At 32.4% G+C, this 64,595-nt stretch overlaps 2 protein-coding genes across 2 annotated transcripts; both read left to right on the top strand.

The window, feature by feature from the left end:
* The first annotated feature begins 5,129 nt into the window (after positions 1-5,129).
* On the top strand, positions 5,130-11,922 carry LOC139516485 (toll-like receptor 2). Its single transcript, XM_071306622.1, has 2 exons — positions 5,130-5,220; positions 9,443-11,922. The coding sequence occupies exon 2, from the start codon at positions 9,460-9,462 to the stop codon at positions 11,587-11,589; it is 2,130 nt and encodes a 709-aa protein (XP_071162723.1). The 5' UTR covers positions 5,130-5,220; positions 9,443-9,459; the 3' UTR covers positions 11,590-11,922.
* Positions 11,923-31,769: 19,847 nt separating this feature from the next.
* Positions 31,770-35,545, top strand: LOC139516484 (insulinoma-associated protein 1a-like). Its single transcript, XM_071306621.1, has one exon. It carries the CDS (start codon positions 32,285-32,287, stop codon positions 33,617-33,619), a length of 1,335 nt encoding a protein of 444 aa, XP_071162722.1. The 5' UTR covers positions 31,770-32,284; the 3' UTR covers positions 33,620-35,545.
* Positions 35,546-64,595: the final 29,050 nt, after the last annotated feature.

Raw genomic sequence — 64,595 nt, 5'->3', positions numbered from 1 at the left:
AGCCATAATCATCATTGGGATATCTAGTTAAAAAAATATGTCCGGTAACTCGGCCAACAAACCAAGATGGCAGCCATGGCTAAAAATAGAACATGGGGGTAAAATGCAGTTTTTGGCTTATAACTCAAAAACCAAAGCATTAAGAGCAAATCTGACAGGAAGTAAAATTGTTGATCAGGTCACGATCTATCTGCCCTGGAATTTTCAGATGAATTGGATAATCGGTTGTTAGGTTGCTGCTCCTGAATTGGTAATTTTGAGGAAATTTTGCTGTTTTTTTGTTATTATCTTGAATATTATTATAGATAGAGATAAACTGTAAACAGCAATAATGTACAGCAAAGTAAGAACTAAAAATAAGTCAGTATGACCAAAATAGTCAATTGACCCCCTAAGGAGTTATTGCCCTTCATAGTCAATTTTTAACAATTTTCTTAAAATTTGAAGATTTCCAATAACATTTTCCACAGAAAGTACTATTATAGATAGAGATAATTGTAAGCAGCAAGAATGTTTAGTAAAGTAAGATCTACAAACACATCACCATCACCAAAACACAATTTTGTCATTAATCCATCTGTGTCCATTGTTTAATATTCACATAGACCAAGGTGAGCGACACAGGCTCTTTAGAGCCTCTAGTTTAGTTTTCTATGTTATGTCATGTGTACTATTGTTTGTCTGTTTGTCATTTTCATTTTTTTTCATGGCGTTGTCAGTTTATTTTCGATTTATGAGTTTGACTGTCCCTCTGGTATCTTCCTTACCTCTTTTGTGTATATAGTTATACTAGAACATTGATATTCAGTTGAAACCCTTTATATCAGTATCATGCAACAAAATATATATCCTTTAACATTAGTCATGATCTAGTGACTGAAATTTTTACTTTATTCAAAATGATTTCAGATGTAATAGGTGTATCGAAAAAAGCAATTATTCTAGGACAATGATATTGAGTATACGGTTGCATCCGTATCCCTGCATTTAAATTTTAAGAAGATTATTAATCCTGCCAATCTGTTATGTTCAAGTGTATTTTCAACATATTGTTCCGTAATTTTAAGATTGTTTGTTAAGAAAGAGCATTACTTTACTCTACCATCAATTTTTGGTTTTCAATTGCCTTACCATCAGCTCTATTTCTTTCGCAAATAACATTTGAGCAAATTAGAGGCAAAGCATTAACATAAATCCATTTAATTGGTTAAAAAATTTTAAGAATAACATAAAAAAAAACGAAAGGAACCGCTTCAACTAAAAAAAAAAGGACCATTATCATCGTATGCATCGAAGGGGTAAAATAAGGCGACATTAGTACAGCGATGTGGAAATCTCGTAAATCGAGAAGGAACAGAAAAGAAATGTTAGAAATGGAAATGAGGAAATCTAATGAACTCCAAAAGGAGTGAAACCAGGATGCCATGCATCCACAATACACCATGCGAAATCACTTTCAGTCAAATTGTTATTATTGGAAATATGAAAAAATCTGTAAAATAACATATCACATGACTGTACGGGTATCTAAAGATCTTTTAGAACGCGAAAACATGTCACTAGTAAATTTAGATACAGACACATCGTATCGGTCAACCGTTTTGTCATAGTGACCGTAAAACTATATAGTGTAGATTACAGTTGTGTTTCATGCTCATAACTTTGTTGTCTAAGTTTTTATGTAAGGAGAACATCCCCTTTGAATTCAGTATAGTGTGAACATGCACGTATTAACAGTTGTATGTAAACGCCGTAAAAAGTAAAATACTAAAAATACTAACCTCCGAGGAAATTCAAAACGAAAAGTCTTTAATCAAATGGCAAAATCAAAAGTTTTAACACATCAAACGAATGGACAACAACTGTCATATTCCTGACTTGGTACAGACATTTCTTATGTAGAAAAATGTGTACCTGGTTTTAAAGCTAGCTAAACCGCTCACTCGAATGACGGTCGCAAAACAATTCCTTTATATTGACAACGATGTGTAAACAAAACAAACAGATTATAGGTAAAAATGACAAAAATAGCGATACAGCAGTCAACATTGTGTTTTTACCTTTAATGTGATGCAACAGGTGTATCTTTTTGCTGAGGAATGGGAAGTTGTAAATTTGAAAGTTGAAATGATACAGTTTGTCACCAGCCCAGTAGTCAACACTTCGGTGTTGACATGAATATCAATAATGTGGTCATTTTTATAAATTTCCTGTTTACAAAACTTTAAAATTTTCGAAAAACTAAGGATTTTCTTATCCAGGCATAGATTACCTTAGCCGTATTTGGCACAACTTTTTGAAATTTTGGATCCTCAATGCTCTTCAACTTTTTACTTGTTTGGCTTTTATAAATATTTTGATATGAGCGTCACTGATGAGTCTTATGTAGACGAAACGCGCGTCTGACGTACTAAATTATAATCCTGGTACCTTTGATAACTATTGTCATAAACACTACATAGTGTGGATTCATTGATATTTATTGGATACCAATTTCGTTGGTTTCGTGGGAACAAGGGAACCACTAATTTAGATGTTCAACAAATTACAAATTTCCTAAATGAATGTAGGCAGACTTTGCAAAACAACGAAATTAAATATCCATGAATATGCAAGTTTTCCTCAAACCACGAAAATAAATGAATCCACAGTAGATTGAATGTCGCTGCCTAGGAAAAGATCAAAAATTGTAAAATTGAAAATAACAAAAATACCGAACTTTAAGGAATATTCAAAACGGACAGTTCCTTAAACAAATGGAAAAATTGAAGCAGATATTCTACTTTCGGTAGTATCCTGATATTAAAATCACTGTGATATATAAGATGTGATCTCTAATGGAAATGTTGGTAATTTATAAGTGACGGAACAAAAATTTAAATACGTTGACTTTTTAAATTGTCTTTCGGAAAAAACGAATTTTGCTGCATATGAGTCGGCTAGTACTAGTGCACAACTTGTTCCCATTGGAATACCGATAGTCTGCTGAAATATCAATCTACCAAACTCATGAAATAAGATGTCGATCAACGACCTCAGCATTTTTATGAGATTTACTTCGATGCATTTAGTGTTGAAAACTGTGTAATTCTTCAAGAAGTAGAATTTTTCATAACCCACAACAAGGAATTGGTAACTACGCTTCCCATTTATGTAGACAATGGGTCCGTTTAATGCGATAATGTAGTCAATCTTAAAAATAAGCACGAGGAATAGTTATTTAAAGTGAAGAATATCATGTTTTATATAACTGCAAAATTGCAAAAATTGGGAATTTTGAATGAGGAATAAGCGTGTTTTGTTGTGTATACATCACCCGCCATGCGAATCCAAACTCGGTCAATAGTAAAATAACAAAAAATACCGAACTCGAATGAAAATTCAAAAGGAAAGCCGCTTATCAAATGGCAAAATCAAAAGCTCAATTACATCAAACGAATGCAAAAAATGTGTTATATTCCTGACTTGGTGATTGTCACAATAGTGAATACGCAATCGGTTTGCAAATAAGACGACTTTTCTGGTATCTAAAGATCTAAGACTACGAAAACATGCCGGGATATTGACCATATGACTAATGTAGTGTCCATTATAGTAATTTTTCTCATAACAAAGCAGAGCAGCTGGCAAAGCATTTCTTAGTGTAAGCAGTTATATTTTACAAAAGTAGGTTTCCTCTTTAATAATTTTATATTAAGGTAAGACAATACTATATGCTTTCATAAAGTGTTAAAAACATATACTAGTATTTGAGCATATACAGATAAAAACTTTTATACTTCCTTTTATCTCACTTTGATTTTTCATTGTAGATATATTTAAGTTATACTTTTATGATAACTAACTTTTCAAGAGCTAAAACTCATACTTCTTTATCATTCATATAGTAAATAAACACTTCATAGATACCAGGATTCGAATTTTATATTTGCGCCAAACGGCCGTTTCGTCTACAGAAGACTCATTAATGACACTCGAATCAAAAAAAGTTAAAAGGGCCAAATAAAGTACAAATTGAAGAGCATGAGAACCAAACAGTCCTAAAAGTTTTGTCAAATACAGCTAAGGTAATCTATTCCTGAGGTTTAAAAGCCATAGTATTTCCAAAATTCAAAGTTTTATAAACAGTTAATTTAGATGTATGACCATATCAATGTCAACACAGGAGTGCTGTAAATAAACTCATGATAGATATCAGGATTCAAATTTTATAGTTGCGCCAAACGAGCGTTTCGTCTACAAAAGAGGGACAAAAGATACCAAAGGGACAGTCAAACTCATAAATGTAAAACAAACTGACAACGCCATGGCTAAAAATGAAAAAGACAAACAAACAACAGCACACACGACACAACATAGAAAACTAAAGAATAAACAACACGAACCCAACCAAAAAAATAGGGATGATCTCAGGTGCTCCGGAAGGACAAAAGACCCATCAGTGACACTCGAATAAAAAAATGTTAAAAAGGCCAAATAAAGCACAAATTGCAGAGCATTGAGAACCAAACATTCCTAAAAGTTTTGCCAAAGACAGCTAAGGTAATCTATGCCTGAGGTAGAAAAGCCATAGTATTTCCGAAATTCAAATTTTATAAAACAGTTAATTTAAATTTATGACCATATCAATGTCAACACAGAAGTAATGACTATTGGGTTGGTGATACATTCGGGGAATAAAAACTCCACCAGCGGTGTCATCGACCCAGTGGTTGTTGATAAACTCATCATAGATACAAGGTTTCAAATTTTAGAGTTGCGCCAGACGTGCGTTTCGTGTACAGAATAAAAACATGTTCAAAAAGCCCATCTAAAAGTAAAATATTTATCAGATAAATTCAATTTCAACAGTAAGACATTGTCAAAATCATTCTATCTTTCAAATCACTTGCTTCACCAGGTGTGGATGATGTTTTCCATCATATTTCGTTTTACAAACGATTGTTTTCCCTCATTTACAATGCTACATAAGTAGCTTTATCACCAAATACGTTATATTATGCAAGTTGATGCAAAATCCAACAAATCTTATTCAAATGATGCATTTCATGATTATTTTTTTTTTGATTTTTTTTTTTCGAAACCAATATACAGTTATATTTAGCTTAATTTAAACTAAATACCTACCTGACCTTCATATTCAGTTTATCACATTTAATAATACGGAAATTGCAAATAAGGAAGTATTCAAGAATTATAGATATGACAGTTACAAATCAGGTAAATTCTAATTAATTGATTAGCAATTTTGATTAATGATAATGAATTATAATTATTGAGAGTTTAAGATTATCTGTTACTACTATTTGAGTTCTTAATGAGATGGGACACATTTGATTAATTCGGGGACACAATATTTTGTATAAGTATTTGATTGATCAACCTAATCAAATGTGAACTTTAGTGGTAGAAACTCCAAAAGTAATCTACATGGCTAATGGTTAAACTGGTAGAGCTATCACCCCCTTCAAGACCACTTAATATCATCAAAGTCGATATTGATATTGGACATTTCCATAATGCAAAATATTACTCCGAACTAATAGAGGTTCTAGGACATTACACCCCTCCCCCTTTTTTTACCCAAGTCCTAATTGTAGGTTATCGACCAACGAGCATTATTCGGTGTAATAAAGTAAACATAGTTTGCAATATATTAGTAAATCTGCATTTTGTGCAGTCCTGAACGTTGCTCGTCTGCTCTTCAATGCACTTGTGTTTAAATATTATATCATTTGAAGAGAGCGTTTAGTTTCAAAAGGAAGTGTAAAGTTTTGGTATCTGAGGTGGATAAAACAGTTTGCTTTTATATCAACTTGAATTATCCGAGTATAAATAGCTTAGTTATTTTTAACATGTATTTAAAAGATATATTTCCCTTTTTCAAATCTATTGATCTTGTGATAAACAAGGAAGTGTACTTAGTGGAATATATATATACAATATGTATTAAATATTTCAGTTGTAAAGGTTATAATGACAATTTACAATTCTTTTGATATCTCGTGAATGGCGGGTTTACAGTTTTATTTTCAGGTAAGAGAAGCTCGATATTTGCATACACGGGGACGGGGTTGCATATACATTTTATGTACAGATACACATAGTTGCACTACTGTATTTAGTTTGAAATTAAGATTTTTTAAGTACAAATGTATGCGATAATGATGTTTGGAAAGCGAAGGATGTATATTATAAATTTCAAACCTACATAAAAAGTAAAATCACAAAAATACTGAACTTAGAGGAAAATCAATTCGGAAAGTCCATAATCACATGGCAAAATCAAATAACAAAACGCATCAAAAACGAATGGACAAGAACTGTCATATTCCTGACTTGGTACAGGCATTTTCAAATGTTGAAAATGGTGGATTAAACCTGGTTCTATAGCGCTAACCCTCTCACTTTAATGACAGTCTTATCAATTTCCGATATATTTACATCGATGTGTTAAATAAACAGACACAATAAATAAAATAGTCATAATATGGGTACATCAGTCATCATCGTATAACAATTTTATAGTGCCTAACAAGATTTTGTGAGGTAGACGAAATTGACTTTAAAACGATCGTATTGACTTTTGATTGGCAGAAATAGGCAGATCGGACATATTTTGACTTAAATTACTTACTTCTTAAGTTTGGGATTAATTGTTATCAACATATTCCAATGAGACTAAAAAATGTTTTTTTTATTATGATAAATAATAATTTTACCTGCCGTAGTCGTGCGTAAAATATATTTCGGTATTTCTCTTACGAAAATGACTTGTTTAATGGAACAAAACGTATTACTTGTAAACTTTCTCTTTACTCTTCACAATAGGCTTTTAAAAAATAACCTTTCAACTGTATATTCTGAAAATTTTGTGAAAATCGAATAAGGGGCAATTCTTACCTTTCATACCTTAACTTTCATTGATAAAACATAATATTGACTCGTCCAGTGTCCAGTGTGAAGGTCATTTTAGTTACCGTACACATTCATGCACGTTCTAATTAATCAATAGTCATGTATGAAAAGCATAAACAAGTTTGAAGGTAAACTAATAACAACTTAATCCAATCAAATTGCCTACGATTCAATAACAATGACCAGTCCACATCATAAAAATGTATAAGGGGAAACTGGGTAGGGAAAAAATGTCAAATATATTAAGTTCATTATTTTGCAATAACGAGTAAAAACTTGTTAACCAATAGATTTGGTATAATTTCATAAACATGTCGTTATGTATTGGTATAGTTTTTGGATCTTTCATTAGCGTATTTAAGGCTGTAGAAAGTTTGGCCTTCAAAAGTCAACATAATCATTGACTTTATAAAGAAAATTCGCCTTTTTAAAACATTGAATGTTTCACAAATAATACGCGACAACAAAGCAAAATCATTTCTTAAAACACTGCAAAAAAATTAATTCTGATTGATGCAGTGGTATTGTCATAAATTGCACTGGAGTGAACAGTGGTACATCAAACGTCGAATTCCCTCACACAATGTTATCACACATTATAAAAGAAACAATTTAACAGAACACAAAAACATCTACTATCTACGAACACATTCATTGATTTGAGTGTCTGACGTCAGAAAATTTTATACGTCACATAAATTTGTCGTTCAATGTGCATACAAACAATTTTAAAATTTACATAGGAATGTTAGCATACAAGGTTAAAAAAATACACAATTGATGTTTTCAAAGGAAGGTCGTTTAGGCTATACCTGGAAAATAAAATAAAAAAACCTCTCAAACCCAAACACTTGAAAGCCAGTGATGCACTAATAAGTACAAACGTTAGAATCTCTTTATAACCAAAATTAACATTGGGAATAGCCAAATTCATCTATTGTCAATTTTGCCTGAGGAATTTGAAATCTTGGTTTCATTGTTATTCTTAAATTATGAATGTGGAATATTATATCCATTAAATCAGGTCTGTATCGAATCACTGATGACCGAACGCTGATGATTCTATCAGGGACTAATAGTCCACTAGAAGAAGTATTGGTCATGTGGTACTAGTAGTAATTGATACAGCACTTTTCTGGAGCGCTCTTTATCAGGAACCTGTTGAAAATAAACTTATCATAGATACCAGGATTGAAATTTCATATTTGAACTAGTGACGCTCGAATCCAAAAGTAAAGTACGAAGTTGAAGAGCATTCACGACCGAAAATTCCCAAAAGTTTTGTCAAAATAGCTATGGTAATCTATTCCTGAGGCAGAAAAGCCTTAGTATCTAAATAATTCAAATGTTTATAAACAGTTAATCTAAAATTATGACCAGATCATTGATAACTCCTGTCAACACAGAAGTGCTGACTAGATGTTTGAAATTGATTCATTTAAAATATGATTTCAATAATGAGTGCCCAATTTGGACGAAATATTGAAACAGATACATTTTGAACAAAGGTACTTGGGCATTGACAACAGTCTCTGCTCTTACTTCTAAATGCAGTGTGCTTGGTGGATGAGTAGCAAATACAAATTTCTTTGTACTTAGGATACTAAAAATAACCGTTCATATGTGAACTAAAGCATATCCATGTCTTTTATTATGTTGGTTCTAGAATGTGTCAGAAATTTTATAGTAATTGACCTATAATTACATTTGCAATAGTCCCATATCTTGTAAATAATGTGTAGTTATACATGTCAAACTTACTTTGGCTATCTGCCAGTAAGGGCCTCCTCTTGTAAACAATGTGTAGTTATACATGTCAAGTTCGTTGAATAAGCATATTTATGTGCGAAATATAGAAAACTTAACCAATAAACACGCATACATTTGTACGTATAAAGATATCACAGTGGTGTATACATACCTAGATACGTTAGGAGTTATATAATCAAGAGACACTTACAAAATGCATCAACTAGAAATTTAAACATAATGTGTGTCATAAATCTTCTTAAGACCGATAAACAGACTACTAGTTGCTGCGTGTTTTCTTAACTCATCAATTGTGCAAAATATACCACATATTTTATCAAACACGTCAGTATCAAAGTACTCCTGAGCTCATGATACTACAGAGAATAACAGTCCACTAACAGTGGTGTCGATCGACCCTGTATTAGTTAATTAAAATTACACTTTATATAAATTTTGTGTATGAAGTGTTTTTGGAGCAGGGGTGCAATGAAAGTATACACATTAGGATAACAAAAAAACTTTGCTATAGCATTTTCATTTTATCAATTTAAATAAGCGACGTTCTTTCTTGTTCATGACAGAATTATGAATTCAATCGGCAACACAAAACCTTCTTTTTCTCAATTGATCTTAAACAAAAGCAAAGTATATTATGTTAAGTGTGCCAAACAAAATGTCATACTAATTTTTTAACACCTAATTACTGGTGAATATAATAAATAAGCTAACCCATTGTCAACCATGAAACAACGTTTATTATTTTCTTTTTCAGATATTAAACCTACAACCATGACCAGTATGAAAATCATCATACCTGTATATCTATTTGGAGTGATCTCCCTTACGTTGCTTCACACCGCTTCTTCAATAGAATGTCCACAGTTTTGCACTTGTAACATAACAACGAGTGAAGCTAAATGCCAGGATAAATTCTTCGACGGTATCCCAGCCTTCCCAAATTATATCACTAGTCTAACCTTTACCGGCATGAATTTACCTGAGGTAAAAAAGAAAACATTTAACCTAATTAAAGATTTAGACTTACAAGTTCTTATTCTGAGACATAATCGTATACAAAATATTACAGATAATGCACTTAGTGAATTGATACATCTGCGTCATCTAGATTTAAGTGGAAATGGTCAAATAAATTTTACACAGTTAGCTACATGCCTTGGGAATATTAAATCGTCAAATATAACGATTTTAAAACTTAATTCATTTGATTGGGACAATGAACCGATAAGAATTTATGAAACAATTTCAAAGTACAACATCACTGAATTGCAAATGTCCCAAAATAATTTCAAATCTTTGAATATGAGCGCACTTGAACAGTACGTACCAAACTTGACCTCATTAAATGTGGCGTATAATGATATAGAACATGTAATACCAGGTCAGTTAAAGAAACTTGAGACGTGGAGAATCAACCACAACTATGTTGATGTAAACTACACATTATTCAATTCTACCGGAACATGTAACTTTCCAAGTTTGAAAGTTTTCAATTTGACGTCAAATTTTGTTAATCGTTTTGAAAATCGTTTTTCTTGCCTCGACAAACTAGAAGTATTAGTCCTAGACAGAAATCCCGTCAAGCAAATTCTAGAAGACACATTTGCAGATCTGCCGTCATTGCAGGTTCTACAGTTGAACCATTTAGGTGATCGTTTGTATAATATAGAAGCGTTTCCATTCCGAAGTAAGAGTTTAAAGGAATTGTCATTTTCAAGGAACCATTTTGCTTTTTTGAAATCTGCAAAGTATTTATACTTTAACAGTACTGAAATATTTAGCGGAATACCCAAACTTGAAGCAATAGACATTAGCGAAAATTACTTTAATCTTTCCGATGGTATCCTTCAAGAAATGATATCACATCTGACAAATTTAAAACGAATAACTATAAAATCGTGTAAATTTCAAACTATTCCAACTGATATCTTTAGCAAAATGAAAAGACTTGAAGTGTTAAACTTGACAAAAAATCACATAGGACAATGGAATGGAGCAGAGGTTTTCGGTAGCATATCATCACTTAAGACACTGCGTTTGGACTTTAATTATATAAATGTATTCAACGACACATCGTTTCCAGAGTCCTTTATGGCAAATCTTGAGTCTATAGATTTGGCGGGAAATCCTTTTTTCTGCAGCTGTAAGAACCTCTGGTTTCGTAAGTGGATTCATTCTTGGCGATTGAAAAGACCAAACATATTTAAAGGATATCCGGCTAATTATCTGTGTATTAATCCGCCAGAATTATATAAATCCGAATTAAAAGATTATTTCCCGTCCGACCATGAGTGTTACCCGGAAAAAATGAACGCAGCATTACAGTCGTTCATAGTGTTATCATTGATTGGCATCTTCAGTGTTATATTGGTAAGTTTAATTTATAAAGGTCGGTGGCATATCCGATACTGGATCTACCTACAACGAGTCAAACAAAGAGGGTACATTTCACTCAACAGTGGCGACAGTTCTCTGTATTCTGGATTCGTAGTATATAGTGACGAAGATAGACATTGGGTCTTTTCCAAGTTTCTTAAAATAGTGGAGGAAGAAAACGATCAAACATTATGTATTCATCATCGCGATTTCGAAGTAGGGAAGCTCATTGTCGACAATATCGCCGATTGTATTGCACAAAGTAGAAAAATTATATTAGTATTATCTCGTACCATGATGACGAGCGATTGGTGCTTATTTGAAACTAGACTTGCGCAGAGAAAGTTTTTAAATGATGATAATGGATCTCTTATAATCATTATGCTTGAAAATATACAGAAGAAAGATATGCCACATTCCTTACGTGACTTAGTTGATTTGACAACGTATATCACGTGGTCCGAGGAACCTGAGTTACAAGAAAGATTTTGGAAAAATGTTCTTAGGTGTATTAAAGATGAATGATTTATTTTCTGTTATCAAGAAATAGGGTAGACAGTTGTAGTCCTTTTATAGATTATACAATTATATTCAAACGCAAACTAGCCATATAATATATGTATAGAGAAATTAATCTTTAAAAACATGCATGAACCGAGAGAGAGAGAGAGAGAGAGAGAGAGAGAGAGAGAGAGAGAGAGAGAGAGAGAGAGAGAGAGAGAGAGAGAGAGAGAGAGAAATGTTTTTTTTTTTAATTCATTGTACATACATCTGTCAGTTATGTGTTTACATTCGCTTTAAAACAAATGCCTTTTATGACTTAATTCTAAAAAAACTAAATATATAATAAGTTATAAAGGATATCCTTGTTTCTTTCTTTCATTTTAACATTTATGTTTGCTTATATTTGTGTTTCTATACAAAGCAAGCCCAGACGAGAATTGTACCAAATGTAACACATCAAGTATCAGTAACGTAAAACTCCATAGGACATTACAAGGCCGAAAAAAAAACATAGAACACACAGATAAATAAACGTGCAGTTATAGGTTTCATCCACATTTTTTTACATAAGAAAATGCTTGTACCAAGTCAGGAATATGACACTTGTTAGCCATCGTTTGATGTGTTTGTGTTTGAGCTTTTGATTTTGTTATTTGATTAAGGAGTTTTATTTTCGTTTTTGATTTTTCCTAGGAGTTCGGTATTTTTTGTACATAAGACAATGCTTGTACCAAGTCAGGAACATGTCACTTGTTAGCAATAGTTTGATGTGTTTGAGCTTTTGATTTTCCTAGGAATTCGGTATTTTGTTATTTTACTTTTTACAAGGACATGTACATAAGCAACAAACAACAATGATATATACAACTTCCCGAAAAATCTGTTGTTGTGTCAGATGCTTGGAAACATGATCTCCGATGGCTTTTGTCGCATTGTTTATCAGTAAATCAAGTAGTTTATAACACTTGGTCACGATTTAAGTCAGATATTCAGATCGTCTAGACTTTCCTCGATCTATGATATATAGAATTGTTTTCAGTCGTCTAGCAGAAATAAAGGGGAAGCGGTGTGAGGGAAAAACATATATGCACTCATCCTTCATCCTAACTACATACATCAATGTATCAAATTTACTCATGAGAGATCTAAATAAAAAAAATCACCTTCCTCGATATTACCAGCTCTCAAATAGATGGCATGATAACCCCATACCTATATTCTAAGTCTATTGATACTCACCAATACCTATCCTCCAAAAAAGATGCCATCCTGCTTGCTCATTGTAATAATAGCATCACACACTGAGTCAAACAAATATGTTCCAACACAGACATATTTAAAAAAAAAACTGAGTCGACTCGAAACAATCCGCTTGAAGAGAAGGGCTTTAAACAGAAGACTATTAAAAGTTTTCAAAAAAGAGCGTAATATACCCAAAGGAAATCTCTCATTACGATCTGATTATTTCATAAATGTATTTGTCTGTTTCGCATGAATGATGCAATCTCTTAAATTGTAAAGACAGAAACATAGTTAAAACCACTATACGAAGTTGAAAAATAGTTATTTTTCCTACAAGTGTTTATTTCAAAACTATACATGTAGAATTGTCTCATTTGCATTCAAACCATTTTTTATATCTAACCAACTGTAAAAGGCTTTTTTTTTTTTTTTTACCATCGGAGCCCATCATTTGATAAACAGTATCTAGAACCAAACTCTGTTGAGATATAATTCATAAATACTATAATCATACTGCATAATGAGCTTTAAGTAGTGTTAAATTCAAACATGCGTACTTTTTTTACATAGTATTATGATTTCCGTATGTACAAAAATATTCTGGAATAAAATGATTTCATCAAACACGAGAAACAAGATTCGGAAACCGAAAATTCTTGAATGTACATATATAAAGGCAACAGTAGTATACCGCTGCTCAAAACTCACAAATCGATAGAAAAAAACAAATCCGTGTTACAAACCAAAACCGAGGGAAACTCATCAAATATAAGAGGAGAACAACGACACAACACTAAAATGCAACACTCACAAAAACAAACTTTCCAGCCTGTGGGTTTTGCAAATAGCACGGTTTTTTAACTTTGTTTTTCCGAAGTGTTTTCCAAGCACATCATCGTTATCATCTAAATAGAGGAAAATGAAGTTAAAGGATACTACTTATATCTTTTCTTTCTTCTTGAAGTCAGCTTCATTTGGATAAAGGAACACGTCGGCTAGAAAAGCAGTTGGTTCCCATGGAATACCGATTGTTTGTTGCAAAACACGTTCTGCATGCGTAACAAATATGATGACAATCAAGGTCAATCAAGAAATCAAGCATCTAGGTAATGTCAGTTTCAGTGGAATTTTTGTTTGAATCAGAACGTTGCTTTACAAAGTACAACAATGTATCCCTCCCTAAGTCTAAGTAAAGATACTTGTATCTACGTTGTCCTTTTCTTTTATGAAACTAAACTGCTCCAACTCTTTCAACTTGTCTTCTAGTTTGGATAGGGATTAGCCAAATGTTTGAATACTATTGCAAGATGAAAAGTCTGAGTCAATTGGTCTCTGTTGAAGTGTTGTCTCTATGGCAATCATGCCACATCTCCTTTATATATAAATATCAAAAAAGCTATCTCTAACTTATTATTTTTCGAGGGCTGCTTCTATGATAACTTTTTACATGAAAAAGATATTGACAAAAGATTCTTTTTCCTAATGACAGTTTAAAATTCCCTTATATATTCTCCAGCAATTAAGAGATGATGATGTGATTGTTGTAACAACTTATTGAACCCTATTCAAAAGCTGTAAATAAAACAACTCATCAAAAATACCAGATTAATAACTATGTTCGCTAGATGTGCGTTTTTGCTTCATAAGACTCATCAGAGGCACTAGTATCAAAACAGTTTTAAATTCTACAACCAACCACATTATGTATGTGTCTGTCTCAAGTCATGTGAATGTTATTCAGTGGTAGTCGGTTGTTGCTGTATATCTTATTTGTTTTTGGTTGGTGAAAATGGAGAAATCTTGTGACAAATAAAAGCTAAGGCAATCTATGACTGGGTGTAGAACACTCCTAATGTTTCGAATAATTTGTCTATTCTATAAACAGTCGATTTAAAGAAAATGAACATATCAAAGAAAAATTATGACTACCATGCTGTTGAAACCCTTGGGGAAAAAACTTCATACGGCAGTGTCATCTACCAAGTGGTTATAAAACCTTTTAATTTGTGGCACGGATGTTCCGTGATGGCATAGTAAGGTCCGTAAAATTGTATACTAAATTATAATCCTGGTACCTTTGATAACTATTATTGATAAACAGCCGTTAGAAATACGAACATATTAAATGAGCTCTTGATTATTAAAGTAAGGAGCTTCGATAAAAAGTAAAATAACAAAAGTACCGACCTTCAAGAAATATTCAAAACGGAAAGCCCCTAATCATACGGCAAATTCAAAAGCTCAAACACATCAAAGGAACGGACAACTTTCATATTCCTGACATGGTACATACATTTCCTTATGTAGAAAATGATTGATTAAACCTGTTTTTATAGCAAGATTTACCTCTCACTTGTACGACAGTCTCGTAAAATTTCATTATATTGACAACAATGTGTGGTTTGTACAAACAGAAATATTTGGTGAAAATGTCAAAAATAGGGGTACAGCAGTCAACATTGTGTCATAATCTTAAAAACTATACAAACAAAATAATAGGTAACAAAGAAACACAAAAAAAATACATATAAACATGCACATTAGCAAAAATGAAAGACAGGAATATAAAAATTTACCAAAGCGCAATATCACAATGACGTGATGTATAAGTACTGAGCCACGTCAAACGGATATTACCAAAAATAGACTAAACAGTAAAAGTTATATTCACTAAGAAAAATAAAAGAATACTATAACACGTTAAAAAAAAGTCAATAACATTTTTTTAAAGAGTCTTCGCATTGAAGTAATGAGCAGTGGTACGATTTCTAATGAGAAAACTATCCACATAAGACCAAATGTAAAATTAAGAGACTAGGTAACCATATATTCATTTTTATAAGTACAAGTACATGTATACAGAAACAAAATGTGTCTAAATTAAACTAAGCTTTGCCTACCGCATATTGAAATTGTTCCATGTACCAACATTGTATAATTGAAGAATGACAAACTCTAATTACAGATGGATCTGTTATAATTCAAAGACATTTAATTCGAATTTAAGTCAATTCGATGTAGGACTTCAACTCAAACTTGTTGAAAAGTACCTAAAGTGGTATTACTATATCAAACTTGGGAACAGTATTGTACTTTTAAAATGAGATTTGTCGAGAAAGTTTATTCGTGTTGTCTTTCTCGTAATAAAAATCGACTTTTTAACCAATTTCATAATATGTTTTTACAGGCGGTTATCTATTTTCTACATCTTGTAAACATTTATGTGGTTTTCAGAAAATTCATCTACGATTTTTTGTGTACCTTATGGCATTACGCAACTTTATATATATATGTCTATATGATGTTCATATATAGTGTTAGTTGTTTCCTGCCTGACCTTTGTGCTATCTATTTTTATTTTGTAAAATATTGACTGGATATCAATAAAACTTTCAGAAAATTGTTCGTTCCTTATAGCATCATGCACCTTCCATTTATCTTATAAAACTACTTTTCCGAGGGTTTCAATATCTAATCATGGCCTTAATCTTATGAAAAGGGGAGTAAGCTTTAGCATCAAATATCAGTTACTGATCAAATAGTTATCAAAGGTACCAGGCTTATAATTTAATACGCCAGACGCGCGTTTCGTCTACTAAGACTCATGAACTTTGTGCTTGTCTTAATTGACTTTGAGCTTGCCTCATTGACTTTGAACTTGCTTTCAATAACTTTGAGCTTGCCTTCATTAACTTTGTGCTTGTCTTCATTGACTTTGAGCTGGCCTACATTCCCTTTGAGCTAGACTTCATTAATCTGGAGCATGCTTTCAATAACTTTTAGCTTGCCTCCATTTTTTTAAGCTTGCCTTCATTTTTTTCTTTAGCTTGCCTTAATTTTTTAGCCTGCTTTGATAACTTTGACCTTGCTTTCATTGAGCTTGCCTCAATTAATTTTGAGATGGCTTTCAATTACTTTGAGCTTACTTTCATTAACTGTAAGCTTGTTTTCAATAACTTTGAGCTTGTATTCATTACCTTTGAGCTTGCTTTCAATGACTTTGGGCTTGCTTTCAATGACTTTAAGCTTGCCTTTATAAACGTTGAGTTTGCTTTTATAAACTTTGAGCTTGCTTTCATTAACTTTGAGCTTGCTTTCAATACCTTTCAGCTTGCCTTTATTAACTTTAAGTCTTCTTTCCATATGTTTGAGCTTACTATCATCAACTTTGAGCTTGTCTTCATATTTATTTAGTTTGTCTTCATTAAATTTTAGCTTGTTTTCAATAACTTTGAGCATGCCTTTGTTAACCTTAAGCGTGCTTTCGTTAATGTTGTGCTTGTCTCCATTGACTGTGAGCTTGCTTTCAATATCTTTGACCGTTTATTCATTAATTTTGAGCTTGCTTTCAATGACTTTGAGCTTGCTTTCAATAACTTTGAGCTTGCCTTTATTAACTTTTGTCTTGCTTTCATTAACTTTGAGCTTGATTCCAATAATTTTGAGCTTGCTTTCATTAACTTTGAGCTTGCTTTCAATAACTTTGAACTTGCTTTCAATAACTTTGAACTTGCTTTCGATATCTTTTTGCTTGCCTTTATTAACATTAAGTTTGCTTTCAATGACTTTGAGTTCGCTTTCATTAACTTCGAGCTTGCCTTCAAACATTTTGAGCTAGCCTTCATATTCTTTCAGCTTATCTTCATTAACTTTGAGCTTCCTTTCATTAACTTTGAGCTTGCTTTCAATAACTTTGACCTTGCTTTCATTCACTTTGAGCTTGCATCCGTTAACTTTGACCTTGCTTTCATTAATTTTGAGCTTGCATATAAAAAAAATTAACTTGCATATAAAAAATTTTGAGCTTGCCTCCAATAAGTTTGAGCTTGCTTTTAATAACTCTGACATTGGTTTCAATAAATGTTAGTTTGTCTTAAATAACTTTGAGCTTTCTTTCAATATCTTTGAGCTTTCTTTCAACATCTTTGAGCTTGCTTTCAATAACTTTTAGCTTGCCTTCATTTACTTTGAGCTTGCTTTCAATAACTTCGATCTTGCTTTCATTATCTTTGGGCTTGCTTTCGAGAATGTCTTCAATATCTTTGAGTATTTTATTTTAAGGTATTTTAAATCAGAATCCTTTTACTTACGCCGATTTATCATTCCCTGCATTGTCTATGCCATGTTCCTTAACTTTTGTAAAATGTTTTTTTTCTTTTTATATGTACATTATTCACGGATTTAAGTAAAACAGGGGATCAAGTGATTAATTCTTAAAAAAAAGAATGTGTCCTCAGTACACGAATGCCCCACTCGCACTATCATTTTCCATGTTCAGTGGACCGTGAAATTGGGGTAAAAACTCTAATTTGGCATTAAAATTAGAAAGATCATATCATAGGGAACATGTGTACAAAGTTTTAAGTCGATTGGACTTCAACTTCATCAAAAACTACCTTGACCAAAAACTTTAACCTGGAGCGGGACAGACGGACGGACGGACGAACAGACGGACGAACGGACGGACGAACGGACGGACGGACGAACGGACGGACGAACGGACGGACGGACGAACGGACGGACGGACGAACGGACGGACGGACGAACGGACGCACAGACCAGAAAACATTATGCCCCTCTACTATCGTAGGTGGGGCATAAAAACTGTTTTACAGCGCAACATGCTGATGTTCCAGCTCACAGTCAAAAATTTGTCATGGATTGTCTACGTTCATATTGCCATTCTTAGTGTTAAGTCACATACTCAATCAAATTATATATTGTCAGACATATAAATACAGTCTATATCTGAAGCATTAGTAGTTTGAAGCTGCTGGTCAATTGACCGGGGCATTTTTAAATGAGAGTTATAGACGTCACGCAGATACGAATAACATGTAGTATAGAAATGAACTTCCATCTCTCGTGTTCATTGATCTTCAAACATAGGAATGATGTTGTATTATATAACTTTAATCAAAACAAAACTAATTAAATATTGATTTTCTGACAGAAAGGGACGACAGAGGTGACGATATGTCACATACATACACGTTGTCAACACGGAAGGTGCTATACCTGAATGTGACATCATTCGTCCACACAACGTAGATTCATAGAAATTCCAATTTCTTCAGATAAGTCCAATGACATTAGGAATTTCTTAATTATTGTTTTTAACAAAATGGCCTTGATATTATAGGTCCTTCGCCCACCAAATTATCTATGACAAAATGATATGAGGCATTGTGTTATATGAAATAAGACAATAAAATAAATGTATCATGAGTATCAAGTTGATTTGTCATATGAACATAGGATGTTGGAATTCAAGGAATCGACCCTCATATTTACATATAGCTTATGGTAGTAAATCAAACTGATTCCGATAATGATATTAAACTAAAAAGTAGAAAAAGTAAAATCACAAAAATACCGAACTCCGAGGAAAATTCAAAACGGAAAGTCCCTAATCAAATTACAAAATCAAATAATAAAACACATCAAACCAATGAACAACAACTGTCATATTCCTGTCTTGGTATATGCATTTTCAAATGTAGAAAGTAGTGAATTGAACCTGGTTTTATAGCGCTAATCCTCTCACGCATACGACAGCCGCATCAAATTCCATTATATTGACAACGATGCGAGAACAAAATGTCACAAATAGAGGTACAACAACAACACGAACTCCACCAAAACTTGGGGTGAATTTAGGTACACCTGAAGAGTAAGCAGATCCTATTCCACATGTAACATCCGTCGTGTTGCTCAAGATATTACAAAGCCGGTAAATAGTCTAATTCGGTAGGTTACATTCGCAAAAAGGGAACGGGATTGTAGTTACGACTTAACGTACATATCCGATATCGTCGGTATAACGGATATTCCATATAACGGTCAACTAACTCGTGATAGCGTCTGAAAAATTTACGTAGTGATGATTTCAACTTCATCATTTGGAACTCTTGATTTAAAAATTTAAAGGTCACAACTTTGGGAAGCTAAAATCATCTCTTATGTCCTAAATTTCTGTTTTCAACCGACCCTCATAGTCAATTTCTAGATTTAAATCATAATCGAATGGCAAAATCAAAAGCTCAAACACATCAAACGTAAAATTTACGTAGTGATGATTTCAACTTCATCATTTGGAACTCTTGATTTAAAAATTTAAAGGTCACAACTTTGGGCAGCTAAAATCATCTCTTATGTCCTAAATCTTCGTTTTCAACCGACCCTCATAGTCAATTTCTAGATTTAAATCATAATCAAATGGCAAAATCTAAAGCTCAAACACACCAAACGAATGGATATCAACTGTCATATTCCTGACTTGGTACAGGAATTATCTTATGTAGAAAATAGTATATTGAACCTGGTTTTATAGAGCTAAACCTCTCATTTGTATGACAGTCGAATCAAATTCCACTATATTGACAACAGACATTACAGGTAAAATTGTAAAAATAGGGGTACAGTAGTTATCACTGTGTCACAATCTCAGTTAGAACAAAAACAAACAAATATTAAACAAAGAAGCACAAAATACATCTATCAAATTTAACAACCACATTCATTGCGTAAATACTAGTACCCGGTATGTATTTCAAATCACTTATTAATATTACGAGTAGAAAATAATCTAAAACATAAATCTTATTAATGATGCGTTCACATGTAATTCAAATTCGACTCGCATTAACAAACTAATTTGCAATCGAAACGTGTGTCGTCCGAACGTAAATTATAATTCGAAATTGCAAAATTATACATTTGCGTTAAACAATCATGATCTTTTTACTTTGATGGGGTTGTACTTTATTGAATCTGGTATTGATGGTAGGATCTTTTGGTATTTTCAGAACTGTTCGAGGTTCGAAGCAATTGAGAAATTCCTATACTTTATAGACACCTCTTGCTGAAATGACAACAGGTACATTTATCTGTTTATTTAGAAAGTTAAGGTGATATATACAAAACAATTGGGGAAAACTAGAATTTTTTCCAGTCCAAGTTACATTTTTGAATGTTTTCAAATGCCTTTTTATCATGGAAATATCGTCTTTACAATAAAATTTTTAAAAAATGCTTACAGTATTTTGAAGCAAAAATTCAAAATAATGGATAATTCAAAATTAGAGCAAAATGTATAAAATGTATTGATTGTCTTCTAAAATAATTTAACGGTGTTATAATTTACTTTGATAAAATGTTGTGACGGCAGCTTGTTTTGATAATTGTCGTTATTGAATAGATCTATTCGAATTATGAATAATTTTAATTTAAAAATGCAGTGATAAGGGATTAATCTAAGGTTAAACTCCTAATATCTATATATCGTTATGCGAAGTTGGCTAAGCTATGAAATAAACTTTTGACATCAGATTTTTTTTGACAGCTGACATGCTTGTTAACAAAATATTAATTTTGTCCAGTACTCGCGCCATTTTCACATTTTTGTGTTAAGTTAAGAATCAGTTATAAATGCTATCAAGACTAAGGATATTTTATATAAAATAAATGTTGTGGATGAGATTTTTTATCTTCATTGAAAAAAATCTAGTTAGAACTTGAGCAGCTGCCCTTTTTTATTAGATGAAACTCGTTTCATGTAATTTCTGTTTTCACAAAATTTTGTAATTTTGATCCAATCATTTTTCATCACAAAAATTAATCTTAAATATTACCAAATTTCCATTTGTAGGCTTTGAACTATCTCCATTAATTGACGTAATTCGTCTTTGTGTTAGATTATGTTGTTCATGTTTAAATTATTATTTACGATTTTATTGTCAAATATTTACGAACGAGTTATTATGCAAACAATTGTATCGTTTAAAAATGTTTAATGTTAGAAAAGGACAATATCTTCCTTTTCGTATTTTATGTGTACGTTGTAATCTGTAAAATAAAATTTTACGACATTTCATGTGTAATTATTGGAAATGTTTCTCCTCGGATACATTTCTGCATTGAGTTTGACATTTATTGACCGCACGACAGTAAGCTTGAGGCAGCTGGCCTATCAAAAGTCTTGGCGGGCAAAACGAAATAGAGAATTTTCATGCAGGTGCCATGCGCGCGTGTCTTATGGATTTTTCAGGATTATAACTCGTCTGCTACCTCAAAGAATAACCGACAGCAGCCGATATAGATTTCCGTATTGAAAGACAAATTTACATTAGCTTCATTGTGATAGGAGACAGGTGTGCGTCTGCTTCTGCGCAAAAACAAAAACTAACAAGGAACCTAAAAATAAATGTCGTGAAATTAATATCATAATGAATGTATTGTCTGATTTCGCCATTAGAAACTGTAGTTATTAAAATCTCAAAAATTATTTGTTTTTAAGTAAAAATATCATGTTTAAATTTTTTCAACACAAATGTTTTAAAACTGGAGCTTTAATTTGCAAATTTTTAAAATATTTATATGATGAAAATAACATGGATAGATTTTATATACCACATTTTCTAATTTAGATTTTTATTGATTACGTGTATTTAAAAGAAGAAAGTCTTCGTCATTATTATGTGAAAAAATGCATTTGAAATTAAGCTCAATATAAAGTTTCGAAAGCTTAATTTTTGTCAAAAATTGATTTTGAAGGTAGCTAAGAACTTATAGTGTATCCATCTACATTGACATACTATAAGTTCATGCACATCACAAAAAGCGAAGGAATGGCGCTTTTATTGCTTTTCTCAGTTCTCATATATGAAAAATACAATATCTCGTTGCCAATCTGAATATATACCAAACTATCTTAAAAGGACACTTAGTCGTTCCAGAGTCATATAAACACACGGTTATAATTCATATTTGACAATATGCTTTTCTCCATTTTTTAAGCATTACATTTAATATTTTGATATGGAATGTCCTTGCAATTATAGGTGAGGTATAAAAAAAATGTAAGAGTAGTTTTAACAGTTATAAACATGATAAAGCGATTTATTTCTTTTTTAGAAATTATCATTTTTTTTTTAAAGAAAAGTCAATCCCTAACTTACCCATAATACAATACCTTCATACATTTTTTATATTTATTTTTACTGATAATCAGAATGTTTGTCTTTTCCCATAAAAATATCTATCTGATTTTTTTTTCAATCAAACGATTTTTAAAACAACTATTTGTAAAAACATTTCTTTACATCTAAAATTCAAAACAATTGTATGGGAAAAAATGAAAGATACATTTTAATTCAAAGATCAAAAACAGTCCAGTTAGAAATTGAATAATCATGAATAAATGATATAAACCGCATGTTTAAGTTTAAAGTCTTTTCATGTCGAACTTAATAAAACTTTATACAGCAGGTGACACGCGAGCGGCACACGCCTTTAATGAAAATAAAATGTCCTTTTATGACCTTTTTTTATTTAAATTCACTGCATAGCTTTTGTTTTCTACTTTTTGACAGAATTATGGGAATTATAGCAGGTAAATAGACCCTACAACAAATACAAAATGTTAACCAATTATATTGGTTTCTATTGTGCTTCGTATTCACGCGCGCGACAAACGGTATATTCTTTCGTACACCTGTCTTTTTTGGACAAATCGATCATAGAAACCGCCTGTCGCACGCGCCTGCAATATTGTTGAGCAGGTGAAAAGTGGAAATATAATAAAATTTCATAATCCTTTCTGCGTTTAAACCTACAGTAACGATGATTTGAAGTATTTTGTTCATCTGTTCCGCTTCTTTAAAAGATCATTGAACTTTTCAAATATTGATGAAATTAAACGATCGTTAAGAGATGAAGCGATTAGCCCCGTAATGGTGTAAATAAAGTGAACTTTAAAAAGGTCATATTTTAAAATCAGTGTAAAATTATAAATCCATATTTTCATTTGAACATTGTCTCAATGACTAACAATTTAATTATCGTATTTGTCGGCGATTTCAACATTACTCCAGCTAATATAAAATATTACTTTCAAATTGATAGAAAACTGTTAAATTGGATTGTTATCGTAACGATCATTTCTACGCCAATGGGATTTTCATAAAACTATTTAGTCAACCATAAACGGGACTTTCAAAAAAATGTCAAATTAAAGATTTTTGATGAATAATGATTTGAGTTTCATTATTACTAACGCACATGTCTTTGTTATTTTTGAAATTATTTAAGAGAAATTACTCAACTCTCTGGAAACTCTGCATTGTTTCGGACTTTCTTTCGTCTGTTCGCGCTGCTGCACGTGCATTGTGTCGCCTGCGATATTGATCATAACTCTACTCGATATCGTTGCTATCTCGCTGCTTCTCCACTGAAATTATTTCCGTTCGTTAGATTAATCTATGTATCTGTCATTTAATAAAACACTTCTGTAGATTCTATACCAACAAGTGACAGTCGGACGGTTATTAATTTTGCCAATACCAAGTAATATGCGATAATTTGTATAAAATGTTTGGTAACAACGGGGATAAACCGAACTACCGCTGTGCTTCTCAAAGGAACCGAACGCGTGATTCCAGCGTCAAGTTTCCGTTTAATCTTCTAAAGTGTGAATTTATGCCGGCATTCTTCTGTTTTGAAGAGATTTTTGGAGTATCATATAAGTTTCAATTTGGAATCGTGACAAAGGCTTCATCCAAACGAGTGATTCAGTTATCAGGAGAGAATAAGAAAACACGCTGTTAAAGAACAATACCGCCATCATTCGTGTTTAAATGCAATAAGTGACAGTCTTTAATGGTTATAATTGTCGCTCAATAAATGACTGATTTTTTTATACAGATATCGGAAAATATTCAAATGTCATGTTCTGTTATTACAAACTAATCAGCATATAAAACATCTAAAAAATCAAAATATTGAAATTATCGACATTTGCAAAAGGACAAGCAATACATTGGAAAATGTTTGAGCGTAAAGTTTGAAATCAGATAATAAATTAAATACCAACACTAATAAATGCCACTACTCTCATTAATATTTAAACATGGAAATAATCTAACTGTTTTGATTCAAGCTGAGTTTTTCAACATATTATAGCGCGTGTTTTATGGCAAATGATGAACCAATTAGAGTCTTTTTAAATTTTAAATTGATCATCAGAGAGTTCATATTAATAAAACTTAATTCTATTTGTCTCATTTCAATATAAGTTTGATATATTAATTTCATAAATTTTCAGCATATATGATAAATGACAAAGAAAATCTGATCCCAAACAGCTGTTTGTTTGAAATCAAACTTAAATGAAAGTAAGCCATAAGCCGGCATAACCGGGGTAAAAAGTAAAGGGGAATTAAAGAAAGCATTTGTCGTAAGTCAAAGCAACACGCTTCCAAAATAAGTTATTGCCAAACCATTTAAAATTTCAATTACATATTTATAATATAAATGATTGCTATCAATTTACGTCCTCGATGCCTTTTCTTTGATAACTGATAGCGGTACAATACATTTAAAACGAAAAAGAAAGTGAAAATTTTGTTGAAAGCAATAATGCTTATAGATCAATTTAACAAAATAAAGCAACAGCTTAAGTTCCAATCACGCTAAAAGACCGATACAAATTTTCAAGTGCGAACATTTTTTCTATCACTTTTTTCTATAATTGGTATTGTACATAACCAAATATTGAGATAATTTAAACTACAAAATGTACTAGTTTCCAAAACTTGATACTAAATTAAAACACAATCTTCTGTTTGGTGCAAAATTTTTTACTCGATAAGAATAAATGGGCTACTTCAAAATTGGTTTCTCCATAAGTATGTGCATGTCTTAGGAACGGGAAAGTTGCACAAAATGTTATTACGAGGGTCTCTCTCATCACCATAAATATAACAAATTTGGTTATTTTTCAGACTTTACCTATCTTCATGCATCATAAACTTTAACATTTTTTTAAAATACAAAGATAGATTGATTGATTGTTGTTTGCTTAACGTACAGTGGCAAATATTTTATACAAATGTCAAAGGTTCTGCCATGTATATTTCCGTCAGGATGAAAGGCAGGGAATATAACTGTCACTGCAATTTTCTGGTATGTTATATAGTGGGGGAATAATGCCTTACAACAGAATAACTACGCACAATTCATAAGGTTGTTGCAACGGTTGTTTAACGGACAAAGAGTGTGTCACTCTTTACATGCATGAAGCGTCGTTTCAAACGTCCCTTTTCCGAAAGGACGTACAGCTGCGTATTTATACATCTCGCACAACCTAACCGGCACCCACTTTCAGGAGGACAATATTTTTTGAATGGGGCGAAATGCATGAAACTGAAGAAATACTGTTGAGCCGGTAGCAAGTCTGAAATATATTTGGACGATTTTACGCTAAAATGATATACATTGTATTTTCAAATCAAAAGGCCTCCTCCCCAGCCCCCACCTACCCCCCATTCGATTTCCTCTGACTTTTGAGAAGGGTTTTCTACTGGTAGCAAGAATGTAGTGATAATCATACTTCTATACCCCCGTCTACCCCTATGCAGAAAAATAAAATTAAATGATGGGGGGTAAATAGGGAATAGTATTCGGACCATTTCACCAGAATAGAAAAGGATACATTAATGTTGACAGGTAGTGTAAGTGTTGAAAGCAATAAGTGATATTTATTTGATAATCTTGAAAATAAACACTTGACAAATATTTTTACAATTAGAACAATCACATCATCTTGATGGTTTTATTTGCGATATCCATCTCTAAATGCTGATTTAAATAATATAAACAAACTATACGGTAAAATTGTTGGCACGCGACATACTCATTAAAACCATGTCTTTGTACCCGGATAAAAAACCACAAATACAATTACATTAGTAATCAGTGATGCGAATGTATGTGCAATGAGCCGTTGGTGTGACCATATCTACGTGTTCATTTAACGGCTTAATGATAAATTGATACGATCTTCACAGATGTCCCGCCTTTAATTTGAAATTTAACCTGGAATGACAGAACATTCATTGCATTTGAACGTTACAAAGCATGCAACATAAATTATGTCAAAATCAATTTGAGATTCATTTTAATTGATTATGTTTATTTTGATTTTTGAACTTTTGAAAATAGTTTTAGTGACCCTGTCGAGACGACTTTAACGTAATTGGCACCATCTTTGTGAAGGGCCATAATCGTCTTTTATGTCCAATAACAAGTTGAAAAGTCAATGATATATTTGTGTACAAACAACAACAAATTTATCGAAACATTAAGAAAACATCCGAAATAGTCGCCTTCAAATGTTCACCAAAAATCGAGGGAAAATGGAAAAAATGTTATAAAGAACCAAATGAAACCAAATCTAAGTAGACAAGATAATGCTTCGTTGTATGTTGAAGTCCTTGTTCTTCGCATAAGCAGATAAACCATGAAGCGTGTCAATACCGTCGTCAGGCCATTTTGGATTTTGCAAATTACTTTAGTTACCGCAAATGAATTGCGAAAACAAGCTTAATCCTATGCAAAAAGTCGTATTAGCCAAGTCGTATAATAATCATTAAAAATCTGTAGAAAATAAACGAATTGAGTAAGCATTCCAACTGCCAGAGTGTATGTTTTATTACTATCTAAGACACTTTTTTAAGCAAATGTTAAAAGAAAAACTAAGGAAAAGGGACAGAGGCCAGGATATGAAATTCGTTAAGATTAAAACAATCATCATATAAAACCAATTCCATGGCCGAAATTCGTGAAAAGGAAACAAACCAAATAACACTACATGAATACTGCAAACTTTGAAAAAATGAATCAGCTTGAGTTAGAGTTTTTCGTTTTTTCGTTTTTCGTCTTGATTGTTCAAAAGTTGTTTTCTCCATGAGTGTGTGTATAAGTGTTACTGTATTTGATATGTAATTTCTAGTTATTGTTTGCATGGTTCGAAAATGAAGGAAAATTGAGCATGGAATATTTACTTTGACATAATACAAATCATATCTTAAAACCGTGCAGGCATATTTAAATCATTTTTTTTGTGTATTTGGCATTGATATTATTTATTCACAAAATAGTGCTGTTAGAAGATAAACATTGTCTCATTGGGAATATACCACATCTTCTTAAAATTCTTTTAACATGAAACTTGATCATGTCTCTTTTTCATATAAAAACTGTAATATTATTTTTTTTTTTTCTTCACTATTTTCATGTTTACAAATAAATTAAAGAGATAAAAAAACATAAAAATTTGATAAAACGAAAAAATGACAAAACAAGACACATGACAAAGGACATTTTTCATCTGCTAACGATTTTTAACGATATGAACATTTGTGTAAACCATGTTTATTTGTCTTATCCAGCTTTTATCAGCATGCATAATCACAGTCTATCATTTATAAACTACTTTCTTTGGTAACATCTGCATTCCGGTAAAATACAATGGAATCTCCTGTCAACCAGTGACTTCACGTCTGAGTCCCGCGTGATTCCCGCATCAGTATGTACGGCAACACATGTTTCCAGTATTATTTTGTTATGTAAATTCGTAAATATGTTATGAGGGTGCCATGTTGCCAGACTTTTATTGTTCTTGTTATAAAATACCTAATAACAAACATTAAAAAGATACCCTATACCTGCCAATGATCGATTTATATAATCTTATTGAAACATTCGTTTATGGGATCAGTTCAAGGATAATTTATATTCCAATTTGAAAAAAAAGTTGCACGCAATAGTCTTGTGTAAAACAGAATATTGCACCTGCTTATGGGTGCATTATAAAAATTGTATATTGTTGAATGTCAGTGCAAAATTTTGACCACAACATTTTTAATAAGTGAAGTCATTTTATAACCTCAAAATATCATTAAAAATTGATACTGTCGTTAAGTTTTTGTTAAGCCACGATGCCGACTGTTAGAGAATTTTTGAACTTGTTCTGATTGTGAAACTATTTACGGTCTTCAGAATTTTACAAATAAACACCTCAGGGATTGTGTTCTCTGTTTTAGATTATTTGAACTTCTATTGGAATCAGGGAGATCCGCTAACCGATCAATCATGACGAAACGAAAATTGTCCAGGCTTAAAACTAAAAGATCTTCCTTCTTGTCGATAAAGAACCCCCCTTTCCATACGCTCTGGGTTCGTATTGAGTTACGTTATATTTCATAAACTATGTAATCAGATATTTTCCGCATACCTGTATTCTGTTCTACAGGTGATGGTTATTAAATTTTATAATTCTGATATTTCTGAATGATTAAATATTATTGATCTAAATAAGTACGACTGCCATATGTTGTGTTCTCTCTCCCGCTGCACAGTCATTCAACAGATGTTAATATATACCTTTATAGCACTTTTAATAATCTGTGTATCAACAATATTTTATTATTATTAAGTCAATAATCTTATCTTCTTTAAATACCGTTACTTTCAGTTAGAAAAGCACTCGAGGAAACTACAGTAAATTTCTCAGGTAATACTGTAAACATTACCGTTAAAGAATTGTATGGGGCATTGTTCGAACGATAATAATGTACAAGCTTTTGTGTGTGTCGTACTCCTGTCGTTCTCCCGCCACGCGCACACAGTCACGGTCGTGGGAACATCTGCCGTGCGCTACCCTTTGTTGGTATGGTCAGATGGGCTAATAGTTGCTTTGTGAAAATAACTACACCGTTATGAACAACGGTCACCAGACAAACACCTGACCTTTTGTAACCTTAAAATTGAAATAATTTTCTTTCTTTCTTTTTTTCTAAATTTGGTCTGGAAATATTTTAATCAATATAAATTCTTCATGTTGAATAGAAAATTAGATACAGTTGAAAGCTGAATTAATTCTAAAAAAAATTAATCTTTCAGATTCCTCTGTGTATTCAGAAAAATTGTTGTCGCCAAAAAGCAAACAGTTATTATGTCAAATACAACGTTTATTTCACAGAAAATGATTTAAGTAATTAAAAATGATAAATGAGATGAAAGCTTATCATGCAACTCCATTCATTTCATTAAGAATTGATTAAGAGACTTGCAGGAAAATGGACATCGTAAATAGCTATAATGAATTGGTTATAAGTTGTGTAAAACGCCTCATTGAAGTTGGTGATCATGTAGATAGGCAGAACATCCTGATGATAAAAGTACATAAATAGCAAAACCCCGAGGACAGGCAAGATCAAATACAGTAATTGTTTTAACAGAAATGTTAGAATATTCATCAGTAATATGAATGATGGTACGAAACGATCCGTTCCACGCACTGATTTTTATATAAATTTTTATGTTATATTCCGAAACTTGTTAAACCCTGTGACGAATTCGAAATGGGTTCAAATCACGAATTACGTAATTCTATTTGGTTCAATTTGTTTCCTAAATTTGGGACCAGTACCTTACTTTGAGTTTTAATGAATATAGTTGTGTATGAATAATGTAGAACGAAACGGAAACCCTTATAAAATTAAAAAAAATCATTTAAGAGAGTGAAAGTCACAAATTATAGCAAATATAAGTACCCCTCCCCAAAAAAAACTAATAAAAAAAAAAAAAAAAACAACCCCAAACCAAGCTTAAACATCTTAACATTCGCATTCTTGAAAACCTCACACATTTAAGTTCTATAAAAGGGCCAAAGCAATTGTTTTCTTAATATGGAATATCAGGTCACGTCCCAAGGGCCGTGGGTATGACAGACTGAGGGAGAGATGAAAAGACTGGAGGATAAGTATTATACAAACCAATCAGTATTACTATCATGAACTACATCAGTACAAGTACCTGTCCAAAAGTAAAATGTTGAAAAAATTGGGGGATTTTCAGTCTTTAAATTTTGCGCGTACCGGATTAAGGTTACTAATATATACAAGACTTGTGTTTTAACAGAGATTTTAACTGTTACAATAGTTTTCAACAACAGTAGTTCCCATTAAAATGATGTTTTTTGTTTTAAACTGTAATAAAAATCTTCAAAATGTATATATGTCAAAACTTTTAAATTATATTTTTAATAGCTAGATTTATACTGTAATCGTTCAGATGTTCCGCCTCCGTCTCATTACAAACTAAAAAACTTTTTTTATAACCCAAAAATCCGATTAAAATGATACCATATGCATTCTTATAAGTTATTCCCTCACATTGAAAAAAACACTGATCTGATGCAAAATGCTTTTTCAAAGATTCCAACATTTAACGTAATTTTATGTTTAATTATAGCTAATTCTCTCTTATATGGAAAATACCAGTAAAGTTATGTTGTTTATTATCAATAAAGATCAATAAGAATATCGTCACAATTTGCAAAATAATTATAACATTGTTTAGTTTCTTTACATAATACAAAACATGGCAAATTATTTTCTGATATTCACGGAGACTTTCTGAAGCTATGCTATTATTTCATATTTCTAAATTAATAGCATCGGTATAGTGGCACGCTCAATGGTCTTTGACAAAGAAATTAGAATAACCAACTTCTAAAGACTATCGATTTTCAAAATCCAAAATTACAAGGATAAATTTATAGTTCAGAATAAGTTTAATCACAAAGAAATGCGTGTGAAAGTTGTATCGCGCGTTAGCAGCTGTATGCAAATTAGCACGTGCAAAAACCTTTTCTGGTAAAGCACGCGCATTTTTTAATTCCTTAAATCTAAGTTATTTAATGAAGCAAAATATTTAAAAATTATATGTTCGTCGAAACAAAGGCAGGTGTTGTATTTTTCACTCTATCTTTGGTGACAAAATTTCATTTTATTATGATTGGATGCTAAAATTTTAAGAAAAGTGACAAGGTTTGATCGAAAGAAAGAAAATTGGAGGATAAGTTTTTAAAAAAGCATTTAAAAAATCATTTCACTGTTGGAAATTTAAGATTTTGAAATTTTTGTAATTATGGAAAAAGTAAATCTTACAGTAAATTTCTATTTTTACTGTTTACATAATGGTTCTTATTGTTGAATTTGTTTTATTTCAATAAATAAACAAGTTAAAAGTCTTATTTCAACTTTTATACCGTACAAAAACAAAAATTATTAAAAAAAAATCATTTTTGAATTATTTCTCACGAGATTCGGAATTTCATGTAAAAATATTCAATTGCACGGCCATATATGGATTTCCAATACAAGATGCTGCCGATTTTCCTGCTAACAAAGAATTCTACCTGAGAATACCGATACGATAATTAAACAAAGATCGACAGTTGTGGGAAACTCAAATAACGTTACTTAAAAGTCATAGCCATAGATTGTTTGCCAATGCGAACAAAGGAGTTGAGAAGATACTAGTGGGCGGAGTTAGCCACACGACCAAAATGAATATTCAAAAGCTAATCGTGTGCCGTTTTCTAGCGTTCCTATATAAACTAAAATTAAATGAAAAAAAGTTGGATTTGGTCAAAAATTAAGGCGCCAAAGAAAGCGTTTGAAAATTTTGTGCTATGAACATTTATGAAACAAAAGACTTGCATAATTAATACAAAAGAAATTGACCAAATTCCGACTTTCGTTACCTTTCGTCAGTGCAAATGTAAATAATAATAATCTTGTAGCGTTCACCAATAGTGCCTTATCTTGTTTAAAATCTTAGTAAAATGCCGAGGAATTTTCTTGTGAAAAGAACTAAACATTCTAACAATGTCTCATACAGGGAACGGAGCAATTCTGGCGAAGACACCATACAGATTGCGCCAGTTTATGAAACTTTAAACACCACAACAGAGTGTGAAAATGTGAAAACAAACTATGGGTCACCCGACTCGGGATATTCCGTTAGTCCCCTCAATTTGGTAATGGTATCAAAGGATGCGGAAAACAACAACTGTGAAGTTAGTAACAACAATAAAACATCGGAATGTTTGACTTTCACACCAACAAAGTCACCATTAACTGTAAGTACTAGTTCATATCCATCACCATTTTATTATTCAACATTTGACCGGCTAAGTGTTTCGTCATCAAACATTTCACCATCTTATTCACCGAAAGGTTCACCATCTCAAAGTAGTCCTAATAAAAGGAGGGGACAATCTGATACCAATGAAATTAAACCAAAGTCAATAAAAAAGCCAAAAGCTGCAAGAAAAATTAACTTTGATGAAGATAAGTCTTCTCCCGTTTCTGGCTGTATAATCAAAGATCTTTCCGACTGTGATGAAGGCAAAGTTGTTTATGGGGACATTGATAGTACTTATAACTACGTAGAAGTAACACCAGAGGCTAGGGCAGCTATAGAGAAGATCGAAAATAAAATTGGTGAATATATTTGCCGCCTTTGTAAAGAACATTATGACGATGCTTTCAAGTTAGCGCAGCATCGCTGCCCGCGCATTGTTCATGTCGAATATAGATGTCCAGAATGCGACAAAGTGTTTAGCTGCCCAGCAAATCTAGCATCACATAGACGTTGGCATAAACCAAGGCAGACTACTTCAAATAAACAATCCGTTCCTTCAAGAATTTTACCAGCAACTATCAACTTAAATCAACTTGGGACTTTGGACAATTCGAAACCTTTAAACTTAAACAAACGAATTTTATCAGTGACAGCCGGTGATCTCAGACACTCGCCCTCGGATGAAGGCCAGTATTCATGCGAAACTTGCGGGAAAACATTCAGACGTCAGGCATACTTGCGAAAACACGTGCTCAATCATGCCAATGACCAACAAACGACGAGAGCATACGAAGAACCACAGAACAATAACATTTCGAACAAGAACGGATGTGATGTTTGTTTAATTCCAACTAACTTAACAACTGATAAGACGATGAGAGTACAAAACAATGACGTTTATAAGTGTAAATATTGTGCAAGTTCATTTTTTAGTTCGCCAGGATTGACGAGACACATAAATAAATGTCACCCAACAGAAAATCCTCAGGTTATTTTACTACAGATTCCGCCCTCTGTAAGTCGTCCATGTTAAAACTTTTATGTATTGTATATGTTATTATAATGTATATCATGTGCCTTTCATAAATATATATAGTTTTTAACCCCCTTTACTAACTTTTTTGGTAGGTAGAAGTATTGAAAAACATCAAGAAAGCCTGCAAATATTTTAGAGTGTAATTTAGTGCCTTTAAAAGAGTAACTACATTTATAGGGAAGTTCTTTCATTTATTTTCATGGATAGGACACGCGTGAATTATGTTGAGTTATTATAAGTTTTATTAAGTATTCTTATTTTTAAATGATTTATTTTTATATTTATTTTTATTTAATTTGCTATCATTCAATAGATTTTATTTATTGCTGTTTAATATGAGTAAAGTATTAGATAATTATTTTTATATTTTATTAAGTATTTTACTTTTTATGTTTAATGCGCTATTACCGTTATTAAATCAATCTATTGTTGATAGTATTTTAAGTCGATTTGTGCAATGTTCTAAGTGCAATATAGATGATATATTTATAATTTATTGTATTTGATTTTTTTAGTAGTTAGTGCAATATCCATTTCGTGCAATATTTATTTCGTGCAATTTATTACTGTATACATTTCAGGCCAATCAGGTGCAATATTGATATTTGATGATTTATTGTTTTTAAAGTACCGTAGACTATTTAACAAAACTTGACAGATTGTTTGATTTTTCTATCGGAATTCACTTCGTCAAATCAGATCTTTGTTTCATTTCGTTAATTTGATAACTTTTATTGATGAATACCTTTATCGGGTCATTAATATACCTTTTAGATTGCTCTTAATTTTAATTTGGTCAGAACAAACAAAACTATCGTTTCATCTTACAAACCAATCTAAAACACTTCAGTTTATTTTTCCATTAAAGTGCAATACAATTTTTTTCTCTACATAATGTGCAATACTATAGTGAAGGAATGCATAGTCAATTTTATGTTTTGTTATTACACTATGTTTTGATGTTGTTATTTATTATTTATAGACAGGCCGGACATGTGCAATAATATAACTGTCCTAAAACGTTAATGTGCACCTCATAGCACAAGAAATGTATTTTCGGAGTTATGTGCAATTTTGTATTTTATTCATTTTTATATGTTATTTATTATTTATTAAAGGTCGGACACGTGCAATAATATAACTGTCCTAAAACGCTAATGTGCACATTATAGCACAAGTAAGGTATGGTCGGAGTTTTGTGCAATTTTGTGTTTTATTCATTTTTATATTGTTATTCATCATTTATAATAGGCCGGACATGTGCAATAAGATAACTGTCCTTCAACGTTTATGTGCTGATTGTGGCACTATTAACGTATGCTCGGAGTTGTGTGCAATTTTTATTTATTTAATTTTATCTCATTTTGTATTGTTATTTATTATTTATTACAGGTTGGACATGTGCAATACAAAAACTGTCCTAAAACGTTGATTTGTTAATTGTGACAAAAATACGCAAGGTCGGAAATGTGCAATTTTTCTTAATTTATTTATTTAATTTATGTTGTTATTATTTATTCATTAACATCGGACAAGTGCAATATTAAGATTACTGTCCTTAAACGTTAATCTGAAATGACAAATGCAATACTGAAATTGTCCCTCTTAAAACGAACAAAAGATTTCATTAAGCTTTTATTTGTAGTTAGTTTAGTTTTGGTTTAGTTGGGTCAAAGACCTTTCTTATTTTGCTCGATTTTTTTTTTTATTTGTAAACATTTTTTGTTTGCTTCTTATGGGAAAAAGAATAAATATTTATTTCTTTAATCAAAAATTGAGAAAAAGTCGACATTTCGATGCAAGATATGATGGTCTTCATTTAATCACATTGTTGCCTTTATAGTTATTATGTACGTAAGCCTTATAAATAACATTTGCATTGTGTGTTTTATTAGTTTTTTCAATAAAGATTTGTGCGTGAAATCTTGTGACATCTGTTTCTCCCCACACCGTTTCTCAAGCTGTTTCTATACCGTTATAACATCGACAAACTCGATAAAGTCTTCGCTATGTTTATTTACATTACAATGACAACCTTTCACAGATGAGTAACTATTTTTACACATGTAGTATATTATACCAGCGACAGGTGAGCTTTTTGGCGGGATAAAATAACGGTAATGCAGATGTTTTCCACTCAGGTAACTACGAAATTACCGTAAATTGATATTTTATCATTTGAACAATTAACTATCATTTACAAAAAGAGCTCCATAAATGTCACGTGGGCCATCACACATACAAATAATGTTGATTTTATTGTACCCTTTGATGTGAATTTGGTTTATAATGATTAACGGTATAATCACCAACGAAGCTTTTAAAAGTAGAAAATCCATACTACGCAAAATATACAATTTACACTTGAAAGTTGTTCACTAAAGGTAAAAGTTAAAAAGTCAAGTTATTAAAATTTCATGCAGATCATGCACCGGAGTAACAGATTTGTGTACTTATGTTGGTAACATATTGACAAGAATCGATACTTCACACACGCACCTGTCTGGTTGTTCGAAGTCGGTTAAATCTGAGACTATTATAACATGTCACTTTATGACAGAATGACTCACTTTGAGGTGTTGTTCCTTCTCTCTTCGTCCTTCTTCTGGTTTCTTCAAAAAGTTTGAATCACACTCAAACGCGTAAGGCCAATTGAAAATTGTTTGTGTTTAATACACTGTAAAAAATAGATGGTGTACGATTGTCAATTAGACAGCTATCCACAACAGACCCAATGAAAAGGGTGTAATCAATTACAGGGAACCGTACGACCTTCACAAAAGGCTCCGAGGATAACAAAATATCAGAGATGCACAAGATTTTTTTTATAACATTAAACTCTGAAGTAATTGCGAGATACAGCATATATAACAACCGGCAACATTAACTATTGAAAAACATGCTACTGGTTTGATACGATTACCGGCACTTTAAAACTTTGGCGGGATTCAAAAGACCTCATTTAAAAATGTTTTCATTACATGGGTCATAGGGACACTAGCGTAACAAAACAGCAATAAATAAACTAAGAAACAGTTGAAAAAATTTTGAGTCTTCAATTAGGTATGAGTACCATAGAAACCTACTAACAAAAGAACAAAAGACACAAAGTACCGGTATAAGAGAACTATCTTCAATTGAAAGCTAGTTCAAAGCTCAATTTCAACTTATAGGTAGTGTTTTCTCCCTTTGTCTCTGGATGGAATTGTTTTTTATGGACATGAGGCAATATTTTAACAGTTTGTCAATTTTAGTGAGACAATATAAAAAAGAAGGTGTGGTATGATTGCCAAAATGAGACAAATCTTCACAAGAGACACAATGACACATAAATTAACAACTTTAGGTCACCGCATGGCCTTCAACGATAAGCAAATCCCATACCGCATAGTCAGCTATAAAAGGCCCCGAAATGACAAATGTAAAACAATTCAAACGAGAAAACTAACGGTATAATTCATGTTCAAAATAAAGAAACGAAAAACATATCAAAGGACAACCACCAAATCACAAGCTCCCAACTGCGGACAGGCACATAAATACAGAATGCATGTGCCGGTGTTAACATGTTAGCGGGATCCCAACTCTCCCCTTACCTGGGAGAAATTACAGTACAGTATAAGAACGAACTATAAAAATCAGTTAAAAGGGCTTAACTCATTTGATGGATACAAATAGAAATACATCAAACAAAACACAGAGTGGACGTGGCTGGGTACTTGTGCATCCCAACACCAAAAAGACACTAAGAGCAGATCTGAGAGTACTCACAATTACTGACAGCTAGTTTAAAGCAAATAACGACTAATAAAACAAATGTTCACGCATCTAAGACTAAATCACCAATCATTACACATTCAACATCCAATGGATTTAGTGTAAAGACGTCATAACCAGTCAGAGAAAACATGACCTTGTGCAATGCCAGATTGTAGATTCATGAATGTGCATATATAAAAATAATATTTAGTTTGCTTTTCATTTACTAATAACAAAACCAATATAAGTACCAATAAATAACAAGATTCAAAGAACTAGTAACCGTTTTAAATAAGTTTACCAGGATCGTTTCAAAATATCCGGGCATGGTAAACAACATCTCCATAAAAATGAGGATGTGCTATCCCGTTTTAAATAAGTTTTCGACAGATACAACCAAACCTCAAAACCAAATCTTCCTATCTACGGAAGAATTTAGTAAAGGTTTTAAGTAATTAGTGGTAGCAAATTCCCTGACTTAAAACATTACAAGTAATACATAGATCGCGTACAATAAAATCCAAAACGTCTCAACAGACACGAGCATAGCAAACGAGTCGTGATATAATATAAACACCGTAAGATGGTGCCAAAGGATCATCACTGTCCAAAAAAGGAAAATTAACAATAGGAAACGAAAAATCGTCCATTTTGTCGGAAAGGAGTAGGTCCGGTAAGGATCAATTTTGGCCTCAAATTTCAAGTTCATCTGACGAATGAATTTGACCTCTTTTTAAACACTTAAGTGTCTATTTCATTTGAATCAATTAGTTTATGTGAAAGATTTTAACTGATTTAGTCATTGAAAACGATCCGATTCAAGCTCAAATATGAAAAATCTACCAAATATGTCGACAAATGTCACTTTTTAGATAGTTTTTGTCAAAAATGAAAGTGGCCGCATCCGTGTTCATCCAAAATCTTTATATATGTTATGTATTATCATATTAAAATACAACTTACATTTCAATATTAAGGATGAACACGAATGCGGCCACTTTCGTTTTACACGAAAACCGTCTAAAATTTAGCTAAAATGATAGAATTGTGAAGATTTCAGTAGTTTAGCGTGACTTAATGGTGCTAGTACTCGATATATGTGCATTGTATTGCCAAAAACAACCAATATTTATGTAGCAGAAGCATTCTACTGTCCAATATACATTTAAAAGTTTACATTTTAACAATTTTGTAAAACTGCTATATTTTGGGGCCAAAAAGGGGTCTTACCGGACCTACTCCTTTTAGTGTGGAGTATCCCGTGTAAAACTGTAATATCTAAATATAGGCAAGGGTAGCTATTACCGTTTCGGTCGTATATTTAGAAAATTCTTGATTATTTAACGAAAAAAGTTTATCACCTTGTTTTGCAAAATGCAAAACTAGAATGCGATCTTCATATTTGTGACTTCAATTTGAAAAAGCTTACCTCATTTTTAACTTTAGCCTAAAACGAGCAAGTCTACAAACTCTGACCTTGGATTATTTATTATTATTACATAGCTTTTATATAGCGCCTATCTAATAAACATAATACTCCTAAGCGCTTAACATATAAAATTGAAGGAAAATATATATCACAATGCATACAATAATAGCAAATATATATATATATATGAACATAAGAATGAAACAGAAATTAAATAGAATAATGATGTAAAGTAAAAGCATTGAAAGGGGAAATATGTATCACAATGAATACCATAAATAAAGGCAACAGTAGTATACCGCTGTTCAAAACTCATAAATCCATGGACAAAAAACAAAATCGGGATAACAAACTAAAACCGAGGGAAACGCATTAAATATAAGAGGAGAACAACGACATAACACTAAAATGTAACACATATAGACAAAATCCCACGAGAATAACAAATATAACATATATATATAACATCAAAACCAAATACATGAATTTGGGATAGACAAGTACCGTGACACGTCTTATCGCAATGTGAATTTACACTAAAAAATAAGAGAAAACAAACGACACAACGTTCGTTATAATGTAATACACACAGAAACGAACTATAATATAACAATGACCATATTCCTGACTTGGTACAGGGCATTTTTAAAGGAAAAAATGGTGGGTTGAACCTGGTTTTGTGGCATGCCAAACCTCGCACTTTTATGGCCATGTGAAATGACAAAGAATCACACGAACAACAGCCAACAAAAGGCAACAAGTTCAAAGTTTTAATACGCCAGAAGTGTATTTTGTCCACACAAGACCTATGTGTGACGCACAGATACAAAAGTTTGAAAGCCGAAACGAGTACAAAGTTGAACAGCATCGAGGACCAAAAGATCAAAAAGGTTGTGCCAAAAACGGCAAGGGTTTTCTGTTAAGTTACCAGAAAATCCCTATAATTTAGAGTAATTTATACTTTTGCAAACAGTAAATTTAATAAAATGAATATTCAAAAGATGTACATGATAAAACTGAAGTATTAACTAATTACAGGAAACAACTGAAATACATTTACATAACCAGACATTTGAAACACAAAAGTAGACACATCCGAATACGTTTAAACCTCTACGCCAAGTAAGAATAAAACATATTAGAATATAACAGTCAACCAAAAATAAATTAAATGTCACTCAGTGATGAAATTTTTTTTATTTTTAGAATAAGAAATAAATATCACAGGTCTTACACATCACAGTACGCCAGTCTAAAAATATGTGTCTTTAAACCTTTTTTAAAACGAGGAAGCGATTGTTCTTTCCGTTAATGAATTGGTAGGCCATTCCACAATGTAGCTCCAACTCGGTCGAATCGTCTTTCACCGTATATTTTAATGCGGACATCTCTTGGTTTCGTTATAAGTGCTTCATTTTCTGACCGAAGTGTTCTAATAGGAGCGTATGGTACAACCAGTTCTTCCAAATATTTAGGTGCTTTATGGTGTAATGCCTTAAAAACGTATCTAGTAAAAGTTTAAAATGTGATCGGTATTGCACGAGGAGCCAATGCAGCTGCGCCAGAACAGGTGTTATGGAGTCAAACTTCATTTTTCTTGTGATAAGTCTAGCTGTTGTGTTTTGAACGCGTTGCAGTCTTGCTATAGTGGAAGAGTTTACATTATATAGCAAAGCGTTCCCATAGTCTAATCTGGAGGTGACAAGAGAGCAGACTAGTGTCTTACACGCATTTTCAGTGATATATGATCTGATGTTTCCGATGGTTCGAATCTGGTGGTAACATGATTTTGAGACGGCTGTTACCTGCTGTTCCATACTCAAGGTCTTATCAAAGAACACTCCCAGATTCCTAACACAGTTCGCATCACTTAAAATAGTGCCATCGAAGGGTAGCTCATACTTTGATAACTGTTTCGGAGCAAAGACGATGAGCTCTGGATAGAAAAGTTTCGTCAAAGATTTCTTGGTATCTAAATGAAAGGGAATGATTTATATTTGGTCGGTAGTTTTATAATGTCAAGTTGTATTCTGAAATCAATTTTACATCTTCTGTGCAGCTACTGTCTGTTTTTTTGATATTTTGTCATTTTAAAACTCATTATACAGGGAAAACTTTCGTCATTTTCATAGTATGTAAGGAATTTTTACATCTGCTTTGCAATCACTTCCTTTTTGCCGATAGTTTTAGCTTTCAAAACACTGATTGTACGAGAAAAACTTTCGTTATGTTTTCTTGTCTTCTGTGAGAGAAAACGCTTGTATATTTGGTCCGCTTTATAATGTGCCGTTGAATCAGGTTAGCATTTTTATGCTGAGTCCACACGTAATTCGAATTCGATTCGCATTGACTAATTCGAATTAGTTTAATTCGCATTCAAACGTTAAATACGTCCTAACGTCATTCTAATTCGAATTACAATGCGCGTCAAATTCGCTTTACTGTCCAAACGACGTTACCTTTTAGTTTGTATTAACAAAAGCGTATTTCTGAATCAATTCGAATTAAAAAAGAAGAGTGTGTGAACGCGATTAGCGAATTCGATTCGCATTCGATTCGAATTCAATTCGAATTAAATGTACGTGTGAACGAGGCATTACATTTGTCTTGCAGCCCTTTCTTGTTTGCCGATAGTTTGAATGGAGTAGGTCCGGTAAAGGCCGATTTTGTCCTCAAATTTCAGGTTCATCTGACAAAAGATTTTGGACATTTTTAAACACTTAAGTGTCTATTTCGGAAGACTCAATTAGTTGATGTAAAAGATTTTAACTGATTTAACTGAATTTCGAAAAACTGAGGATTTTCTTATTCCAGGCAAGGCATAGATTACCTTAGCAGTATTTGGCACAACTTTTTGGAATTTTGGATCCTCAATGCTCTTCAACTTTGTACATGTTTGGCTTTATCAATATTTCGATTTGAGCGTCACTGATGAGTCTTATGTAGACGAAACGCGCGTCTTGCGTACTAAATTATAATCCTGGTACTTTTGATAACTATTTAGTCATTAAAAACGCTCCGATCCAAACTTAAATATAAAAAATCTATCAAATGTGCCAAAAAAATGTCACTTTTCAGATGGTTTTTGTCAAAAATGAAAGTGGCCGCATCCGTGTTCGTCCTTAACCTTTATATATGTTATGTATTATCATTATATATACAACTTACATGCTAGTATCCGATATATGAGAATTGTATTGTCAAAAACAGCTCATTTTTATGTAGCAGAAGCATTCTACTTTCCAATAAATAATTTAAAGTTTACCTTTTAACAATTTTGTAAAACTGCTATATTTTGGCCAAAAAGGGGCCTACTCCTTTTATATAGAAGGTTTTCGTCAACATATTCTATGGAAGGGAATTATATTATATTTGGTCTATAGTTTGATGATGCATTATAGCCTCAAAGCAAGGTTTACCGACAGTTTCCATTTTAAACACTCACCGTACAAGGGATTGTCGTCGAAGTTTCTAGTCTTCGATGAAAGGGATTGCTCAGGTATGCTTCAGTAAACATGTTACCATAGTCAATTTCATGCAGTGATCAACCATTCTTCAACGAATACAGATATATTAATTGGCAATAAAACGAAAAGAGGACCACAATAAGCAGAATTAAAACAAGCCAGAAATTGAATAAGCTATGTAAATAAACACATGAAAGCATGTTTTCGATCTTCAGACTGTATAGCATACATCTCAAAATGAATCATTTTACGTTCAAAAATGTTGTCTTTATTGTGCATACGAGAGGCACTTGACAACTAGCTGGCTATAGTTGTCACCTAGGTTTTCCCGTTTGTCAATAATGGTGGCAAACGAAAGTTTGGTAATTTGGTTCTTCTGAATTTAGGTTACCTAAATATAAGCAGCTTATTTTTATTTCATGTATAGCAATATAATGTTCAAATACATTTGGCTATATATATATATACTAACACTCACCGATATAAAAGCAAAAGGAATCATTAAAGTCTCCTCGGAGACGTTATTACACTCTAAAAATTGTATTTAGAGCCTAAACACTTTCCTAAACACTTTCCTAAACACATTGATGAAACCGATTTTTGACATGTTTTAAATCTAAACACGTTTAATATTTGATGTGCTAACAGCCTAACGTGTCAAGCTATAAAGTGCTTAGACTGTAAACATGTTTAATTATAAAGTGTTTAGACCAGAAACGTGTTTAGCTGACAAGTGCTTAGACTGTAAACAGGTTTAACTATGAAGTGTTTTATCTGGAAACTTGTTTAGCTGTGAAGTGTTTTGTCTGGAAACACGTTTAGTTGTGAAGTGTTTTGAATGTAAACATGTTTAGACCATATAGTGTCGGAAAGCTAGACTGTCAAACGTTTTTTAATACATGGTAGTTTTTAATAAAAACAGGTTCTCATACCATCACAAAAAAGGGAGCCAATGCATCAAACTAACAACATGAAATTTCCATTTCAAATTCAATGCGACCAATAACTTTTCAATCCTAATAAGTGTTTCTTTACTTTAATTCACATCCTTTGACGATTGTTATTCTTCGTAGAATAGTAATTGCCATGTTCTAGAAATTTTGAAATGTAATTATAATAACACTTCTGTAACATCTAGCTTTAAAAACAAAATCACAACATATAAAACAAATGAATTAATGTTACTAGTATTATTTATTTCAGTTAATCATTGAACGGTCAAACATTAATTCATAACAAGGTACATGTACATAATATTGTTAATGACCACTCCTACTACAATTTGAAACTGTCCTGTTTTCATTTTACAGGACAATAAGCCATGGCACTTCTTCTTTCTTAGATCCTAACTGCTGGTCATAGGCCTGGAATATAGAAAAAAAATGATAAGCAACTTAGTAGAATACATTTTAAAATATAAGTTTACGAAATACATTACCAAAAAGTCATAGCAGGATTTATGATCTATATATATATAACAACGTTTAAACCAAGGTGGCATAAAAGCATACATTTACTGATGTATCAATTGATTTAATATAAAACTTCTTTTCATGCTTAACATTATTCATTAAATTTGTTCAAATATTGGCATTTTAAAAATCAAATACACTTCTGATTCTTACCTTTCAACAGATTTGTCACTGTTCTTATCTCCTCTTGTAGCATGTCAAGACAGACATTGATTTATTCTGCTCTCAGCAATCTAGAATAAAACAATACATGAAAATAAATCATAAGAAAAGCAAAACCTCTTTTAACTATTGAAATAAACAAGCATAATTCTTATATTTTGGAGAAAAGTGTTGATTCTCCATTTCGGAAGTAGTTGCAAAAATAATGAATTCGAAATGACACTGGCTTTGTAAATGATGCACCTCATCCTAGTGAGACTCGGTAGATTCCGTTACCCTCCCTGTTACATCATAGTCTGCCGAGGAGTACCGAGTAATGAGTATCCTCGCAAACTCCTTTTTCCAAGCACATTAATCAAATATAAATGACAACTTGCATGATTGAACATTTAACAACTCTTTATATCTTTACACAAGATAATTTGAACTCCTACAAGCACTGACTGCAAGGTTTCGTGAGATGGTACCCCACCCCCTTTTTTCTCCTGCATTGGGTATAAGAGGGGGGGGCAAGGGGTTTAACTGTTATGCTGTTATGGGTCATTTTAATTCTTTGTTATCTGTTATTCTGAAAATATATTTACTGTTAGCTGTTATTGTCTTATTCTTTGTTAGCTGTTATAGGACTATTATCTATTTTGTTATCTGTTATTATGAGAATCTATTTGCTGTTAACTGTTATTGAAAATTGGAATGTTAGCATTTTGACAGCCAATCTTCCGTAGAAATTGAAGATAATTGAAAATGATTGTGATTTGAATGGATAATAGTCTCATTGGCACGCTTACCACATCTTCTTACAATGTATATCTATTGGGGTCTTTCTACTGGTAATATCGGGTGGCCCTCTATTTGCAGAAGAATTTCAGTAACATACATCACATAAACATATTAAAATCAATTGGACCAAGGACCATTCCAGTATATATTATTATCATCCTTTGTAATAAATTCCGTTGTCTGTGAACATGTAGCATTTTGTACAAATTATAATTCACTAATTACTTGTACAATAACTTATAGTATGGATTTTGTTATAAAAAAAAGCATTGGTACACCCTATAGATTTTTTTTATTCAATGACCACATAATAATCTTTATGCTGTACTAGTACACCACTGTCCCTGATTACCACAGGCACTTGTCTCAGAAAAATTTTTTCCTATATACCTTTGTTATATTAAGGTATATAGGAATTTTTTTTTCTGAGACAAGTGCCTGTGCTGATTACGGGAGGATTGGACACCAACTAGCATGCTTAAGTTGACGCACATTCTGTATGTGCCTATTTCCAAGTCAGAAGCCTGGATTCAGTGGTTGTAGTTTGTTACTGTGTTACTAAGTTTCTCGTTCACTATTTTGTGGATAAATTAGGCAGTTAGTTTTCTCCTTTGAATTGTTTTACATAACTAAGTGGTATGGGTTTGAATTATGGCTTTGGGAATTATACAACATTTTTCTTTTAGCATTTATATTATAAGTGCTACTCCCTCTCTTTTCATTTACATGAAAGAGAACCCTGACCACTATATTTTTAAAAACTTTTTAACTGCTTCACATGGCGAAAATTGAAGCTCAGAAACCATTGATGCAAATAAAGATGTGTCTTCAGTTTAATTTTTCGACAAATACCCTTTTAAAAATCCTACAGCTTCTACAATGCTGTACCCAAATTTTCCATATTCTATAATTTCACATAAGATGCATGATTGGTGTTTCACTTGGTGTCATCCAAATTTTCACTAGGTCCAATTTCTATTATACTATCAGAATTGTCACTTGAGTCAATTTCTATTATTAGAATAACCATAACTGGCATGTGTGTGTCAGTTACATGTCCTGTCTCCACTGATCTGGGTATTTTTGTATTTTATAAGTAAGTTTTATCATGAGGTCATTAAATAAAAAAAATATATTGTGCATCAATGTTTTTTTTTATTACTTGTAAAGAACACATGTATATATATTGCTTTTCAGAAATAAAAAATCTAAAAATCAAATTGATAATAAAGTGTCACTGACTGCACTACTTTCAAAAATTAAATAAAAAAACCTAAATCATTAAAAATTGATCCCTCAAATGCCCTAGATTAAAAATATCCGTATATCAAAAACAGAAACTAGTAATTTCGTTCAGAAAAATTCAACATCCATACTATAACTTATTGTACAAGTTACGGCAAAAAATCAACCAAGGCAGAACTGCCTCAACGGCAAAAACCTTTTGTTTACACAAATTACATTTTTCTAGGTCCATACCTTAACCATAAGTTATATACTAAGATCTACGAGTCATCTACTGGATTGGTCCTGGACAGATTTATTTTCATATTTCATTTACTGTTATCTGTTATTGTCCCTTTTCAATTCCTTGTTATCTGTTTTCCACCAAATCAATTCACTGTTTTGCTGTTATGGGGACCCCCCTTGCCCCCCCTCGTATAAGGTAGTGTACTTGTAAATAATGCTTATAATTGTCAATGATCATTTACAATTGGCAGTACAAAATAAAAGACAGTATAATCATAACTCCTTACCTTTCTAAAATAGTCACGTTATGGTCAATTATGGTCAGTAGTAAACAGCATGGTCTTTGACTTCGGGTTCTTTGTTTCGTCCTCCCGCTCAAAAATTATCACGTGATATGAATGCCGTCTTCAGCCTAAACGTGTTGTAATTCTAAACATGTTTAGGAAAGTGTCTAAATATTGAAAGGGCTTAGAATTAAAACACGTTTAGCTTCATAAACTTGACGAAGCAGCTAAACATGTTTAGCACAGCAACATGTTTACTGCCAAGTGCTGAGAGCTAAAACATGTTTACTGCGAAGTGCTGAGAGCCAAAACATGTTTATTTTTTTTATGTTTAGAAATTAAACACTTTCCTAAGCACATAAGTCGTACAACACGTTTAAATTCTAAGCATAATTTTTACAGTGTAAGAATTAAACTATGAACAGTCTGCGGCTGAATGTTGTTTGGACGATTTTGTCATTTTTCATGTATATTGATAGGTCCAATTAATATGTGTTAAAGTGAGATTTTGATGAATTTTGTTGCAGATTATATTTGTTTTTATCGTGTTTTGAATTGAATTGTTAAGCGCTGACTATATTTAGGTAGTTGGCCAGCATAACACATCACCTTACTTTCTGATAATACTAATAGTAAATTAGGTTTTTGTAGAGAATCTTTTAATGAAAAAACACGAGTTAACAGGTTAATGTCATGTTTATTAAATTAATATTTCTTATGGATTTCATAATCGATATATCAGTCACGAATCTACGACAACATAAGAAATTCTATATTTTGAAAGGGATCTTGATTTATTAATTATTAGCTATCAGAACCAAATATTGGTTTTAAACCACATTTTCTCAAAGAAATTGCAACCTTGACTTAGTTGCAAAAGTTTACACAATTGACCACTCGAGTATGCATAAAAATGTACAAATTGAATGCTTGCAAATGCGGAAATATTGACTTCTTCGCGAGAAGATACGCTTTTGAATTCAGTACTGACAGAAATAGAAAAAAACAAAGGAGAAAATAATTAAAATTATCAATGAAATGAACTCGAATGATTGAATTGTTTCACGTTTATAAATGAAACAAAAACCAATGTAATAAGTCCTTTAATCTTAAATATTATCAATTAATGGTACAAGTCATAAATTGCCGTATGCGAGTATTGCATGCCAGCAAGGACGTATAACTAACTACTCTAGTATACGTCCTTGACGCCAGTGTATGTTTTCCTTTTCAAAGAGTCTGTATTTAGCTTTTTATTTTTGCAATTCCAAATATTTATGATATGCAATATAAGAAGCTTTTTTTATAAACTTTTTGTTCAGTCCTACCTCATAAAACAAAGAATTCCCATCCTTTTGACAACTTGTCCTTTTAAAACGTCTAGACAACTTAATCTTTAAGCGATCTTCGACCAATTTAGAAATTGTATTTCATTTAAATTTAGCACCAGGAAAGGCTGCAGACACGTTGAGGTGAGATTTTCTTGATCACTGAAATGATATGAAAGACACACGTGCAATTATCAATTTTTTTTATTTTTTTTATTAAAATTTAATTTGTATTCATTAGGAACCGTTTTGATTAGCTGTTTTATGTTTGTTTTTGTTATCTCAGTTTTCTTGTATTCTTGGAGCTTTTGCATCGTGTGCAGGCATACATTACACAGTAACGTTACATTATCCAACTGCTGTCGCTATCATGCGTACATATGTCTAGAAATCTGCGCGGAAAGGTATCGTTGCTGGTGTAATCATGCGAACGTATGTCTAAATCTGCGAGGAAAGGTAACGTTGGTGGTGCAATCATGCTTACGTATGTCTAATTCTGCTCGAAAAGGAAGCGTTGCTGGTGTAATCATGCGTTCGTATGTCTAACTCTGCGCGGAAAGGTAACGATGCTTGTGTAATATTGCATACGTATGTCTAACTCTGCACGTAAAGGTAATGTTGCTGGTGTAATCATGCGTATATATGTCTAATTCTGCGCGGAAAGGTAACGTTACTGGTGTAATAATGCGTACGTATGTCTAACTCTGCGCAGAAAGGATATTGCTAGTGTAATCATGCGTATAATCATGCTTATATGGCTCGTATGTCTGTCTAACACAGCAAAGATACCGAACTGCTTCTGGTACATCATACGTATTTATTTTTACCAATAAGAACGGCGCTTTTTTGGATAGTGATTTCGCTCGGTAGCTTGTACTTATATCTTTGATTAAAACAAACTAAATTATTATTTAATTTAGAAAGTGAAAAAATCAAACTGAAATTAGGGTTGTATCTTCCTCTGTAAAAGTTGAGCTTAAAAAATAGTATGACGTTCATTATCACTGAACTAGTATATATATTTGTTTAGGGGCCGGGTGCGGGAATTTCTCGCTGCATTGAAGACCTGTTGGTGACCTTCTGCTGTTGTCTTCTCTATGGTCGGGTTGTTATCTCTTTGACACATTCCCCATTTCCATTTTCAATTTTATTGTATCTTCCTCTGTCAAAGTTGACCTTAACAAATTAGGGTTGTATCTTCCTCTGTCAAAGTTGACCTTAAACCATATCTAGTCTCGATGTCAACCAGTGATTCGTTTAATTCAATGCAATTGGTCCCGAAAAAACCAAACGATGGTTGTTCCGGAAATGTATGTTTTTCGGACTAACATCGGTATTTTTCGTTTATAATTCCTTATTGTTTTTGTATGAACCAAAGAAAAGCATGACTGTATTCAATGAGACATTAACCCAACAACACATGTAGCACAAATTATCATTTCGAGGTCAATATACGATTTTAAATATATACATGTCTATAGTTTTTTCATATGCCTGAAAAAATTATTTCTCGAGTCAAATATTTAAATCCCTCCGAATTAAAAAATTTTTTCATGTACATGTTTCCGATGATGCAGAAGCTTGAAGCCTCTGTCGTTCATTTTGGCTGATTCAATAACTATTCATTAAACGTTTTGCTTTTTTAGGACGTATATTGCGACTGAATTGTATGTACATGTTTCGTAACACCACTTTTAAATGGGGAATAACAAACAAAACTCATGCATGAACAAAATGAATACCCACTAGTAATTGAAGATTAATAATTTAGAGCTCGTTAACGTACAAAGAGCCTGGCAATCTTTCTCTACACGAGGCATCCGATTTAACGTCCCCATTCCAACTAGATGTGGCTGTTTACTTATATATATCCCATAGTGACACGGTCTAACGGACGCCCCATTGTATTAAGGGTTTTAATACTGAGATGAGAGAATCCAAGAGATGATCTTATTTCTATATCCAAGTGAACCTATTTTTTTAGGGGTCAGATGAAGCCCGGTTCCGGATGCGGGATTTTCTCGCTGTGTTAAAGACTCAATTGCCAATGGCATTGGTGACCTTGTGCTGTTTCCTGTTCTTTGGTCGGGTTGTTGTCTATTTGACAGATTCCCCATTTGCATTCTCAATTTTATTTTATTGATACAATACCAGATAAGATAAGCTGCCTTACGGGTGATATTATATTACAAGTAAGCAGCAAAATGCTTTTGAAATTATTATGACTCATGAATCATTAATAAAAGTGCAACAAATATGCAACTAATTTAAAAAAACAAATATAGCACAATAGAACACTTAAATACGTACTTGATTTATAAGTGTTAGCGCTTAAATTAAGTAATAAAACGAAGAAAATTGAAGCGAAAGAATAAATAGTCATTTACAAAGGCGAGCTTCAAAAGCGAGTGCAGTATTCATTTGTTTTCTATTATAATGGAAACAATATTGTACTCAACGATGTAGAAAACTAGAATAGAAATAAATTCATGTTGTTTTCATTGTCATTTGGCCTACAATGAACATTTCCGTGCATTATGTGGACCTAATCACACTAGTGGAATGCATTAGTAGAGAAAGTGTAAAACAATTCTGAGAAATAATGCCACGGTTTATACCTTTCTCGCCATTCATAGTTAATGTGCTGGAATAATACGGAGCAATTAAGCAAATAGACTAACCAATACTGAGAACGTTTTATCTAGAATGGCACAATGCAGCACTTCCGGTTGTCTGCTAGGAAAGCAAATGACTGCTGTAAACACGTTAAATCGATTCTCTGTATCAATATTAGCCATTAAACTGTTGATAATGGTAAATAGATTGTTGGTAAAGACATAACTTGTCAATAAGTTAGGACACGTTTACAAATATTACTCATGTTAACATGCTTCTTCCCTCACTTTCGACTTACTGGTTAAGATTACCTGTATAACTGTGACTTCAATACCGGTAACATCATGAAACGCGGGTAAACTCAAAGATTGCTAACAGCTTGATGCAACTGTTTCGGATATAAATTTGAAAATTAAGCTGAATGTCATTTAATGACAAAAAAAGAGCAACGAAATAGTAGAACAAGAGTAAAATAATTAAAAGAAGATAGTTTGCCAAACACAGCCAAAATGATATAGTCAGATCTGTCTTATAATTTAAAGTGATTGCCAATAAAGTTAACACAGTGTGCTTCCGCTATCACAATAAATGTCTGGAGAGACCACAAGGGTTATCCGCTATATAAAAAAAAACGCATGCTAAAAGGGTATATACATATACGCAGTCACGTACGGTCGGAATGTGTACGTTAAATTCGATTTCTCGAGAAGCGAGAGTGTCATACTCACTGTGAGAAGGGTGTGTTTAGATGGGGCCTATATCGAGGCAAATTTCATGTGCCCATCCAATATGTTTTGTTTTTCAAAGGACAAAAAATGTCTAAATTGCCCGCTCTTCGCTCTTGTTGACACATTTTATAGTACCTGCCTTCTGTATTATTTTTTTGGGTGCTGAATATGAATTAAATATTCGTAACCGAACGTTATTTTTGCAAACATCAATCAATCAATCAATTGAATGCCTAATAAAGTAACATTTACGGATTCTGAAGCCACATTGGTTGCTGCCGATATAACACATTTTGTCGCACATTCGCGTACTCGTAAACAGATCAATGATTCAAGGCATCGAAAGCATGTTTTGGTAAAAGTTCTACTTTGTTGTCGTTTGAATTGTTTCACATTTGAAAAAAGCCTTTTATAGCTTACTATGCGGTAAACCGTATGGGGTTTGCTCAATGTTCAAGGACGGTGACATTTTGCTGTTATCTTCCACGTCATTTGGTCTCTGGTGGAGAGTTGTCTCATTGGCAATCATACCACATCTTCTTATTTTATATGGTTCGCAAAACATGTTCTTCAAATAAATATAGCACTGTTTGCTAGCCAGAGTCTGATATAAGATTAAAGCTAGTATGACAATGCCAGGTAGATAAAATACAACCAATAGACTAATTAATTAGTGGTTACTGTTTAGAGCTTTATATATTTAGTTTTGCAATCTTTCGGTCTGGACCATATCTGATGAAGGTTTTAAAAAGTCGTTTCATGTGCACGGTCATCGGTATCATACATTCAAATCTTGAAATAAGAAGATGTGGTATAATTGCCAATGAAACAACTATACAAAAGAGATAAATGATATATATATATGAATAAGTCTAAAAATTGGACAACTCTGCAGCAACTGTTAAGGTCCTAACACGACAAAATATTAAACAAATCAACGAGAAAATAAATTTGTGCACACAACCATCAAAATAAATATAACAGAAAGCAGTCAACTACAATACAACATTCATTAAAATACAATTAAAACAATTTAGATATAAACGTTTTTATTGTTACATAACTTCTGAAAGAAAATGATTCAATGTAGAGAAAAATAAATTAGAGTGTACAGCTAGAATCTCATAGTAACCCAAATAAATACGTTCGCGCTTCGATCTTTACCAATTAGTTGGCCTCCTCCCTAAAATGGGCCGAAGACCCTTTGAAATATGACACTATTGATACTTTTTGAAGCATATTTAAAAAAATCAACTAAAATTTAAATAGAAAGAGAGAAATATAAATGAAATGCTATTATAATGTATATTACGTCATTTTATAATACACAATCAAGTTCTAATTTTGATCGTTGTTTGAGGAGATGTTCATAGAAAATGCAAAATTGTCAGTGCTCAACCTCAGTACACATGAAATTGCAGTCAATTTTCTGCATTGATGAACCTGATATGGTAATTAATTTGTTTAAAAAATATAATTACTTTTCAAGGGTTTGAGTAAATAAATAAATACACCATCAAGTACCTTTGTTAAAGACACAACTTCATATTTAGTCAGATATTACGAATAGCGTTTGCAAGTGGACAATTTAATAAAATAAATATAATATGAATCAATGCTCTAATGCATGTCTACCACAATTAAATGATCAAGGTCGTTTATCTCTCATAATTCCATTTCCGCTGCTTGGTAACCCATAAATGTGTTCAAAAGTTTGCTCGAGAATACTTAATGATTGCTTAGATTCATGTCACAACCGCTGATCAATCTGTCAAACATTTGTTTCATTGCATTCCAATAGTATGAGTAACTTCTGATAAGGAACACATGTTTCTTTTCCGTTTTTACAGTCATCGATACCCGCATTTGTTTTTTATTTATCAGGAAGAATTTTATTCTTGGTCCAAATAAACTAAAAAGCGATAAACTATTTAAAGCTTTATGCTGCTGTAAACTGCAAATAATATCTTCAGCTTGCATTTCCTTTATAAAAGCAAGTGAAATCCAAAGATTTACAAATTCTTTTTATTTTTTTTTTAAATACGCTTGTATACAGCAATATTAACATGAATAACTGGATTTACCAAAACAAATAGTAATAGTGCAGTAGAGTACAGCAACTACATTTATATATCACTTAGGGAGCTACCATTTGATTTTTATGCATGGGGGGGGGGGGGGGGGGGGGGGGCTAGGATGAGATTTGAAAAAAAATAGGCAGGACAGGAGTTTTGAGTAAATAAAAAAGGCAGGATGAGAAACTTGTTAAAAAAAAAAGGCAGGATGACAATTTGTGTAAAAAAAGTCAGGATAAACTAGTAAAAAAAAAGGCAGGACCGAATAGAGTAAAAAATAAAAAGGCAGGACAGGGATTACAACTAAAAAAAAAGCAGGACAAAATTTTTCATCCTAGTTACGGAGGAAATTTCACCACTAAGAAAACAGAGTTAGGGGAGATAAATCTTACAATAAGAAGTCTCCAACTAAACAGGGTCATTCTAAAAAGCGCAATAATTAGTCGATATCATATGCAAAGAATCTAAGCGACATCTTGCGAAACCCCCCAAAAAATTTGAAATTTGGCGGAAGAAGAAAAAAATCAGAACAAATACAATAGGTCCTTTCTTCAAAATAGTTGAAAGACCTAATAAACAAAACCAAAAAAAAACAACAAACTAAAACAAGCAAAAAACAAAACAAAGTATAAAGGCAAAATCGAACACGAACATCTTAATATTGAGAAATACAAATTCCACAAGTGCCTCGAGATTACTACGGAGACGCAGACACTCGATCCGTACCTTAATAACGGTGTTGGTTTAAACATTCTTGACAACAATCTTCCATTCCAGAAAATCCATTTATGAAAGAAAGGCACTTGAATATCATCAGAACTTTGAGATAGGTGCAATTTTTATGTTGATACAAATGTATTGTAACTTCGCTATAAAAATAATATCATATTGAGTGTCGTAAAGTTTTGATTTTAGCGGATATTTTTATTATAGGAGAAGATCTCAAGGGTGCAACCGGACAAAGCTGTTATAAGAGGTTCACAATAAAATATCATTAGGAATTCCAACAGAGAAAATATGTTTCATAAGTCCTGTGTCAACATTGATCAAAATGACGAAACAGACTACTGTAGAAATATGACTTATAGCACGACTTTACAAGAGATTTAATGGTAGCAAATGGTGAAACATGGCTATGACATATTTTTCAAATTACATTTGTTAACTCACAGTACTTGTAAGTACTGATCTCGAAGTCCGTATCACAGATTTACAAGTAGGTACTTGTTCATTATTTCATCATTTATAATTAAATTTATGGTGGATTGTATCATAAGTGGCTAAATAGATGTCACATATTGGAGAAAAACCCAACTTAAAGCTTCTTTGCAATGGGTACACAGATGCTGAGATGTATTCATGATTGCCACATCTATTCACCAGAGAAAAAAGGAAGAGAATGTTAACAACAATAGGACACTGTGCAGCCTCTAACTATAAATAAAAACAAAACCTTGTAAAACTGTTACGTTTGTTTTATCTAGTTATAAATGTTTGTCTATTCGAATAACAAATAAAGAATATAAAACCAAACGTGCTGAAGAGCCATTCGTCTCAACTCGGCCGATTCCGTACTCTCATCTAACGATAATAGAAGGAGAGTAGCGGATTCTACCGAGGATTGCCGAATGGCTGATGAGCGTATCAGACAATCAAAATCATAAAAGAAAACATACGAACGAGGAAAATCAAAGCAACAACACAGGTATACAGACAAATATCCTTTGGATAAGGGACAATTGTTACAGAAGTGTAAGGTTATCCCTCGTCTTAAGTGACAGTCTTGGATTACTAAGCGGTCTAAGCTGAAAAATCCTCACAAAGGGGAGACGAAAGATACCAAAGGGACAGTCAAAATCATAAATCTAAAATAAACTGACAACGCCATGGCTAAAAATGAAAAAGACAAACAGACAAACAATTGTACACATGACACAACATAGAAAACTAAAGAATAAACAACACGAACCCCACCAAAACTAGGGGTTATCCTGCTCCACACACAACTTGCACTAGGTTAAAAAAAAAAAAGAGAGGCAAAAGATACCGGAAGAACATTCAATTAACTCTTTAAGTCGAAAATAAACTGACAGCGCCTTGGAAAAAGTGAAAAAGACCAAAAGGCACAAAACAGTACACTTAATACAACATAGAAAAAATCTAATGACTGAGCAACTCGAACCGTACTTTTTAACCTCATTAAATTCTGGAAGAGGTTGAAGCGCTAAGTTGTAAATGAATTGCGACAAAGCGAACTATAAAGATCCAGACATGACAAATGTAAATCAATTTCAAACGAGAAAACTTACGGCCTGATTAATGTGCAAAACAATAAACAAAAAATAACAAAAAAAATGATATACACAGCAACAAACGGCAACTTCTGTTTTAAATTATCATGACTTGCATGTGTGGCGTAATCAATTCCATCTAAGATTAGATGGTCAGTTCTTAATTAGTTTAATGATCTTTCATCTTGTTTAATGTGACACTTTATACGATACATTAGTTGCACAGTTGAACTGCAATAGCATTTACAAGTTTATCCAAATAATCTAAGACCATTAAGGCCACACCAATGTGATTCCTTGTTCGACGGACCCGCCCGCACCTATCTATACTATTAAACGAGAAGATCTCATTTTTGGTGTCGCTTCTCTTCTTTTCAGAATAAATTAATCAACACGCCTCTGTGTCCTATAGGTACAGTGCATAGTCGCATTTGTCATCCATTCATATGATTATTCAGATTGAGTTATTTTAGGAGAAAAAAGGTGTCAGACCACCAATTACTCCCTCCAATTTAGAACGTATGTAAAAGTAGTCCTACTTTGACACAAAATAGTGCTTTTGATGTCATTGTTTACTTAAACTAACCAACAAATTTGCAGAAATGAAACTTTTGGTGAAAGGGAAATATATTTAGACCATTTTGAGCCAAAATTCACTTGTCTATGAGTTTGCATTAAAAATTCAGGATTAATGCGCTACATAGTACACTAATTTAAGATTTCCAGAAAACCGGGAGTTATTGTGGTAGTACCTGTCTTTTCAAAATCAGAAATTTGTTACAAGACTTTAAACATTGGTTGAAAATTGGCATGTAGGAAGGTGATAAATGTACAATTCAGGATATACCTGGTTTCCTTGAAGTTAAACTTAAGGTAAAATATTTAGAAAGCTGTGAAAATTGCAAAATTTGGTTGAACAGATAGGGATTTTTAATTGGTGGTCTGACACCAAAAGGCATCCGGATATTGTCCCGTCATTGTACGAAATTTTAAGTCAGATTAGACTTCCGGTTTGCGTTTTTCTGTATACTTTGAACATACATATACTACGAATGAAGTGTATTTTCAGAATTTTATCTGCTATCATTTTCAAGTTTACTATCCACGGCGGTCACAGAGTTGATTAAATAGAGAGGGTCTGTATACTATATCAATAATCACCATGGATCGATTAGTAAACTTAGAATTGAAAGTAAATACGCTTTATTTTATATAGTAATGAATGTTCATAATATACAGATAAGCGCTAAAATTATTCATGTGAACTTTTGATACTTTTTTTGAAATTCTCCAGTCATTAAATCTTTTACAAAATTCATTGATTACATAAAAAAAAGAAGATGTGGTATGATTGCCATGTTGAGACAACTCTCCACAAGAGACCAAAATGACACAGAAATTAACAACTATAGGTCACCGTACGGCCTTCAACAAAGAGCAAAACCCATACCGCATACTCAGCTTTAAAAGACCCGAAATGACAATGTAAAACAATGCAAACGAGAAAACTAGCGGCCTTATTTATGTACAAAAAATGAACGAAAAACAAATATATAACACATAAACAAACGACAATCACTGAATTACAGGCTCCTTACTTAAATAAATGTTCATAACATACTAAATGTATGTTCATATTGAAATTGATAGAAAACCAAAAATTGGGAACTTTGGAAATAAAGGTAAAAAAAACATTTTCCTGTCCCCAATAACCTATGACTTATGATACTTTTGCTGAAATTCTCCAGTCATTCTGTATTTTACAAAATTCTTCCAACAACACTTTACATGCAATTTCTATATCTTGAAGCAACATTCCATCAGCACATTTAACACAGAAAAATACAACGTAATTTTGACGGGAAACGTATTAAAAATGTACATTTCTATTTTACCTGTGTAAAGATTTTTTATTTCCCTTTTGAAACGAAATTCAAGGATATTTACATATCAGGATTGTTTTAATTGCCACTAAACCCAGGACCGTAACTAGTGTAAGATACATCTTCGTAACTTGTGACTCGGTTCGTATTTCCAGTCGAAGGAAGGAGTAAAGAAATTTATAAATCTGGTATTTTTTTCACCTTTGGCATCAAAATTATAGTTCTTCCAAGAACTCCATTGGGTCTGATCTCACCTGATCGAGATAAATTCATAATCCAGAGCAATAGTATTTACATTTAAGGGGGTAGACCTTGGTTCATGGAGATAACTCATTAAATCAGTAATGCGTTTGTAAAAGTCAAGTTTCATCAATGTATTTTAAGTATTTACCTGAAACAGAGTGGAAATAATCTATGTTAACTAGAAGCTTAGAATATATTTATGAAAGTGATTGACATAAACATACTGATGATTTTATGAATTATGTCCCTTAACCTAGGTCTACCTCCTTAAACTAATTTTTTTTTTTCGACATATCAAACTTTTAAAAAGTGGAGCGCTTTTTATACTTATGTTTAAATGACAATTATGAATATCAGAAGATACCAATAAGCCAAATGTCTTTTTAAAATGTTTAATGTTTTTGCAGATAACCACGATTTATCTCTTTAAATACAGTTTTAATTAATGGCGTTTGTCATGCAAATCATCAACATTATAGACGGAAATAGGTTTTAAATTGTTCTAATTAAATTGTTCTGAATTGCCGATTCTTTTTGTTGATTTTGTAACCAGATTTCTCCATCATGTACTCTTAGCTTTCATTAACGTATGATCAGTAAAATGTAACCAATATTCAATTCCAATATGAACAGTGGTTGTTCATTTATTCAATGAGGGTGTTGATCGATGGGTTTTATAGAACAGCGAATAATGGTAAAGAAAAACCCGTGAAGATTATAGAGAAACGGGGCTAGAAAATAAAGAATAGCGAATGATAATCTAAAAACCCGTACAGTTTATAAAAAAACGAGACTAAAAAAAAGAGAAAGGAGAATAATGGAGTGCCAAAAACTAAAGAATAAAAATATGAGTCTTGGTGTGGTTAACAGTTCTTGAATTCGAGCGTCACTGATTAGTCTTTTGTAGACGAAACGCGCGACTGGCTTAAATACAAAATTATATCCTGGTTTATTAACAACCACTGGTTCGATGCCACTGGTGGTGGAGTTTTTATTCCCCGAAGGTATCACCAGCCCAGTAGCACAGTTCTGTGCTGACATGAATTTTCATTGATATGGTCATATTAATATATTAACTGTTTACAAAACTCTTGAAATGTTTACGCTTTTCTACCTCAGGAATAGATTACCTTAGCTGTATTTGGCAAAACTTTCAGGAATTTTGGTCCCCAATGCTTTTAAACTTCGTACTTTATTACCCTTTTTTACTTTTTTGGATTCAAGCGTCACTGATGAGTCTTTTGTAAACGAGACGCGCGTCTGGCGTAAATATAAAATTTAATCCTGGTATCTATGAAGAGTTTATTTACAGAATATCGAATAATGGTCTAAAAAAAACGTAAAGTGTATAGTACAACGAGACTAGAAAATAGAGACTTGAGAAAATATAAAGAACAAGAATGTGTCCATAGTACACGGATGCCCCACTCCCATTATCATTTTCTATGTTCAGTGGACCGTGAAATTGGGATAAAACATATAATCTGGCATTTGAAGTAGAAAGATCATAACCTAAGGAACATGTGTACAAAGTTTCAAGTTGATTGGACTTCAACTAAATCAAAAACTACCTTGACCAAAAACTTTAACCTGAAACTTGCACTATCATTTTCTATGTTCACTGGACCGTGAAATCAGGGTCAAAAGTCTAATCTGGCAATGAAATTAGAAAGATCATATCATAGGAAACATGTGTACTAAGTTTGAAGTTGATTGGACTTCAACTAAATCAAAAACTACCTTGACCAAAAACTTTAACCTGAAACTTGCACTATCATTTTCTATGTTCAGTGGACCGTGAAATTGGGGTCAAAAGTCTAATTTGGCAATTAAATTAGAAAGATCATATCATAGTGAACATGTGTACTTAGTGTGAAGTTGATTGGACTTCAACTTCATCATAAACTACCTTGACCAAAAACTTTAACCTGAACGAACGGACGGAAGGACGGACAGACGGAAGGACGGACGGACGAACGCACAGACCAGAAAACATAATGCCCCTCTACTATCGTAGGTGGGGCATAATAAAAAAAAATGGACCACGAGAAATATTAGAAAAAAAGACAAAATGGCAAACAACACTGAAGAATACAGAAAAGAAAAACCCTTCAACTAGATCCTCTTTATATGGTGTAAAGGTATCTCTTTGTTGATCCTAAATCGAATATTATGACAAACTAATCAAAGGATTCTTTGTCAACGGAATTTCAAATTAATTAACATTTACATACGTGTTATTAATAGCTGTTTCTGATATCTATTGTAATTTCAACCTTATTGAGATTTAATTTTCTGTGCGTAATGATACGTGACAAAATGATGTAATTAGATCTCTAAAAGGTGTAATGTTTTGCACAATGTTTCCTATTAATTATACATTTTCAAAACAAATAGCAGTAACTCTCGCAATAATTAAGCCATACCTCTGATCATGTAACAGCATTGTGTAGCAATGTAATTATATTTCTAACTAGGGAACATTCTACGATGAGATATTTCGCCTCTCAAAACAATATTAATTTCCGGTTAGTTTGGAATGGAACGTGTCACTTGGTGTCACCATTGGTTTCTAATTGTCCAGCCTTTATTATATCATTCAATGATATCATCTTGTCTTTTAAGTGCTTGTTTTTTTTTATATTTTTGGTATCAATGTTTTTTTGTAAAATCTCAATCTAGGATTTGAATCTTCTTTTTTCTGATTTTCTGATGTTTGGTTTTACTTTTTTAGTAGCCTTGTCACTGTTTCAGTTTTCAGTTTTCGCTTCCAATTCGATAACGGTGTTTGGAGGCTTATGCTTTGTACACCACTTGCTGATTCTGATTAAAACTGGTTGTCAGCCGTTAGATCGAATGGTATACTTTATAGTTTAACGATATATTTTTATGGTAATGGTTAGAGGCACATTAATGAACGGTTATCTAAATATTGAAATCAGCATCATGGGTAATCGGATAGCACGTTTGGGGATTCGATCCCGGGACGCTTTAACCAAAGAAGAACTTCCCTGTGGTAATCAGGCTAAGGATCGTCTATTCAAGAGAAGCGATAACCGTCACACATGGAATGCTTCATCTTAACATTTTAAACATGTTGCTGGATAATGCTTTCGTTATTCTTAACGTTTTTTAACTGTTCTACGCTTTTTATTTGGAATCTTAAAATGCAGTTCTACTTGATCATGATAGTTGCATGCTGAATTTTATTAAAAAAATATCTGGAAAAATCGTCTTATTAAGAAACCGTTTTGCCTTCAGAATACTTATAAGTAGCGATTTCAGACAACAACACGTGTTTCTTTAACAACTTTCATTGAGTGCGCTCAAATCTAAATGTTTCGGAATGATGAATTGATCTTGAAGTTTAAAAGAGTCGTCATCTTCTCACAAAGGTCGATAGTTTACACGATGCACTCAAGTTTTCACACAATTCTCACAGCCTATAATGTGTCGTTAAACCTTAACAAACAAATGCTGGATTCCTAGATTTACCGAAATTAATTGAAAAATAACATCAATAGCAAATAGAATATTCATGTCTTCACGCGTAATATTTTCTTTCAGAGGGATTATACCAGTTTTGACCTTTATCGCCGTTTCGCATACTATTATGATACAATTATATCGATAATGGTAGCAAATTTTGACCTGTGCCTTACTTGAGAAAAGGATAAATAATCAGTCCGTTAGTAATATTTACAGCTCAAATAGATTATACGTTTAGTGTTAATGAAGACAATAATTCCATACATATTCTTCAATTACACAATAATACTTTTAAAGAGTATTGCACCCATTTATTAAATTCAGTGAAAAGAACTGTGACGAATTTGAAGATGTTTCTCGAAGTGCTGTTTTATTACAGTAATCGTTTTTTTGAGAAAACAATAAAAAAAAAGTAAAATCACAAAAATACTGAACTCAGAGGAAAATTTAAAACGGAAAGTCCCTATTGAAATGGCAAAGAGTGCATGTTTTGCTTTTCCATATATAATTTTTATTCATAATGTTTTAGTAGTTTTCTTTTCCAAGAAATAATCTCTGTCAGTTTTAATTACAGTTGTTCTGTAACGTTCATTTTAATTGTCCGTTAATAGAAAGATAAGCACGGTGTCCTATTTTAGATTTCAGCTACATTAATAGTATCTTGTAGTTTTAATTGCATGCACTTTTGAGAGAGAAACGCTTATCTACCAACTGAAGTTCTTGGAGTTGGTCAAATTTTCTAAGATGGTTCTGAATGCGTTTGAAAAATGAGCTATTGAAATGCAAACTACTAATATAAAAACATAAAGCGCCGATCTAAGAGTATGCATACGGTTCAAATAAAGGCAACAGTAGTATACCGCTGTTCAAAACTCATAAATCCATGGACAAAAAACAAAATCGGGATAACAAACTAAAACCGAGGGAAACGCATTAAATATAAGAGGAGAACAACGACATAACACTAAAATGTAACACATATAGACAAAATCCCACGAGAATATCAAATATAACATACATGTACACTGTATATATAATTATAAGCTATTCTTACAACCTACAAAAATTGACCACTTGCGATATAACTGATAAATACAGACGAATGTTTGTGATTAAATTTTAAAATAGTTGAATATCGAACAGGTTTTATTTATAAAGTTAAAAAAAACAACAATAACACAAAGACTGGAGTCGGAGAGAAACATGAAGAGAATGCATCATAAGTAAAGATCAGCAATGGTTGACGGCGAACAAATATTCGAATTTGGCAATAGAAATATATAAGCTGAAAATTTATCAGAATCCATATAATAAAAATTACAATTATTGAAGATAGATTATCAGACGCGGCTATGGTGAATTATTCTACCTAACAGAGTTATGACAGGTTTCTCACATGGTTAATTTCTATTGCTACAGATAACACTGTAGATTTTAACTACAGATATCTGATTGCTTTAATTGCATGCATCTTTTGACAGAGAAGGCTTATCCGCAACTGAAGTTCATAAAATTGGTCAACTCTGCTCAAATTATTGTGAACGCTTTTTAAAAGTTATTAAGCTATTGAAATAAAAACTTATAACATAAAAACACAAAGGTTCGATCTTAGTGTATAAATATGGGTAAAGCTCTGCTTACAATCTACCCAAATTTCCCATTTACGATACAACTGATAAATACAAACGACTGAGTGGGTTTGTGATTTCTTGGCAAAAATAGGTCAGCTTCATTTAGAAAGTTCAAGTCTGAGAGAAACATGAAGAGTGGGCAGCATCCTTGGTTGGATGTGAAAAGAGTATTTCTTCAAATTTGCAAAAAGAATATATCAGAATCAATTAAATAAATCTATAAATATCTACTAGTGGCGAAGACAGATTATTAGAATAGAATTACGTATCACTCATGAGAGGTTTGTACATGATTAAATATTGCTGCAGATAAAAATTTAAGGACTACTTCATGGAAAATATTTAATGACAAAACATTTGATAAAGTAGAATAGTAGAATGAACCAATAGATGAGAACAGATTGCCACCAGTTGTGCAAAAACATGTACTAGCTAATGTTTATTTAGCAGAACACAAATGTTAAAAAAAAAGTTAAGACAAATGCAAAATATCAAAAGGCGCGAAGAAAGACAAACAGCAGTCCTCAAAACACCACACAGAAAACTGAAACTAAATTTTGAACAGAACAACAAAACTGGTTTGAACTCAGATGCTCCATATCCACTAGTAACATAATTCTACTACTTATAGATGATGAATTTCCCAAATAAGTAGAATTTAAAAAATCCAATTGGGAATGAACATCATTGCATTAGTAGTTCCCTTTTCTTTTGTCTTGACTACCATTTAATTATTTGCTTGATGTTTTCATTCATTTTAACACTTCCACCTTTCCCGCATTACTAATATTGTTATCTTTAATTTCATCTATGGAAATAAACGCATTATCAATTGCATTACAGATCAAAATGATGTAATTTCAAATTAATCAGTGTTGCTGTAATCAAATCTATCAGACTAATTCTGCGTTCAAGTTGTCGTGAGAAAAAAAATCCGGAATTGTAATTGAATGGTCAAATCTCTATGAAGCATTTATATTTGCACAAGAAAAATTAGACAGGACAACGACCGGAGAAAATTTTTAACTTCCGACCTTGTGAAAATATGCAGGTGTGATATATAAAGGCAACAGTAGTATACAGCTGTTCAATAGTCATAAATTGATTGAGTGAAAACAAATGCAGGTCATAAACAAAAAAACGAAGGAAACACATGAACTATAAGAGGAACTCAACGGAACATCAGAAACACTGAACTGCTACAAAAACAAACAAAAAAACGGACTATTTGAAAACAACTGCCATATTCCTGAATTGTACAGGATACTTTAAAAAAATATGGTTGGTTGAACCTTGTTTATGAAATATATATATATAAATACTAATAAGACAACTACCAGTCGAAGTTCCTGTACCGGAACTTCAACAAAGAAAAAAAATAGCGGCCTTATTTATACGAAAATAATTAACGAAAAACAAATACAACATAGATTAACCAATGGCAACAACTCACTTGCATGCTTTTTACCTTGGAAAGGAACACTAAAAATGCAAACATTTTAATACATGACGTGTATAATTAATTATTTTTTATCTCTAAAATACACGACTATTTCTGTTCCTCACCGTCCGTTTTGTAGTTGTGTAAGACGAATGTTCCAAAGGTATGGGAAGCACAATGCAACCAGTTGTCACACGTTTTGTAAAGCAATTTCGACAGTCTTTAAACTATTAATGTGATAACCAGTAATACATTTTTTATACTTCTGATTTAAAACAATTATATGCAACCTTTTGCAAATTCGTCTGTATTCACATGTTAAACCGCAATTTTGTTTTACCCAAATATTTCAATCTAAAGGCTCGCAACTTTCAGAACTTTTGTGGGTTAAACCAGACTTTAAATAAAATCTTACAAAATGTTAC

This window comes from Mytilus edulis, chromosome 3, assembly GCF_963676685.1.
Source record: "Mytilus edulis chromosome 3, xbMytEdul2.2, whole genome shotgun sequence".
Classification (NCBI taxonomy): domain Eukaryota; kingdom Metazoa; phylum Mollusca; class Bivalvia; order Mytilida; family Mytilidae; genus Mytilus; species Mytilus edulis.
This window is presented reverse-complemented; position numbering and strand designations above follow the sequence as displayed.

Bases quoted from the DNA above. Each gene is read 5' to 3' on its own strand.
- LOC139516485 (XM_071306622.1), top strand. From the start codon at position 9,460: ATGACCAGTATGAAAATCATCATACCTGTATATCTATTTGGAGTGATC.
- LOC139516484 (XM_071306621.1), top strand. From the start codon at position 32,285: ATGCCGAGGAATTTTCTTGTGAAAAGAACTAAACATTCTAACAATGTC.